Below are 72,089 nucleotides of genomic sequence, written 5' to 3'. Positions count from 1 at the left end.
TTCCAATATCACTCTTGTCAGTGTGAATATTGACGTTTCACTAAATTTTCACAGTGCCTTTATTAAAAATTCCATTGAATTCCTATTTATTGCAGTGATGGGCAATGAAATACTGTTCGGTGGTCTAAAACTGTTCTGCTGCTTGTGTCCCTGGTAAGTAATAGCCAGAATTTACTTCAGACTGACTCTACTTCATGATCTGAGACCAAATGCTTTCTCTGTAAGGCCTTTGTTATCCATTATTGTTAGCGTTGCCCATTTTGCCTGAGTTTCCGCAAAGTTGTGAACCATTGAATATTTATGTTCCACCTTTTGTTCACCCTGTAACTACAATTCCCTGGTGATAAATCTCTTTTATCTCTGTCACAAATCCAACTACCTTGATGCAGAGACTTTGTCCATTAAAATAAAACATAATTTACTCTTTCCCACAATTTCCTGTCACAAATCGATTTGCTGATGTACAGTTTTAGTTAAACTTTGTCCCATCTGTTCCTTTCTGTTGTCTTCGGTCACATTCCCATGCTGCTCTGATGCTTCACCTTTTCTCTTTGGATTTGGAGAGCTCCTTTCACCTGAACCCTGTCCTCTCTGTCAGTTTAAAGCCCTGTCCATAAACCTACCGACGTGATTGGCCAGGACCCTGGTCCCAGCTCGTTCCAGTGGAACAATCTGAATGGATTTTTATTTTTAAAATCAGGTATGGGATGTGGATGTCTCTGGCTGACTAGCCTTTATTGCCCATCCCTTGCTGCCCTTGAGCTAAGCAGCGGGCTCGCCCATTTCAGAGGGCTAATGAGAGGCAAACACTTTGCTGTGGGTATGTCCTGCAGACCACGTGAGAGTGAACTGTTGTCTTTCTCTGAAGGTCAAGTGTTTGGATTTTTATCGATACTTATTTATGGATTGTTAATTCCGATTTTTAAAAAGTATATTCATTTAAAATTCCACCATTTCAAATGGTGGTATTCAAACCTGCCTCCCCTGAACATGAGCTGAGGTTTGGGATACATGCTCTAGCAATAATACCACTAGGCCATCACTTCGCCTGCTCACTGGTTGCTCATTCCTGACCAGTTATACCAGTGCATCATGAAGTAAAACCCGTTCTTCCGACACAATTGTGCGATCCTGCCATCTTCCTCCACTCTAGTGATATCACTCTGTCTCTCTCCATGTGGTAACCTACACTGTGAGGGTCTAATTGCTGCCTCTAGAGAGACGCAACAGCACAAGCCATAGATGGAGACTGCGATTTTCCAGATCTCTGTGGAACTCAGTGCCATTCTCCACATGTAACCCTGACTGCATCAGTCTAATTTCCCATTCTGTCTATCTCTCTATCTCCTGTAGGTACTCAGGAAGTTCCTGACTCAGTAGACTTCCCAATTGCTGGATGTATCGTCCATCGCCACATTGAAGATAGTCGGTCAGCCAGAGAGACAAAGGGGAGGGAGATCTGGAGCCTTCAATAAATCCTGCAGTGAGGTAAGATCACTCATAGTGCACACAACAGAGAGCAATGAGAGGGCTCCAAACATCAGCTAACAAGACATGACATGGATATAGTGCCGGAGGGGGAGCACAGTACAGACATATCCAGGCTCAGTCACTACCCCGACTGTAAGTTTTGTTGTACTAAGTCGGCACCGAGGGTGTCACAGTTATCAATCCAGGCCCGTGCTGTCTTAGCGAGCATCAGTACAACAGAGGGGAAAGCAGGTTTCCCATGAGTAGGTTGTAATGCTGACTGGGAACTTTCTGTACAGTGCTGTCCCTCCAGCACTGTATCGATGTCACGTCTTGTGGACCAAATATCTGACATCTCCCACATATCTGTTGCTCAAATTCCTGCTGACTACTGAGGACCTGTAGTACAGTCATACCAAACTGACGACCCATTCTCATTTCTCAGTTGCACTATTAGAGCTTCACTGAGTGATCGCCAGGAATATCCTCTCTAAATCCTGCAGTGATGTTTTCACTGATCAAAACATCCGCTCCTCTTCCTCCTCCTCCTCAAATGCTTCTCCTTCTCTTCATCCTGTAGCATCTGTACCCCAGAACATTAAGTTGCTTGGCCTATCCTTCCCTCAGCGGTACCTCTGTAATTCCTGTGATATCCCTGTCCCATGTTCCTATCCATGCCATGCATTCATCTGCCTTTCCTGTCAGGCATTTTATATCAAAGTAAATGCAGTTTAATACATTAGTTTTCCCTCATCGGTGCTGTGCTCTTGCCTGCCTTGTCAATTGAAATGACTCTCTTGAAATTCTGATCCAGCCTCAACCTTCAGACTGTAGCCTGAGACTGTCCCCCTCACTGTAGACAACACCCTCACCTTTCATGTCATCTGCAAACCTACTAATGATACCTTCTGCTTTCACATCCAACTCATTAATGTACATAATAAACAGCAATGGTTGCTGCACAGATCCCTGTGGTACACCCGCTGGGCAAAGGCTTTCAATCACAAAACCAATCCTGCACCAATTTTGGATCCAAGTTTCCAACTTGCTTTGGATCCCATGGGCTCAGACCATTTGGATGAGCTCTCCATGTAGGACCTTGTCAAAGACCTTAATGAACTCCATGGAACCCATGTCATCTACACTACCCTCTTCAATATTTTTAATTGTAATTTCAAAGAACAATTAGCTGAATTCATCAGACAGAATCTTCTCCTACCAAATCCGTACTGAGTATACCTAATCGATCACTGCCTTTCCAATTATTGATTCAAATTGACCCTCACAATTGTTTCCAATAATTTCCCTCACACTGATGTTGGGCTATACACTCTAAATACCTGGCCTATCCCTGCTGCCCTTCTTGAATTTCACCTGTGGCCAGCAAAGTATTAAATATCTCTGCCAGGGCCCCAGCAATCTGCTCCCTTACCTTCCACAGCAGCCTGAGATACATTTCATTGGGCACTGGGGATTTCTGCACATTTTATGCCTGTGAAAACATTTAATACCTCTTCCTTATTGATCTTAACATGTTCTGGGACCTCACCATCCCACCTAAATCCCCGGCTACAGTGTCTTTCTCCTGTGTAAATACAGATTGGAAGTATTCATTGAAGACCTCACCTACTTCCTCTGGCTCCATGTAACAATTGTCCCTTTGGTTTCTAATCGGCACCATTCTTTCCCCAGTAATTCACTTACTCTAACAAGCTGATAAAATACCTTGTGGCTTTTCCTCAATCATATCTGCTAAATATATTTCTTGTCTATTGTTTGCCTTTCATTTTCGACAATCCTCTTTCACTCACTGAAATTTTGAAGAGCTTCACCTGTTTTTATTGCACTGTACTTTCTTTATGAAACTCACAATATCGCTGGACATGTGGCCTTTACTATTCGACAGGAATACGCTGGCCCTGAATTCTCACTGTATCACTTTAAACTACTCCCACTTTCCGAATATAGATCCAACTGCAGGTAGTTCCTCACAGTCTCTGTCTAATGATACTGATAGGAGATACTGATACTATTGATACTGATAGGTGACTTTGTTGTTAGAGGGACAAGCAGGAGACTGTGTGGCTGCAGAAGCGACCCCAGGATGGTCTGCTCCCTCCCGGGTTCCAGGGTCAAGAATATCTCTGAGCAGTTGCAGAACACTTTGAAGGGGGAGCATGAACAGCCAGAGGTCATTGTGCAATTGGTACACATGCCATAGTTAAAAAAAGGGATGGTGTCTTGTGAAATGTGCACAAGTAGTTCGATTAGATTAGATTCGCTACATTATAGAAACAGGTCCTTTGGCCCAACAAGTCCACACCGACCCACCAAAGAGTAACTCACCCAGACGCATTCCCCTTCCCTATATTTACCCTTGACTAACGCACCTGACACTATGGGCGATTTAGCATGGCCAATTCACCTAATCTGTACATCTTTGGATTTTGGGAGGAAACCGGAGCGCCTGGAAGAACCCCACTCAGTTTGGTAAGAAGTTAAAAAGCAAGACCTCAGGAGAAGGGATCTCCTGATTACCCCCAATGCCATGTGCCAGTGAGGATAGAAATAGAAAGATAGGCCAGATGGATATGTGATTGAGGAGCTCTTAAAGTGGGCAGGCTTGTCAGTTCTTGGATCAATGGGACCTCTTCTGAGGTAGAGTTGACAGGTTAGACTTGAAGCAGAGGGGCACCAGCATCCCTGTGCGGTGATTTGTTCACGTTACCCGCGAGGGTTTAAACTAGTTTGGCAGGGGGTAGGGACTCTGAATAAGAGAGGGACCATCGACCTGTCAGGGGAAAATACATCAGCCATCGAGAGCAAGTTTTCTATTCAGGATAGGCAGGGAAAAGGCTTCTGGTTTAAAGGGCATTTATTTCAACGCACGAGGCCTGACTGGTAAGGCAGATGGGCTCAGAGCATGGATTAGCTCTGAGGACTGGGATATTATAGTCATATCAGAAACATGGTTGAAAGAAGGGCAGGACTGGCAGCTCAGTGTTCCAGGATAAAGAAACTACAGGAGTGATAGAAGGACAAGTATGTGAGGGGGTGAAGATGGAGATTTGTCCTTTTGATAAGGGAAGACATAGTCACAGTGTTCAGAGAGGATACTCTTAAGTGGTCATCAAATGAGGTCACATGGTTAGAAGTTAAAAAGAAGAAGGGGGGTCGCTTTGTTGGGACTGTATTGTAGACTGTTGTAGATCCAACACATGCCAGAGGAGCAGATGTGTAGAGAGATTGCAGATAACTATAGGAATAATAGAGGAGTATTGGTTGGAGATTTTAATTTTCCCTGTATTGACTGGACCAGCCAGAGTATAAAATACCTGGAAGGAGAGCAATTTTTCAATTTGTGTCCAAGAAAGGTTCCTAAATCAATATGCAGAGGGGCCTACTCTACTCAGGCAGGTGCAACACTGGACCTCATCTCAGAAAACGAGGTCGGGCAAGTGACTGAAGTGTCATTTGGAGAGCACTTTGGGTCCAGTGCCCACAACTGTCTTCATTTTAACATAGTTATGGAAAGAGATAGGATAGGTCCACAGATTGAAGAGGAATACTGGAACAGGGCCAGGTTTGGGGCCATTCTGCAGGATCTGGCAGATATCAATGCAGTGAATTTAAAATTGCACAATGCCCAGCTATAATCCAACTCGCTTTGGAAGCGCTGGTGATCACTGTAACAGATGAAAGGCTAAAACTAAATTTGTTTGATATTACATTCCATGACACTGCCATCCTGTTGCTATAAATTCTGTGCCTTAGGATTGTGCTCCACAACCACCTGATGAAGAAGCAGTGCTCTGACAGCTAGTGCTTTCAAATAAACCGGTTGGACTGGAACCGAGTGTTGGGTGATTTTTAACTTTGTCCACCCTCAGTCCAACACCGGCACCTCCATATTATGATTCTAATCGATCGGGTGAGTATGTTTGAAGGAAAAGGAACAACTGGCAAATGGAGGCTTTGCAAAGTGTGATATCAAGAATCCAGGACCAGTATGCCCCATTGGGGGAAAGGGAAAAACTGGCAGGGTGAGGGAACCTTGGCTGATGAGGGATAAATAAGGCTCTGGTCTTGAAATGAAGACTGCATTCAGTATCTACATAAACTCATCTATTCTTAAAGACACGATCAATCTATGGAGACCCCACAATCCTCTCAGTCTCTGTAACACTCCCAATCTGCAGAAGTCATTCCAATGCCTGTGACTCTTCCGATCCAGTTCCTACATGACCCTCTATCTATGTGGTACCTTCCCGTTGCCAGCACCCACCCTGTCAATGTAAGCTCCTCCAGTGTCTCCATCCATCTACTCATTCCCATAATCTTCTTGCATGTGTAAACATCACCCTCCCCTACAACTCTTCACACTTTGACCAAACTGGAGGAGGTTACTAATGCTCCCTAATCTGTGAAACCGTCTCCAAACAAAATTGCTGTCATTATCACTTGGAAAATCTGCATGATTCCACACTTTCCATGTCTAAATAACCTGCAGAACCTAAGCCTTCCTGTATCTATAAACATCTTCAGTCATGACTACCCTCCATATGTCTGTTTGTGGGTTTGTACAACCCACTTTTTCTCTGTAATCTGCTCCATTCACCTGAAACATTCCTGTCTGTGTAAAACACCCCATCCTACCAATGTTCTTATCCTTGTAAACTGATCCAACCCTCCCAACCACCCCAGCTCCATGAAACCCCTGTAGGCCCTACAGCTCTCCACATTTCTGTAACCTCCTGTGGCTCTATGCACCATCACCAGTCCCCACAACCCTCTGTCTCTGTTACCTCATACAACCTTAGCAACGCCTCCTCTTTGTGTCTCTTCATTCAGACCCCAACCTCTCCAGTTTCCTGAAACCTCTTCCTGCCATCATAACCCTCGCTATTTAGAACATAGAATAGGACAGCCCAGTACAAGCCCTTCAGCCCTTGATATTGTGCTGACTTTCTATCCTACTCTGAAGACTAACCTAACCTACATACCCTACATTTTGCTAAAATCGCTGTGCCAATGCAAGAGTTGCTTAGATGTCCGTCGTGTGTCTGAATCTACTACCACGGCTGGCAGTCCATTCCACGCACCCACCACACTCTGTGTAAATAACGTACCTATGATATCTAAGCTAAAACTTCCACCAATTACCTTAAAAATATGTCCCCTTGTGATAGCCATTTTGCCATGGGAAGTTGCCTCTAGTTATCCATGCAATTGATGCCTCTCATTACCTTGTCGCAATTCTTCCTTGTTCACTCCGATCTGAAAAGCCCGAGCTTCCACAACCGACCTTCAATGGGCATGCCCTCCAATCCAGGCAACATCTTGCTAAGTATCCTCTGTCCTGTCTTTAAAGCTTCCACATCCTTCCTATAATGAGGTGAACAGAACTGTTCACAGTATTCCAAGTGTGGTGTAACTGGGGCTCTATAGAGCTGCAGCAAATCCCTGGATCTCTTAAGCTCAAACCCCCGCTAATGAAAGCCAACACACATAAACCTTCTTAACACCCTCTCAACTTGAGTAGTAACTTCAGGGACACACTGTTCGTGCACACTGCTAAGTATCCTGTCTTTAATCATGTAAAGTTTTTTTTCTGCAGAATCCCCCAATCTGAAACCATCCCTATCTTTGTAACTTCCTCCAGTCCCTACAACACTCATAAATTGTGAAACCTCCTCAAGTCCCTATATTCCTAATGCCTGCAAAATGCTCCAGGCCCGATATCCCTCCCTAACTCTGTAAATGCCACCGGGCTCCAGTGCCCTTCTAGGGAACATTGCAGAGGAAGGAAGAGTTGTAGAGTCCGGGCCATGTTACAGAGGCAGGAAGGGCTGCAGAACCTGGACGATGGTTCAAACATGGGAAGGAACGTGGGTCCTGTAGGAGTGTAGAGGGAGCGGGATTCATAGAGCCTGCGAGATGGAACCAAGAATGGATTACGGAAACTGAAGGATGTTATGATTTGAACCACAGGTCATTTTTGATTGGACCGTTCAGCCCCACTTAGAGTAAAAGAGATGTACAGCACGGAAACAGACCCTTCAGTCCAACCCGTCCATGCCGACCAGATATCCCAAACCAATCTAGTCCCACCTACCAGCATCTGGCCCATATTCTTGCAAACCCTTCCTATTCATATACCTATCCAGATGCCTTTGTATCAGCCTCCACCACTCCCTCTGGCAGCTCATTCCATACACGTAGCACCCTCTGCAGGAAAAAGAATGCTCCTTCAGTCTTTTTTATATCTTTCCCCTCGAACCATAAACTGATGACCTCCAGTTCTGGACTGCCAAACTGAAGGGTAAAGACTTTGTCTCTTTACCCTCTCCATGCCCCTCACGATTTTATAAACCTCTATAAGGTCACCCCTCATAATTTTGCACACCTCTGTAAGGTCACCCCTCAGCCTCGAGGCTCCGGGAAAAACAGCCCCAGCCTGTTCAACCTCTCTCGATAGCTCAACCCCTCCAATCCTGGCAACATCCTTGTAAATCTTTTCTGAACCCTTTCAAGTTTCGCAACATCCTTCCGATAGGAAGGTCACCAGAATTGCACACAATATTCCAAAAGTGACCTAACTAATGTCCTGTACAGCCACAACATGACCTCCCAACTCCTGTACTCAATACTCTGACCAAAAAAAGAAAGCATACCAAACGCCTTCTTCACTATCCTACCTATCTGCGACTCTGCTTTCAAGGAGCTATGAACCTGCACTCCAATTTCCCTATGTTCAGCAACACTCTGTCAGGCCTTACCGTTAAGTGTATAAGTCCAGCAAAGATTTGCTTTTGTAAAATGCAGCATCTCGCATTTATCTGAATTAATCTCCACCTGCCATTTCTCAGCCCATTGGCCCATCTGATCAAGATCCCATTGCAATCGGATGTAACCTCTTTCACTGACCACTACACCTCCAATTTTGTTGTCAACTGAACACTTACAAAGTATACCTCTTATGCTCACATCCAAATCATTTATGTAAACAATGCAAAGTATTGGACCCAGCACCGATCCTTGTGGCACTCCACTGGTCACAGGCCTCCAGTTTGAAAACCAACCCTCCCCCAGCAGCCTCGGTCTTCTACCTTTGAGCCAGTTCTGTACCAATTGGCTAGTTCTCCCTGTATTCCGTGAGATCTATCCTTGCTAACCAGTCTCCCATGGGGAACCTTGTTGAACGCCTGACTGAAGTCCATATAGATCATCCATATAGATCACATCCACCGCTCTGCCCTCAGCAATCCGCTATGTTATTTCTTCAAAAATCTCAATCAAGTTTGAGAGACATGATTTCTCACTCACAAAGCAATGTTGACTATCCCTAATCAGTCCTTGCCTTTCCAAATACATGTACATCCTCTCCTTTACGATTCCCTCCAACAACTTGCCCACCGATGTCAGGCTCAACAGTCCATAGTTTCCTGGATTTTCTTTACTGCCTTCCTTAAATAGTAGCAACACGATAGCCAACCTCCAGTCTCCTAGTTCTGATGTCCTGTTTCTCGAGATCTTTACCGGAATGGGTGAGCACAGCTTCAAATTGCCAGGCTGTGAGATGTGAATTCCGTTGTGAAACTATTTGCCGGTTCTGTCTGTGTGCCTGATACTGACCTGGTGGTGCTCTGGTAGAAAGTACTCTCCGTAACATCCAGATCTATGTTACTGACCAGAGCTCACCTCATCAAAGCCTTCATTTGGAATGTTCTTTATTTTAACATTTTTAAATGGTAGTTTTGTGAGATGCAGGAATTGAGGAGTTGTCATTTTTGAAATAAGGAAACTTTTGTCATTGACCCTGACCCATGCAATGGGGATTCGTGGATTCTGTTGTTCTCTGCAGACTGTCACTCAGAGGTTTGTATCACCAGGAAATCTGAGTGCAGATGGTCTTTGCCTGGTAGATTGTGAATTTACCAGTTTATGTCAGCTAGGACACAATGTTTCTGGAAATGTACAACTGTGTAAATACTTCACCGACTGGTTCAGGGGTGAGTGCACTGGGGTCTGAGCACCAGGAACTGGGAAACCTCATGCTGTTTGCATTGGAGCTTGGCACCAGACTGGGTGAGAGCCGCTGCCTGAGTAAATGACAGGTACGGAGCTTGGGATCCTCCTGCTGTGTTTGACCTTGTGCCATATCGTTATCTCCCTCTCATGAGTGAGCATGGCATGTTCTCCAGTCCTGACAATGTCCAGTCCCTGTAAACCCTTCTTGCTGTTGAACATCTCCCTTCTCTCTCACTCCCTCCAGCCCTTCCAACCTGGCCTTCGTCTCATATCTCCTGCAGTCCCAAACAACCTTGCTCTTTGTTATCGCATTGCTTTCCTTTGAGCTGTGTGGAAACAAACCTGAAGTAGGTTTGGGCCATTGGGACAAAAAGACAACTCCCTCTTCTCCACCTTTGTCAACAGAGTCTCGTTGTCTGCCTCTCTCCCATAAGGAGAAGGAAGTATCCTTTCAGCATCCACCTGTCCATTCCCCTGAGGGTCTGTACATTTTAATGAGAAAGACTGTCCTCCTGATAACCCTCAGTGGCACAGCACCGAAGTGACATGTTTATGTCCTATACTTTTTGCGACCACTATCTTTTGCTCTGCCCCTCCATCATTCTGAAGCGTTCCCTAGTCTGGGCAGTGCTCCAAACCACTAATTACTGAGAATTCTCCAACCCTCTATCTCCGTAAACTCCCCACCTTCGTACAATCCTCCTTGTCTGTGAGAATCCCTCCAGTTTCTACAGTCCAGCCAAATTATTGCAACTCCTCCAGCCCTCACCATCTCCGTATGCTCCAGTCACTACATTTCTCCATGCATCTGTAAACACCTCAAGCCCCTCCAAATCTACCTATCTTTCTAAAGTCCAACAGTTCCAAAAACCATCCCTCTACATGGAACTTCACCAGAGACCACTGGCCACCATATCTCTGTAATCCCCTGCAAGTCTCTCTATCTCTGTTTCCAGCTTCAGTCCCTATAACTCTACTTCCATGTACAACATCATTAAGTCCTGCAATCCTCCCGAACTGTGGAACCTCCAAAAGACCTTACAATTCTATCTCAGTCTCTAACTGCCTGCAGTGATTTGAAACTTCGGCAATTAAAGTCAGAGAATCATAGAGATGTACAGCATGGAAGCAGACCCTTTGGTCCAACTTGTCCTTGACAATCCAGTCGCACCAGTCAGCCCCTGGCCCATCTCCCTCTAAACCCTTCCTATTCATGTACCCATCCAGATGCCTTTTAAGTGTTGCAATTGTACTAGCCTCCACTTCTTCTGGCAGCTCATTCCAAACACGTACCACCCCCTGTGTGATAAAGTTGCTCCTTAGGTCTCTTTTATATCTTTCCCCTCTCACCCTAAACCTATGTCCTCTAGAACTGGACACCCGACCCCAGGGAAAATACTTTGCCTATTTATCCTATCCATGCCCCTCATGATTTTATAAATCTCTATAAGGTCACCCCTCAACCTCTATAAGGTCACCCCTCAACCTCCAGGGAAAACAGCCCCACCCCGTTCAGCCTCTCTCTGTAGCTCAAATCCTCCAAAAATGGCAAAATCCTTGTAAATCTTTTCTGAACCCATTCAAGTTTCACAACATCCTTCCGATAGGAAGGAGACCAGAATTGTACACGGCATTTCAAAAGTAGCCTAACCATGTCCTGTACAGCCGCAACATGACCTCCCAACTCCTGTGCACAATACTCTGACTAATAAAGGAATGCATACCAAGTGCCTTCTTTGCTATCCTATCTACCTGTGACTCTACTTTCAACGACCTCTGTACTTCATTTAAAAAATTGGATTAACAGATGGAGTGGCCTGAGGTCTTGTGGGTAACGCTAGTTCAGTCTAAGCTGTTAAGCAGAGCCAGTGAGCTATTTGCAGCGCTGTCCCATGAGTGGTCAAGAGATGATGCACATATCAAACAGGCTATTTTATGTGCTTATGGATTAGTACCAGAAGCGTATCGACAGCGGTTCAGAAACATAAAGAAGGAACCAGAACAAACTTATGTGGAGTTCTAAAGCATTAAACATAGTAATCTTTCTGCAACATCTCCAGTCTCCATGCCCCTCCCTATCATGTTGAGCTGCTCCAATCCCCCACAAGCTTTCCTGCCTGTGTACACCATCAAGTTGATACAACCCTTCTGATTTCTGTCGTGTCCTGCAGACCCGTTTTTGTGAATTCTGCCGACCACTAATTCTCTCCCTATCTGTGTAAATGCCTCCAGTCTCTACAATCCCCTTTACTTTGCAGCCCCCACCACACCCGAAAGCCATCGCTTTCTGTGAAAGCTCCTTCAGGTCTACACCTTCCAACGTGCTGAAACCTACTCTCACCATTGCAACCCCCATTATTTCCGAATGTTGTTGAGTCTCTAAAGCCATCCCTACAAGTTAAATCTCCTCCACTGCATACAACACTCCCAGTCTGTGTAATCTCTTCAATTCCTTCAGTTCCTATATACCTATGTAATGGTGTGACTGCTTTGTGGCCATTGTATCCTCGTTTATATCTTCAAAAGGCTCTGCTCGCTGTAGCACATCCTATGCTCATAAGTGAATCTGGTCTCTCACAAGCCTCTCTATGACTCTCTCGTCCAGTCTCTACAAGCTTCCCTATCCCTGTCGTAACTTGCAGCATGCACAGCACTCACTCTCTCTGAAGTACATTCCAGAGCATAAAATCATCTCTCCTTTCAAGTTTATTCAGTCCACAATTTCCTCCCTATCCGTACAACATTCTCCAATCTATATTATCTTCCATGTGCTTGCGACATTCTCCAGTCCATACCACCCTCCCTTTCCCTGTACTATTTTCCAGTCCATGCCATCCTCCCTATCACTGTGATATTCTCCAGATTCTACAACTATTGCTAAATGTACCACATCCTGGAATCATGCGAATGTTTCTACACCCTGATCAGTATAGTCCATGTAACGATCCACAACCCTATACACGTCCCTATCTCTAAAATCTAATCAAAGACACTTTATCTCTCTAACTTCCTTCAAACAATAAAATGTTTTCTCCTGTGAACGTTCGCTAGCAACTGTAGCTATGCTTAACCCTGTAACATCGTCGCACTCCCAAACATCTTGTGACCTCTATCCATCCCTCAAAGATCCTGTCTCGGTGACATGCGCCATGCATTTGCAACAAGGCAGATGGAATGATACCATTTACTGAAGAGAACAGATATGATCGAAATGTTGTTATGGAGATGGGGCTGCAGAATGATCATGGCTGGGATGTGATTATTGAGGGGTTGTAGGGATTTAGGCAGGATCAGTAAAAAACCAAACAAGGTCCTGTTTTGTTGTGAAGAAAGGATGCAGTCAGTGCATCCTGAGACAACCAATTTAATCTGGGAATCAAAATATAGAGTCATGTTGAATGGACAACTTTCAAATAGCAAGGGAAATCTGGAAGATCAAATCACAATCCATGGAATCAATGGTCATTGGTAAGTTGGATACAATATTTTATTGGTGATAGTAGACAAGAGGCATGTGCAGTGGTGAATTTCTGATTGGACATCTGTGGCCAATGGTGTTTCACAGGATCAGTGCTGCGATATCTGTTTGTAATGTATCTCTGTGAACAAGATGAAAAGGTCAGCAGTTTGATTAGTAATTTTGCAGACAACATTTGGAGAGGCATGTAATGATTAGGGGTAGTTCGGGGAATTGTGGATAGTGAGGAAGAGTGTTAAAAGTTGCAGCAGCGTGTAGATCAGCTGGAACGCTGGGCAGAGAAATGGCAAATCGAATTTCATCGGGACAAGTGTGAAGTGATGCATTTATGAAGTCAAATGTAAGATAGAATTACACCAATTGACTAATTGGAAACATTGATAAAACAGGCGACATTGGATGCAAATCCATAGCTCCCTGAAAATAACAACACAGCAGAATGTGGTGGTAAAGGAGGTGTATGGCCTGCTCGCTTTCATTGGTCACAGTATTGAGTACAGACGTTTGCATGTCATGTTGTGACTGAATGAAACTTCATTCGGCCATGTTTGGTATGTTGTGTGTAGGTCTCATCGACACACTACGGGAAAGATGTGGAGGCTTTGGGGAGCGTGCAACAGAGGGTTATCAGAATGTTGTCTGGATGAGAATGTGTTTACTGTAAGGAGTTGAGACACAGTTGGATTGTCTTGAGAGAGTATCGGCGGCTGAGGGGGTGACCTGGTAAAGATATATAGCATTAGGAAAAGCATGGATAGTGTGAATAATTAGAATCCTTCTTCCAATGTTGAAATCTCAAATACTAGGGCACCTCGGTTGAAGGTGAGAGTGAGAAGTTTTAAATGAGATGAATGAGGCCAATGTTCTTGACAGAGAGAGTGGACGCTGCTCAGGAGGTGGGAGAAGTGGCAACGAGGGCGAAGTTTTGAAGTGGCATTCAGATAGACACATAAACAGGCAGAGAAAGATGGATATAAACCACGTGCAGGCAGATGGGATTAGTTTAGAATAGCATCATAGTCAGCACAGCCATGGTGGGCCGGAGGGTCTATTACTCTGCTGTACTGTTCGATTTTCTAACTTCACAGCATCTACCCTGTCAAAGCCCCTCAGAATCCTCGATGTTTCATTCAATTTCTCTCCCACTCTTCAAAACCCCAATAGGTTCAAGGTCAATCTACTCCACCTCTTCTCATTGGAACATCCCGCCATCTCCAGGATCAGCCGAAAGAACTTTCCCTGGTCTGCCTCCAATACAAGAATATCTTTCCTTAGGGCACGCATACTGTTCATTACAATCTAGGTGTGGTCTGACTTGTACCTTGCATCGTTTTAACTAGACCTCCCTATATTTAGACTCCATTCCCTCTGTAATAAATGGCAGCATTTGATCTGTCTTCTCTATTACCTGCTGACACTGTAAACTACCTTTTACAGAATGATCCACAAGGATTCCCAAAACCCTTTGTGCAGTCAATCTGAAACCAAACGGTGTTAGCCTGACAGTAAGTCAGAAACATGCTGGAATGTGTTATAAAGGATATGACAAAAAAAATGATAACTAGACACTTAGAAACAATGGGAGAGGCATGATTTTATAAAAGGGGAATATTTTTAAATTTGTTGCATTCTATATTTTGGTGTGACCATAAATGGCAGAATAGTTAAATCTGGGGGAGGCTAGTAGCGCTAGGGGGATATTTGAAATTTCAGAAGCATTTTGACAAGATTCAACAAGGGCTAAAAATTAGCTCGGGAGAGAATAGGGCCACTGAAAGGTCAATGAGGCTGTCTGTGTGGAATCACTGCTGATGGGTGAGATACTGAACAAATATTTTGCATTAGGATTTAATGCCAGCTCAGGAACAACAAGGCTGCTGGAGCAGACGGTCTCCCTCCTGAGGTATTGAAATGCGGAGGCACAGAGCTTTTGCAGCTACTCCAGCTCCTGAGCCAACATAACTCTCCACTCCAGAGAGACAAGGCAGCACAGGCCAGGGATGGACACTTGGATTTCCCAGATCTCAGTGGGACTCGGGACCATTCTCCATGTGGAACCTTCACTGCATCAGTCTAATTTCCCATTCTGTCTATTTCTCTGTCTCCTGTAGTTACTCGGGAAGTTCCTGACAAAATAGACTTCCCAGGTGCTGGGTGTCTCATTGAAAATGGTCGGTCAGCCAGAGCAACAAAGGTCAGGGAGATCTGGAGCCTTCAATAAATCCTGCAGTGAGGTAAGATCACTCACAGTGCACAGCGCAGAGAGCAATGAGAGGGCTCCAAACATCGCAAAACAAGACATGACATAGTTACAGTGTTGGAGGTGGAGCACAGTTCACACACACCCCAGGCTCAATCACCGCTCCTACTTTAACTTACGTTGCACTGAGACAGCATCGGGAATTCAGAGTTATCAATCCAGGCCTGTGCTGTCTTAGTGAGTATCCGTACAACAGAGGGGAAAGCAGGCCTCTCACAAGAGGGTGGGAATGCTGCCTGAGATCTTTCTGTTCTGTGTTCCCTCTCCAACACTGAATCTAATCTAATCTAATGCCATAGATAAGATTACTTCCAGTGTGGAAACGGGCCCTTCGGCCCAACAAGTCCACACCGACCCACCGAAGCGCAACCCACCTATACCCCTACACTTACCCCTTCACCTAACACTACGGGCAATTTAGCATGGCCAATGCACCTGACCTGCACATCTTCGGACTGTGGGAGGAAACCGGAGCACCCAGAGGAAACTCACGCAGACACGGGGAGAATGTGCAAACTCCACACAGTCAGTAGCCTGAGGCATGTCTGATGGACCAGTCTCTTCAACAATTTGTAACTCCTACATTAGTTCCCATCCCTGTAACCTCCTCCCTTCCCCATAGTCCCTCCTCATATTTGAAATGAGCTGCATTCCAGAATACCATCCCTATCGCTGTAACTTGCTTCAGTGTCTACAACAAGCCTTACCTGGATAGTCTCCTCTCCCAGTGACTTGATACAGAGTCATGCAGCATGGAAACAGAACCTCAGTCCGACTAGTCCATGCTGACCATGTTTCCCAAACTGAACGAGACTTATTTGCCTGCATCTGGCCCATATCCCTTCAAACCTTCTCCTCTCCATGTTCCTGCCCAAATGTCTTTTCCATGTTGTAATTGTTCTTGTTTCTCCCATGTGGTCCTGGCATTCCTTTCCATCTATGCACCTTCCTCTGTGGATAATGTTGCCCCTCAGCTCCCTCTTTGCTCTCTCGCCTCACGTTTATGCCTCTAGTTTTGGACTCACCTACCCTTGGCTATTCACCTTCCTCATAGAAGAATACAGCGCAGTACAGGCCCTTTGGCCCTCGATGTTGCGCCGATCCAAGCCCACCTAACCTATACTAACCCACTATCCTCCATATACCTATCCAATGCCCGCTTAAATGCCCATAAAGAGGGAGAGTCCACCACTGCTACTGGCAGGGCATTCCATGAACTTACGACTCGCTGAGTCAAGAACCTACCCCTAACTTCAGTCCTATATCTACCCCCCCTTAATTTAAAGCTATGCCCCCTTGTAATACCCGACTCCATACGCGGGAAATGGTTCACACTGTCAACCCTATCTAACCCCCTAATCATCTTGTACACCTCAATCAAGTCACCCCTAAACCTTCTTTTCTCTAATGAAAACAGCCCCAAGTGTCTCAGTCTTTCCTCATACGATCTTCCTTCCATACCAGGCAACATCCTGGTAAACCTCCTCTGCACCCGTTCCAGTGCCTCCACATCCTTCCTATAGTATGGCGACCAAAACTGCACACAATATTCCAGATGCGGCCGCACCAGAGTCTTATACAACTGCATCATGACCTCAGTACTCCGGAACTCAATTCCTCTACCAATAAAAGCCAGTACGCCATATGCCTTCCTCACTGCACTATTTACCTGGGTGGCAACTTTCAGAGATCTGTGTACATGGACACCAAGATCCCTCTGCTCATCCACACTACCAAGTATCCGACCATTAGCCCAGTACCCCATCTTTTTGTTATTCTTCCCAAAGTGAATCACCTCACACTTAGCTACATTGAATTCCATTTGCCACCTTTCTGCCCAGCTCTGCAGCTTCTCTGTATCCTGCTGTAACCTGCCACATCCTTCCTCACTGTCAACAACTCCTCATGGACCGCATGGTTTTATAAACCTTTATAAGATCAACCTGTAGCCTCCTCTGCTCAAAGGAAATATTGAGGACAATATTACAAATATCTACAATTTATGTACTCAATGCTCTGATCCATAACGGTAAGTGTGCCACATGCTGCTTTCCCTCTGTGATACCACTACCAAAGAATAGTGTAACTGCATCCGTTGGACTGACTCTGTTCGACAACACTGCCCAGGGCTCTACCATTAACCGTGAGCATTCTCCCTGGTTTGTTTTAACAAGATCACAAGACCTGATTTTAAACTCTACCTTTCATTCCTTGGTCTACTGGCCCAGTTGGTCAAAATCCCCTTTGGTATTCACTGCCCACTATAAAATTAATTTGATCATCTACAAACTTAGGAACAATGACTCTTAAATTCTCAACCAAATCGTTTATGTAGATGATGCACATTAGTGGACCAAGCCCTGATCATTATTGCACACCGCTGGTCACAGGCCTCCAGTCCGAACAACAACCCTCTCCCATCACCCCTGTCTCCTACTGTCAAGCCAATTTTGTGTACAGATGGCTCGCTCTCCCTGATCCCACGTGATCTAATCTTACAAACCAGTATATCATGCTAAATCCTGTCAAAGGCCATGTGACGTTAGTGTAGACAATGTATGGTCACCAATTTAACAACAATCAAGTTAGTGAAACCTGACTTTGTCTGCACAAAGCCGTGCTGACTATCTTTCATCAATCCTTGCCTTTTTAAATTCATCTGACTCGTGTCTGGCAGAATCACTTCCACAACTTACCCATCACAGACATTGGGCTAATTGATCTTTAGTTCCCTGGCTTTCCATCACAGCCTTTCTTAAAGAATGGAACAAAACTATATTCTTGTCATAGTCGTACAGCGTGGAAACTGACTCTTCAGTTGAAACAAACCATAATCTCAAAGTAAACTCTTCCCAGCTGCCTGTTGCTGGCCCATATCCCTCCAAACGTTCCCTATTCATGTACTTATCCAAATGTCTTTTAAAAGTTGAAACTGTATCTACATCCACCCCTTCCTCAGGAAGTTCATTCCATGCTCAAACCACCCTCTGCATAACAATTTGCCTCTTATATCCTTTTGTTTTGAACATCTCTGTCCTCTAATCTTAAAAAAGTGTCTCCTCTTCTTGAGACTCCCCCATTCTGAGAAAAGGCAACTGCCATTAACTCTATATATATCCCTCATCTTTTTCATAAACTTCCATAAAACTTCCCTCATTCTCCAGTTTCCAGTGAAAAAAGACTCAGCCGATCCAGCCATTTTTCAGAACTCAAGCCTTCCATACCTAGCAACATCCTGGTAAATCTCTTCTGAACCCCCTGCAGCTTAATAATATCCTTCCTATAACTGGGCGACCAGAACTGGATGGAGTATTGCAGAACAGGCCTCACCAGTGTCTGTACAATCTCAACATGACGTCCCAAATCCTCCACTCAATGGACTGAGCAATAGTCAAGCATACCAAGCACCGTCTATTCCGTCCTGTGATGCAAACTTCAAGAATTATTTACCTGAACCCGGAGGCCCCTCTGCACTAAAACACTAACCGAGTCCCGAACATTAATTGTATAATGTTTGTTTTACCAAACGCATTACCTCGCATTTATTCAGATTGAATTCCAACTGCAGTTTTTCAGCCCATTCACCCATTTCATCAAGATCCCTTTGTAATCTCAAAAAATCTTCTTCACTGTCCATGATTCCAACCTCCAGCCTTCCAGCCCATCACACATGGTTGTCAATGATACAAATACCTTTGCTCGGGGCTCCACAATTTCTTCCCTAGCATCCCACAATGTCCTGTGATACACTTAATCAGGTCCTGGGGCCTTCCATATCTTTGTGTTTTAAAACCTCCAGCACCACCTCTTCTATAACATGCATTCTTTTCAAGTCGTAGAGAAGTACAGCATGGAAACAAACCCTTCAGTCCCCAACGTTTGCCAGATCCTCTCTAATGATCGTGATACTGATAGGAGACTCAGTTGTGAGGGGGGCAGACAGGAGATTCTTTGGCTGCAGAAGACATCCCAGGATAGTGTGCTGCCTTCCGGGTACCAGGGTCAAGAATGTCTCTGTGCAGTTAATGAACATTCTGAAGGGGAGGGTGACTAGCCATTGGTCATTGTGCACATCAGTCAACGTGACAGTGGTAGACAATGGGATGGGGTCCTGTGAAATGAGTATCAGGAGTTAGGTGAGAGGTTTAAAAAGATGACCTCAAGGGAAGTGATCTACAGATTATTCCTAGTGCCTCCTGCCCCATTGGGGACTGAAATAGAAAGATAGCCAGATAGATGTGTGGCTTAGGAGCTGGGGGATGGGGTAATGTTTGGATCATTGAGATCTCTTCTGGGGTCGAGGTGACCTGTACAAGGGGGAACAGGTTTGACTTAAAACAGAGGGGCACCAGGATCACTGTGAGGGAGATTTGTTAGTGTTACCTGGGCGGGTTTAAACTAGGTTGGCAGGGACTCTGAGGAAGAGAGGTACAATCGGCCAGTCAGGGGAAAAATACGTCAGCCACCGAGAACAAGTTTCCTATTCTGGATATCCTGGGGCACAGTCAAGGGAGGGAAAAGACTACTGGTTTATCGTGCATTTATTTCAACACACGAGGCCTGACTGGTAAGGCAGACGATCTCAGAGCATGGATTGGCTTTGGGGACTGGGATATTATAGCCATAACAGAAACATGGCTGAGAGAAGGGCAGGACTGGCAGCTCACTGTTCCAGGATACAGAAGCTACAGGTCTGACAGAGTGAGTGAGATGGGACAGTTGCACTTTTGATAAGAGAGGGCAGAACAACAGTGCTTAGAAAGGATACTCTTGTAGGATCATCAAATGAGGTCATATGGTTAGAAGTTAGAAACAAAAAGGGGATGGACTCTGTTGGGACAGTGTTCTAGATTCCCAAATAGCCAGCGGATACAAGAGGAGCAGATGTGTAGAGAGAGTGCAGGTACCTAGAGAATTTTTTTTGTTGCAAACGTTTCGTCCCCTGTCTAGGTGACATCCTCAGTGCTTGGGAGCCTCCTGTGAAGCGCTTCTGTGGTGTTTCCTCCGGCATTTATAGTGGCCTGTCCCTGCCGCTTCCGGTTGTCAGTTTCAGCTGTCTGCTGTAGTGGCCGGTATATTGGGTCCAGGTCTATCTGTTTGTTGATGGAGTTTGTGGATGAGTGCCAAGCTTCTAGAAATTCCCTGGCTGTTCTTTGTTTCGCTTGCCCTATAATGATAGTGTTGTCCCAGTCAAATTCATGTTGCTTGTCGTCTGCGTGTGTGGCTACTAGGGATAGCTGGTCGTGTCGTTTCGTGGCGAGTTGATGTTCGTGGACGAACATCAACTAGCCACGAAACGACACGACCAGCTATCCCTAGTAGCCACACACGCAGACGACAAGCAACATGAATTTGACTGGGACAACACGACCATTATAGGGCAAGCGAAACAAAGAAGAGCCAGGGAATTCCTAAAATCTTGGCACTCATCCACAAACTCCATCAACAAACACATAGACCTGGACCCAATATACCGGCCACTACAGCGGACAGCTGAAACTGACAACCGGAAGCGGCAGGGACAGGCCACTATAAATGCCGGAGGAAACACCACAGAAGCGCTTCACAGAAGGCTCCCAAGCACTGAGGATGTCAGCTAGACAGGGGACGAAACGTTTGCAACAAAAACTTCCAGCTCAGCGAACAGAACCACAGCAACGAGCACCCGAGCTACAAATCTTCTCACAAACTTTGAACCTATAGAAATAATAATGTAGTATTGGTTGGAGATGTTAACTTCGCCTGGATGGACTGGGCCACCCACAGTAAAAGGCCCGTACGGAGTGCAATTTGTCAAATGTGTCCAAGAAATTTTCCTAAACCAAGATGTAACTCTAACAAGGCCCAACTCTACTCGGGCGGGTGCAGCACTGGACCTCCCCTCAGAAAACGAGGTCTGGAAAGTGACTGAAGTGTCAGTCAGAGAGTATTTCGGGTCCAGTGATCACAACTGTCTTCGTTAGAACAGAGTTATGGAAAAGGATCAGACAGGTCCCCAGATGAAACTGGAGTAGGGCCAGGTTTGGGGCCATTAGGCAGGATTGGGTGAATTAAAAATCACAGAACACCAGGTTATAGTCGAATAGATTTATTTCAAAGCACCAGCTTTCGAAGCACAGGTGATAATCCTAAAAGGTGAAAGGCAGAAACTAAATGTGTTTGATATTACATTCAATGACACTGCTATCCTGTTGTTATAAATTCTGTGCCGTACAACTGTGCTCCACAACCACCTGATGAAGCAGTGCTCTGAAACCTAGTGTCCCCAACTAAACTGTTGGACTGTAAGCTGGTGTTGTGTGATTTTTATCATTGTCCACCCCAGTCCAACACCGGCTCCTCCACATCATGATTACCATGGATTGGGTGAGTCTGTTTGAAGGAAAAGGAATGACTGGCAAACGGGAGGGTTTTAAAAGTGTGATCTCAAGACTCCAGGACCAGTATATCCCTGTTAGGGTGAAGGGAAAAGCTGGCAGGTTTCAGGATCCCTGTCTGCTGAGGGATATTGAGGCTCTGGTCAAGAAAAAGAAAACAGCATACATTGGGTTTAATCAATCCATATCTTTTTCCAATCCGAAAGACATGATCAATCTGTGGAGACCCTGCAATCCTCTCAGGTCCCTGCTGCAGTCAGGATCTGTAGAACTCACTCCAATTCCTGTTACTCTCCTGATCCAGTTCCGAAAAGACTCACTATATGTGTAACATCATCCCGTGGCTATCTCCCACCCTGTCAATGCAAGCTCCTCCAGTCTCTCCATCCATTTACTCATCTCCATAACCTTTTCCAGCTCTTACACCTCTATTTGTGTAAATGCCACTCTCCTCTACAAACCATCCCACTTTGACTAAACTGCAGGATGTTTAAACTTCCTTATTTGTGAAACTGTCTCCAACCATCCCATCCGAGCAACATCCTTGCGCCTGTAAACTGCTTCATCCCTCCCAACCTCCCCATCTCCATGAACTCCTGCAGGCTCTATAGCTCTGTAACCTCTTGTGGCTCTATGGTCCTCGCTCCCTGTGAAACTACCTCCCGTCCCCACACCACTCCTAGTCTGGGTTGTCTGCTCCAGATCAGATCATTGCTGTCTCCGTTACCCTCGACAATCTGAGCACACGTTCCTATTTGTGTCTCTTCATTCAGATCCCATCCTCTCCAACTTTCTGAAACCTCTTTGTGCCATTGTGACCCTCCCTATCGAGAACGTAGAACAGTACAGCACAGCCCAGGCCCTTGGGCCTCAATGTTGTGCTGACCTTTTATCCTACAGACCCTACATTTTACTATCATCCATTTGCCTATCTAAGAATTGCTTAAATGTCTCTGGAATCTGCTACCACTGATGGCAGTGCATTCCACGCACCCGCTACACGATGTGTAAAGAACCCACCCCTGACATCTCCTATAAACCTTCCTCCAATCACCTTCAACTTATGCCACCTCATCATTTCAATTTTTGCAACGGGAAAGGTATGTGGTTACCCTCTCTATCTAAGCCTCAAATCATCTCATTCACCTCTATGAAATCACCTCTCATCCTTTTTCATTCTAATGAGAAAAGCCCTAACTCCCTCAAATATTCTTTGTAAGATCTCCCCTCCAGTCCAGGCAGCATCCTGATAAATCTCCTCTGCACCCTCTCTAAAGCTTCCACATCTTTCTGATAATGAGGCAACCAGAATTGAACGCAATAAACCAAGTGTTGTCTAACCAGGGCTCGATAAAGCTGCAGCATAACCTCATAGCTCTTAAATTCAATCCCCCTGCTAATGAAAGCCATCACATCACATGCCTTCTGAACAAGGCTATCAGCTTGAGTACCAGCTTTGAGGGATCAATGGACGTGGACCCCAAGATACTTCTGTTCCTCCACACTGTGAAGAATCCTGCATTTCTCCCTGTAAAGGTTTTCTGTGGAATCGTTCAATCTTAAACCCTCCCTATCTTGGTAACCTGTTCCAATCCCTCCAACACTCGTAAACTGGGAAACCTCTTCAAGTCCCAACAATCCTCCTTACCTCTGTAACCTCCTTTATTAGTATCTTCCCTCAAAATTACTGAAACCTCTATTTGCCACAGCAATACTCCTGATATCTGCATAACTCTCCAGAATGGCTGTGCACAGCTTCAGGTTCCCAGGCTGGGCGATGTGAGTTCAGATGTGAATCTGTTTGCCCATTCTGTCTTTGTGCCTGATACTGACCTGGTGCTGCTCTGGTAGAAAGCACTCTCGGTGCATCTGGTAACCTCCAGATCTATGTTCCTGTCCAGAGCTCACCTCATTGATGCCTTCCTTTGGAAAGTTCTTTATTTTGTCATTATTGTCAAGCGAGATGGTTTCGCGAGATGCAGGAATTGGGGAGTTGCCATTTTGAGAGATTGAAACGTTTATCATTGGGTATTGGGAAGCCTTTAAAAATGGAAACGGCAGTTCAGAGACTGTGTACAGTATTCCTGTTAGGGTGAAAGGAAAAGCTGATAGGTGTACGGAATACAGGATATGGAGAGAAATTGAGGTTTCAGTGAAGAAAAAGAAGTAAATATATCTCAGGAGAGAGTGTGAATCCTGAGAAGAGTCTAAAGGCTGTAGGAGTGTACTAAAGCGGGAAATCAGGAGGCTGAAAAGGGGGCACGAGATAGCTTGGACAAATATTGTTAAGAAGAATCCCAAGGGTTTTTATAAAAACATAAAGGACAAAATGGTAACTAGGGAGAGAATAGGGCCCCTTGAAGATCAACAAGGCAGCCTGCACGTGGAGCTGCAGGAGATGGGGAGATACGAAACAAGTGTTTTACATCAGTGTTTACTCTGAGGAGGACATGGAAGATATAGAATGTAGGAACATAGATGGTGTCAATTTGCAAAATGTCCATATTACAAAAGAGGAGGTGCTGGATGTCTTGAAATGCATAAAGGTGGATAAATCCCCAGGAACTTTCCAGGTCATAGAATCATAGAGATGTACAGCCTGGAAAAAGACCATTCGGTCCAACCCGTCGATGCCAACCAGATATCCCTACCGAATCCATTCCCACCTGCCAGCACCCGGCCCATATCTCTCCAAACCCTTCCTATTCATATACCCATCCAAATGCCACTTAAATCTTGCAAATGTACCAGCCTCCACCACTTCCTCTGGCAGCTCATTCCATGCCCGTACCACCTTCTGTGTGAAAAAGTTGCCCCTTAGGTCTCTTTTATATCTTTCCCCTCTCACCCTAAACCCATACCCTCCAGTTCTGGACGCCCCGATCCTTGGGAAAACAATTTGTCTATTTATCCTCTCCATGCCCCTCATAATTTTGTAAAACTCTATAAGGTCACCGCTCAGCCTCCGACGCTCCAGGGAAGCCAGCCCCAGTCTTTTCAGCCTCTCCCTGTAGCTCAAATCCTCCATCCCTGGCAACATCCTTGTAAATCTTTCACAACATCTTTCTGATAGGACGGAGACCAGAATTGCATGCAATATTCCAACAGTGGCCTAACCAATGTCCAGTACAGCCGCAACATGACCTCCCAACTCCTGTACTCAGTACTCTGACCAATATAGGAATGCATACCAAATGCCTTCTTCACTATCCTATCTACCTGCGACTGTACTTTCGAAGAGCTATGAACCTGCACTCCAAGGTCTCTTGATTCAGGAATACTTCGTAGGACCTTACCAGGACCTGATCAGGTGTACCCTAGAACTCTGTGGGAAGCAATGGAAGTGATTGCTGTGTCCCGTGCTGAAATACTTTTATCATCGATAGTCACAGGTGAGGTACCGGAAGACTTGAGGTTGGCTAACGTGGTGCCACTATTTAAGCAAGATTGTAAGGAAAAGCCAGGGAACTACAGACCGGTTCGCCTGACATTGGTGGTGGGCAAGTTGAAGGAGGGAATCATGAGGGACAGGATTTGCATGTATTTGGAAAGGCAGTGTGGAGTTAGGGATAGTCAGCATTGCTTTATGCGTGGGAAATCATGTCTCAAGAAATTGAGGTTTTTGAAGAAATAACAAAAAGGATTGATGAGGGCAGAGCGGTCAGTGTGAGCGATATGGACTTCAATAAGGTGTTTGAAAAGTTTCCACATGGGAGGTTGGTGAGCAAGGTTAAATCTCATGAAATACAGGGAAAACCAGCCATTTGGATACAGAACTGGCTCAAAGCTAGAAGACAGAGGGTGGTGGTGGAGGGTTGTTTTTCAGACTGGAGGCCTGTGACCAGTGGAGTGCCACAAGATCGGTGCTGGATCCACTATTTTTGTTATTTATATAAATGATTTGGATGTGAACATAGGAGGTGTAGTTAGTAAGTTTGCAGATGACACCAAAATTGGAGATGTTGTGGATAGCGAAGAATGTTACCTCAGATTACAATGGGATCTGGATCAGATGGGCCAATGGGCTGAGGTGTGGCAGATGGAGTTTAATTTAAATAAATGTGACGTGCTGCGTTTTGGGAAAGCAATCTCAGCAGGATTTACACACTTAATGGTATATTTCTAGGGAGTGTTGCTGAACAAAGGATCTTTGGAATGCAGGTTCATAGCTCCTTGAAAGTGGAGTTGCAGGTAGAAAGGATAGTGAAGGAGGTGTTTGGTATGCTTGCGTTTACTGATCAAAGCATTGAGTAGAGGAGTTGGGAGGTCATGTTCTGGCTGTCCAAGACATTAGATAGACCACTTTTGGAATATTCCATGCAATTCTTGTCTCCTTCCTATCGGAAGGATGTTGTGTAAATAGAAAGCGTTCAGAAAAGATTTACAGGGATGTTGCCAGGATTGGAAGATTTGAGCTACAGGGAGAGGTTGAATGGGCTGTGGCTATTTGAGGCTGAGGGGAGATCATATAAAGGTTTATAAGAGAGGTACGGATAGGTTTAACAGAAAAGGTCTTTTCCCTAAGGTAGTGGAGCCCCGAACCAGATAGCCTAGGTTCAGGATGAGAGGGGAAAAGATATAAAAGGAACCTAAGGGACAACTTTTACAGGCAGAGGGTGATGTGTGTATGGAATGAACTGCTAGAGGAAGGGGTGGAGGCTGGTACAATTATTGCATTTAAAAGACATTTGGATGAGTACACGAACAGGAAGGATTGAGAGGGATTTGGGCCAAGTGCTGGCAAATAAAACGAGATTATGTTAGGATATGTGGGTGGCATGGATGAGTTGGACTGAAGGCTCTGTTTCTGTGCTGTTCATCCCTATGACTGTAAATGTTTTGTACTGTCCATTTACAGCCACACATTTCACTGCTTCCCCTGTTTACCTTGGTCAGTTCTCCTCTCAAACACACATAAATGCCTTTGGTTGTGATTGCAGGGTGTGCTTTATGGTCACTTTAACAATCCATCATCTCACTGAATTCCACTACACTACAATTTCCCAGAGGATATCTCAGTGTGACATTACTCCTTCACTCAGCATCATCACCCAACGGTCTATCTGAGATAGTCACATCCCTGGCCATTTACACAATGTGTTATTGAAAGAAATACTGACAAAAACATTCCAAGATGAGTTTGGAGAATATCACTTTTGACAAAGACTGAAGTCTCCCAAAAGTATCGCAGTACCTTTGCATTATACAGGAATCCATTTGAATATGTAACAGTGTTGAGCAATGAAATGTTGTCAGGCAGCCTGAAAAACATTCTCCTGCTTATGGTTTTGACACATGTTACCCATAATATGCATTCAGGCTGAATCAGCTGCATCATCTGAGGCCAAATGCGTTCTCTCTCATGTTACCCATTACTGTCAGGGTTACCCATCCTGCTCTCCCTGAGACCCCTCAAGGATGGGTACAATAGAATATTTATGTTCCACCTTTTGTTTCTCCTGTAACCACATCTTTCTGGTGACTAAATATTATTTATCTCTGCGTCACAAGTCTATTACCTTATTGCAGAGACTTTGTCCATTCCAAAGAAAGAACATTGTAATTGACTTTTTCCCAGAATTTCTTGTCACAGCCTAATTCACTGATGTACAGTTTTTAAACTCTGTCCCTTCCTATTCCTTTCTGCTTGTTTTCAGCCACATTCCATGCTGTTCCGATGCTTCACCTTTTCTATTTGGATTTGGAAAGCTCCTTTCACCTGAACCCTGTCCCTGCTTCCTCTCTGTCAGTTTAAAGCCCTGTCCATATACCTACCTACATAACTGGCCAGGACACTGCTCCCAGCAGAGTTGTTTTTAATTCCCACTCGTGGATTGTTGCCATCTCTGGTTGGCCAGCGTGTATTTCCCACCCCGAGCTGCCCTTTACCTGAGTGCCTTGCTGGATCATTTCAGGGGACAGTTCAGAGTCAACCTCCTTGCTCTGCGTCTGGAGTCACATGTAGGCCAGACCTGCTGGCAATAACATATTTCCTTCCTTAAAGGATATTAAGCAGTTAGATGGTTATAGCTGACACCGGCATTAAATTCTGAATGAACAGTCTAGTGAGAATAACACGAGGCCATCACCTCTCCCACTCGTAGCTCAACCGTCTGATCCTACTGCACTATGAATCAAAGACCTTTCATCATGCCCATTGCTTGATCCTGAAATCATTCTTGTACTCTGGTGATATCACTCAGTATCTCTCCATTTGGTATCCCTCACTGTGGGTTTAATTGCTGCCTCTGTCAGTGTCTCTCACTCTTGCAGCTACTCCAGATCCTGAGCTAACAGACTTCTCCACTCCAGAGAGACGCAGCAGCACAAGCCAGGGGTGGAGTCTCAGATTTTCCAGATCTCTGTGACACTCAGTACCATTCTCCCTGTGTAACCCTCACTGCATCAGTCTAATTTCCCATTCTGTCTAATCTCTGTCTCCTGTAGGTACTCAGGAAGCTCCTGACCCAATACACTTCCCAACTGCTGCCTGTCTCATCCATCACCACATTGAAGATGGTTGGTCAACCAGAGAGACAAAGGGCAGGGAGATCTGGAGTCCTCAATAAATCCTGCAATGAGATAAGATCATTCACAGGGAACAGAGCAGAGAGCATTTAAATAGATCGAAACATCGGCCCTCAAGACATGACGTAGATCCAGTGCTGAACGGTGAACACAGAGCATAAAGCTCCCAGGCTCAATCCCCATTCTTTGTGAGAGGATTACTTTCAGCTCTGCTATACTGAGCCTGCCTAGGACAGCATAGGGACTGTCACAGTTATCAATCCAGGCCAATGCTGTCTTAGTGATCATCAGGACAATGGAGCGGAAAGCAGGCCGACCACGAGAAGGTGCTATTGAAGCCTGGGAGCTTTATGTTCTCTATTTACACTCCAACATTCTCCATTGTCGCACCATAGAGTCATATAGCAAGGAAACAGACCCTTCAGTCCAACTCATCTGAGCTAGTGCCTTGAATGCTTTTAACTCTGAGAACAGTTCCTATCTCTAACCTCACCCCCTCCCTACAATCCCTCTGCAAATTTGAAACCTACTTCAATGCTGACTATCTCCCTGTCACTGTAAAATGCTCCAGACTGGATGACATGCCAAATCTCAGGAATGTCCTCCTCCCATCATTACAATAATGTCTCTTTCTGTCATCTTGCACAATACCTCCAACCCACCCTGTCTCTGTAACATCCTCCAGCCTCAACCCTTTGCGTACCCTCCTCCAGCCCCTACAGCACATGATATCACTGTAGCCTTCGATCCCTATAACTTTCCTGTCTCCCATCCTACACCACAACACGGCCTCTAATTCATCCACTATCCTTACAGACCTCTCTATCTGTATAAACTCCTCCAGTCCCTACAGCCTTTCCTGTCTGTGTAACCTGCTCCCATTCCGGAACCCTGCCTGTGTACAGTGTCCTGAAGCCACAATAACCCTCCCAATATCTGCAATCTCCTCTATCGCTGTGACCTTCTCCCGTCACGACACTGCTCCATAACTCTACCTCTGTAGTCACTACCAGCCTTCCTATCTCTGTAACCACATGTGGTCACTAAAGCTACATCCATGTACATGAAACATCCTCTTTGTTGCTGTATCCAAGCCCAGTCCCAACAGCTCTCACTTTCTATACCCTCCTTCAGTCTGAAGAACTATCCAGTGTCTACACAACTCTGTATTACTGACTTCATCCAATCGCAAAAACCATCACCACAAACCTCACTATCGCAGTAAATTCTTCCAGTTCCTCCCTATCTCTGTATACCATCCTTTCCTTACTACTCATTCCTGATGAAGGGTTCTGGCCCAAAACGTTTATGTTCCTGATCCTCGGATGCTGAAAAAGCACAGTGGGTCAGGCAGCAACAAACTCTTGATTCTGATCTCCAGCATCTGCAGAGCTGACCTTCTCCTGGTGGGGCAGAATGGCCTACAACTGCCCCTCTTTCCTATGTGTCTGTGTAGCACTCCCTGGTTCTGTATCTCTGTCAGTCCCCACTATCCCCACTATCTGTGTAAACTACACAATCACCAATCACTGGAATTTTCTCAGACCATGGAAGAATCCCCATCTATCCAATCTCTTCCAGCCTCTCCAACACTCCCAAACCGATTCCTCCTGCAGCCCAATAACCCCGCCTATCTTTGTAACTTCCTTTATCCGCTGGAACACTCCCTATCTCTGGAATATCATATCCTATAGCATCCCTCCGTTTGTGTGCTCCTCCAATCACTATGGCAGCGCCTGCTTCTGTGACAATATCCCACACACCTGAATCCACTTCCAACACTGAAACCTTCACTGTCTCTGTTATCTTCTCATGCATCCATAGACCTTGCTGTCGGTATGAACTTCTGACGTTCATCAGTCCATCATGTCTCTGCAATCTACACCAGCCTCCAGAGCCCTCCTTAAATCTGTCACCTGCTCCAGCAGCTATATCACTCCCCATCTATCAGGCCTACTCTGTAACTGCTCCAGCAGCTATATCACTCCCCATCTGTCAGGCCAACTGTGTAACTGCTCCAGCAGTTATATCACTCCCCATCGGTCAAGCCAACTCTGTGACTGCTCCAGCAGTTATATCACTCCCCAACTGTCAACCGTACTCTGTATCTTCTCCAGTAGCTATGTCACTCCCCATCTGTCAAGTCTATTATGTAATTACTCTGGCCGCTATATCACTCCCCAACTGTCAGGCTCACTCTGTAACTGCTCCAGCAGCTCTATCACTCCCTATCTGCCAAGGCTACTCTATAACTGCTTCAATAGCGATATCACACCCCGTCTCCCCAACTTTGTAACTGCACCAGTGATATTACTTCCCATCTCGCAAGCTTACTCTATAACTACTCCAGCAGCTATATCACTCCCTATCTGTCAGGCGTACTCCAGTCTTCACAGACTGTGGAGGCCATTGTCTCAATAACCTGCTCAAGGCCCTGAAAGTCTCTCTGTACTCAGAGTACTTCTCCAGCCACAGCAACAATCCATATCTCTGTTTGCTCCTCCTCTTCCTCCAACACCTCAAACACTCTCTCTTTGTCTGACTTGGCAACTCTCCCTTTGGGTTCCGTATTTCTGTCCCAAAAATCTCCCTGTATCTCTCTCTCTCTCTCTTATATATATATATATATATATATATATATATATATATATATACCCACCCTGTCAAAGTACGTTCCTCCAGTATCTCCATCCATCTACTCATCTCCATCATCTTCTTCAGTTCTTACCCCTCCCGTCTGTGTAAACATCACCCTCCCCTACAACCCTCCCTACTGCAGGAACCTCCTCCAGTTTGTGCAATGCTCTCTATCTGTGTAAGTGTCACTAGGCCTCATTGCTGTTCCTGTGTCTGTAAGCTCTGCCACACTCTCCAGCCTTCTCATTGATGTAACCTCCAGAACCTCAGCATCTGATATCATCCACTGCAGCCTTCCGTATCTCTGTTGAAGGATTAAACAATGAGTGGAGGTAGAGGTCAGAGAGAAAGGGCAGTTGGCCAGACAATAAAAATGAACGGATAATGGTGAGCTGGGCAAAAAGAAAAGCTGATAATAGGGAGTATTGGTGGGGAGAAGTGGCACTGTCATCACAGCCGAACCGTTTAGACTTCTGACTAAAGTACAGCTAAAGCCTTTCCCTCTGCACTGAAGTTCAACCTCTGAGCCAGAAGCTAGGTGCCTTTCATTCTGTGCGAAATCAAAGACGATTACTTGACTGTCCAGGATCGCTCCATTTGAGGGACCGAGTGCTCCCCGCTCGTTTTTTTTTATTAAAAAGAAAGTGAACGGCATGGTGGCACAGTGGTTAGCACTGCTGCCTCACAGCGCCAGAGACCTGGGTTCAATGCCCGCCTCAGGCGACTCTCTGTGTTGAGTTTGCACATTCTCCCCGTGTCTGTGTGGGTTTCCTCCGGGTGATCCGGTTTCCCTCCCACAGTCCAAAATGTGCAGGTCAGGTGAATTGGCCATGCTAAATTGTCCGTAGTGTTCGGTAAGGGGTAAATGTAGGCAGAATGGGTCTGGGTGGGTTGCTCTTCGCAGGGTCGCTGTTGACTTGTTGGGCCGAGGGTCTGTTTCCACACTGTAAGTAATCTAAAAAAAAAATCTCATCCTCAGGCTTGAGGAGTACAATTACCTGGGAGTCACAAAGGGAGAGAACCTGAGAGCGAGCAACACAGAGTGAGAGAATATAAATCAGCAGTGAGGAATGAGGCCGACTGGGACTTGGAGTTGGAGAAACAGCAGAGCAGGAGGCTGAAAATCAGCACGGAGTCACAGAGGGAGTGACCGTGTGATGGAGAAATTTTGAGCAGGAGATTGACACTCACTCACACCTGGGAGTTAGAGGCACCAAAGTATGAGGAAATAAATCAGCACTGAGGATCGAGGCCTAGTCATACTGGGAGTCACAGAGAAAGTGACACTCTGAGGGAGCAGAGTGGAGTGGGAGCTGGTGGATTACACGTCCCTGGGAGTCACAGAGACAGTGACGCTGTGAAGGAGCAGAGTGGAGTGTGAGCTGGTGGATTACTCGTACCTGGGAGCCACAGAGATGGTGACCCTGTGAGGTCTTCACAGAAGAAAATGAAAGTTGATTTGCTGATAATAAACCGTTACTTGCTGTAACTTGCTGCAAAATGACATTTTCTTTCATGGAATTAGGGCTGAAAGCTGAAATATCAGTAATAATTGAAAGTCTGAATCAGTATAATAAAGAATCTCAGTCAGCTACAGACCGATAAGGGAATGCATGTGAAACGGATGCCTCTGATGTTAACATTATCCAACGTAATTCATTGAGTAAGACTAAACACGTTTCAGCTTATGTTGTGGTAGTGCTGGTTGGCCAAATGGGAAACGTTTTCTGTTACATTGGGAAGTCATAGCCCCTGCTGGTGTTCGAGATGAACACCAGGTCCTGCAGCTCAGTTAATGACTGGAGATTATGCGAGACATCCATGACACTGAGAGTTAGGTGGATAACACATACAGGGAGGGGATCACACTGCTGTCATAACGGCCTGTAAGAAGAAAGGGAATGGATGATCAGTCAAGAGATACAGTCAGGGAATACAGGATTACCCTGGGGGGAGGGGAGGTGAGGCTCCCTCCCCATTCAGTTTCCCAGTTTGGAAGCAAATGAAGATGTGGGCTGCTCAGGGGAATGCAGTCAGAGCCATATCTGTGGCACCACAAGCAGCCTGACTGTGTTCAGGAGGTCAGGGAGAAGAAAGGAGGGGCAATAGTCACAGAGCAGTCAGGAAATTGAAGAAGGTGTCACCGTTTCTGTGACTGTCAATGTAATTCCAGGATATGGGGTCAAGAATGTCACTGTGTCCATCAAGTCTGCTCCACCATTCAATTTTTACTGACCAGTTTTTCAAGCCCATCTTCCTTCTTTCCCCCTTTGATCCCATAGCAATCAAAAACTTTTCTACCTTTGTTTTAAATCTACTCAATGACCTTGCATCCACAGCCTTCTGTGGAAATGAGTTTCACAGATTCCCCACTCTCTCGGTGAAGACGTTTCCCTTTATCTCCGATCTCTGTGCCCTTGGTTGCTCGTCTCTCCTGTCAATGGAAACATCTTCCCAATATCCAATCTGTCCAAGCCATTCAGTATTCTATAAGTTTCAAACAGAAATCCCTTTGTCCTTCTAAACTCCATCATGTATGGTCCCAGAGTCCTCAAACATTCCCCATCTGTTCAGCCCTTCATTCCTTGGATTTTCCTTGTGAACTTCCCCTGGACCTGCTCCAGGTCCAATGCATCCTTCCTGATGTATGGCGCCCAAAGTATAACGTATTCAAAACCGATTATAAAGGAAAACAAAGGATGAAGTGGAGAAGTATTGGTTCAGGATAGTGTTAGTTAATGAGTCTGAGATTAAGTTGATGCCTTCAAGTTCAGAATGAATTTGGCTGGAGTTTTAGTTAAAAAAAATCTATAAGGTTACGCTGTGAGGGACCGTCTGTGGGCTGCCAACTAGTGAAAATGATACAGAGATGGCAACATGATAGTGTTGAGAAACTTGCATTATCCAGATACAAGCTGGGATACTGACCGTGTCTGGGCAGTGACGGATTGCATGGAGGAGAGCTTACTGCAGGAGTATGTGCCCACCCCAATGGACCATGTACTGTTGAACCTTGGAAAAGAGTTTTGTTTAGATTACAAGATTAGATTAGATTACATTACAGTGTGGAAACAGGCCCTTCGGCCCAACAAGTCCACACTGACCCGCCGAAGCGAAACCCACCCATACCCCTACATTTACCCCTTACCTAACACTACGGGCAATTTAGCATGGCCAATTCACCTGACCCTGCACATCCTTGGACTGTGGGAGGAAACCGGAGCACCCGGAGGAAACCCACAGGTGGGGAAAGTGGATCCAGTATCAGGTGGGAACATTTTCAGACACGATGATCATTTTATTGTAATGCTCAGGATGATGGTAGAGACTGCTATGCATTGACTGAGTTTGAGAAAAATCAATCGACTGAGAGCTGCCTTCAGTGGGGCAACAATGAATCTGGAAAGGTATGACCGGAACACCAAGTTGGTCAGAAAAAGAAAAATTGAACAATGGGCTCCCTTCAATGGCTTGGGTCTGTTCGAGGAATACTTCCTCGCACAGGAAAGGCAGGGGCGGCACGGTGGCACAGTGGTTATCACTGCTGCCTCGCAGCGCCAGAGACCCGGGTTCAATTCCCGCCTCAGGCGACTGACTGTGTGGAGTTTGCACGTTCTCCCCGTGTCTGCGTGGGTTTCCTCCGGGTGCTCCGGTTTCCTCCCAGAGTCCAAGATGTGCAGGGCCAGGTGAATTGGCCATGCTAAATTGTCCGTAGTGTTAGATAAGGGGTAAATGTAGGGGTGTGGGTGGGTTGCGCTTCGGTGGGTCGGTGTGGACTTGTTGGGCCGAAGGGCCTGTTTCCACACTGTAATCTAATCTAATCTAATCTAAAAAAAAACCCAATGCTCCCTCGGTGACAATGGAGCAAAAGGTTAAGGTGAAGAAGAACAATTGAAGAGCTGTCAGATAGAGAACAATATTTTGAACCTGGAGAAATGCTGAAGGTTTAGGGTAGAGATGGTAGAGCGGAGGGATTTATGAGAAAATGGAAAGCCAACATAAAGTTGTCACACCTCTAAGGGAGCGTGCGAAAAGGTGGAGCCAGGCTGATACAACACTTGAAAGAGGATTTATACTGAGAAGAAGGGGAATGGCTGAGTGTGAGCTGAATACTTCATCTCTGTCTTTACCAAAGTGGGTGAACCCACCCAGGCCATGGTGACAGAGGAGGAAACTCTGTCACTCGAAAGGTACAACATTGATGAGGAATATCTTGGTGGCCCAGGCAACAAACATGTTTCTCTGTTTTTCCCTCGATATATGTGACATTAAATCATTCATTCTTTCATTCTTGCATGGAATAAAATATCAATTTGGACACAAAATTTACTGGAAATCGAGACGAATGGTAGGAAATCGAGAGGAATGGTCACTAGATTTTTAATTCAGGCTGGACATAGATTTTCAGTGAAGTTCCGCAGGATTCAGTTTTGGTGACATCATTTATTTTGATATGTATGAACGATGTACATCTGGTATGCAGGGACCCATTCAAAGTTCACAGTTGACACAGCACTTAAAGAAATTGTAAACTGTGAGGAAAACGGTGCAGAACTCTAAACTTACATTGCCAACTTCTTAGAAACAGTACAGAGGTGATTGATGAAGTTTGGCACATTGAAACATGAGACAATGCAAGGCGGCACGGTGGCACAGTGGTTAGCACTGCTGCCTCGCAGCGCCAGAGATCCGGGTTCAATTCCCGCCTCCGGCGACTGACTGTGTGGAGTTTGCACGTTCTCCCCGTGTCTGCGTGGGTTTCCTCCGGGTGCTCCGGTTTCCTCCCACAATCCAAAAGATGTGCAGGTCAGGTGAATTGGCCATGCTAAATTGCCCGTAGTGTTAGGTAAGGGGTAAATGTAGGGGTATGGGTGGGTTGCGCTTCGGCGGGTCGGTGTGGATTTGTTGGGCCGAAGGGCCTGTTTCCACACTGTAAGTAATCTAAAAACATTAAAAGACAATATAAAATAGGCAGGAATATAGGAGCACAGGATGTGTAAAGATCATTGAAGTTTGTAGGACATTAAACATAGGCAAAGCATACAGTGTTCCTGTCTTTATAAATACTGATGTTTCAAGAGTAAAGAGGTGATGTTGAACTTGCATCAAACACATTCGACTTTAACTGTGTCACATGATCAGACGGATATGAACACATTGGAAAGGATGAAGAACTGATCTGAAAGGATGAAGAACTGATCTAAAAGAATATTTCCAGGAATAAGTAAGATCAGTTATGAAGTCAGACTGTTGCAACTGTTCTCATTGAAGTGAAGGTGGCGAAGAGGAGATCGGATGCAGTTTTTCAAACTCATAGGCAGACTGAATAGATTAGATTGGATAAAACTGTGCCCACTCACAAAACGAGAGGACACAGATTTCAGGTTATGTACAATAGGAAAACTATGATAGAAGTAAGAACCTTTTCACTTGGCGAGTAGTTAGGCTACACTTGGATGTGTTGTAAATGGATGTTCAATGGAAATTTTCAAGAGGGGATTGGATGATTATTGTGACTAAAAGAAATGTGTAATTGTTGTGGTTCTGTTCACCGAGCTGGGAATTTGTGTAGTAGACGTTTCGTCCCCTGTCTAGGTGACATCCTCAGTGCTTGGGATCCTTCTGTGAAGCGCTTCTGTGATGTTTCCTCCGGCATTTATAGTGATTTGTACCTGCCGCTTCCGGTTGTCAGTTCCAGCTGTCCACTGCAGTGGCCGGTATATTGGGTCCAGGTCGATGAGCTTATTGATTGAATCTGTGGATGAGTGCCATGCCTCGAGGAATTCCCTGGCTGTTCTCTGTTTGGCTTGTCCTATAATAGTAGCTTGTCCCAGTCGAACTGCGTGTGTGGCAGAAGACCAAACAGAGAATTCACCACAAAGGTATACAGGAAAGCCACTCACACAGACCAAGTCCTGAACTATGAAAGCAACCACCCCAACACACACAAAAGAAGTTGCATCAAGACACTGTTCAAAAGGGCCACAACACACTGCAGTACACCAGAACTGCAAAAAGAGGAAGAAGAACACCTCTACAATGTATTCGCCAAAAACGGATACCCCTGCAATTTCATCAAGAGATGCCGAAGGGAAAGACAACGGAATGAGGACATGCCACAACCCAAAGGACTAGCCACGTTACCATACATCAAGGACATTTCTGAACTGACAGCCAGACTACTGCGACCACTAGGACTCATAACAGCACACAAACCAACAGCCACTCTCAGACAACAACTCACCTGGACGAAGTACCCGATACCCAGCATCAGCAAAACTAACGTAGTGCACAAAATCCCGTGCAAGGACTGCACAAAACACTACATTGGACAAACAGGAAGACAGCTAATGATCCGCATCCATGAACACCAACTAGCCACGAAACGACATGACCAGCTATCCTTAGTAGCCACACACTCAGATGACAAGCAACATGATTTCGACTGGGACAACACTACTATTCTAGGACAAACCAAACAGAGAACAGCCAAGGAATTCCTAGAGGCATAGCACTTATCCACAGATTCTATCAACAAACACATCAACCTGGACCCAATATACCGGCCACTGCAGTGGACAGCTGGAACTGACAACCGGAAGCAGCAGAGACAAACCTGTATAAATGCCGGAGGAAACATCACAGAAGCGCTTCACAGGAGGCTCCCTGAGGATGTCACCTAGACAGGAGACAAAACGTCTGCAACACAAATTCCCAGCTCGGCGAACAGAACCACAAGAACGAGCACCCGAACTACAAATCTTCTCACAAACTTTGAGAAATGTGTAATTGTATGGGAGAAAGCAAGAGATCACTACTCTGTAATGAACTCAGATGAAGAGCTGGTGTAAACATCATGGGTCAAATTGCCTTACAATTTCTGTGTGGATTTGTACGATTCTCAAGAGTTCTCCAACTCTAATTATACTGAGTCTTCATAACCTCATTGATCCTGTGCGATCCGTTTTTACCTCTGAAACATCTATCAGTCAAAGCACCCGTCCTTATCTCTGTAACTCATACAGGTAATTTTATAAACCACCTTTCTCTGCAATCTCCTCTAAATACTCCCCCTCTATGTAATAATTCTCAAGGCCTGACAGCTTTGTCTGTAATTACTCCGATACATAGAAAACTTCCAATCTTTACAATTTCGTCCAGCTCACACACTCATCACCCAATCATCAGGGTCACTAACTCCCTCCCGCCCTGATAAATCTCATTATCTCCATAACCTCCTCCAGCCATTACACTGTTCATTATTCAGTGCACCTTTCTCCATCCCTTACAAATCTGCCCATCTCTTAAACTTCCTCAAGTCCCTACAATGTTCCCTGTTGTCTGACGTGCTCCAGTGTGTGATCTGTTGTGTAAAATCCTCTAGGCCCTACAGCACTCCTGATTCTGTAACCACCTACATAGCTCCCTATCTCTGCAGCCTCCACATTCTAAATCCCACCCTATCTGTGGAAACACCTCCAGCTCTCCTTATTTCTGTAATCTCCACCAGATCAAAAGAACACTCTCTGTATCTCGAATCTTCATTAGCCCCTCCAAATCTCACTGTCTCTGAAATTCCTCCCGCTACTGCAATGCTCTCTATGAAATCTTCCAAGAAAAGTCACATTCTTTTCAGGAGAACTTCACCTTATTAATCTCCTGCAGTGCCAATACAAGGTTTTCTTTTGTCTTCTCCAAGCTCTCTATCTCAAATGCGTCACCTATAACGTCCTTATTATCTCTAATCTCATTCACAACCTTGATCTGCCTGTATTTCTGTGACCTTCTCCAGGAGGAGGAATGGCTTTTCGGGAGTAGAGGTAGGTTTTGTGTTTGGAGGATGTCATAAATGTATGACTATTTGTAGAAAGTAGAGGATTTACAGAGATAGAATGGGTGACAGAACATGAGGGATGTCACAGAGACTGATATTTGTAGGCTCAGAGAAAATAATTTGTGGTTTGCCTGTGGCTATAATTTGAAGAGGAAAAATGCCATTAAACTGCAAATGTATGGGCCTATTATTGAGTTTGGGATCTGCCTGTTTTAACTGTGGGACTCCATACTGAAATAGGTGTGAGCAGCTGACCCCGAAAAGGCTGGGCAGAGTCTGTAATCTTCCAAATCATATTTGGGAGATCAGTTCCAGGATAGGTGAGAGCTGCTGACAATAGTCAGGTAGGACAGGAAGCATGGGATTTTGCTGATCTGATTGTGGCACTCATTTCCAGAATGGATGCGAGTAGCTATAAATACCTAATGCGCTGGGCTGGTTCAGTTCTGAACGTAGTTACCTATTCTGTAACCATATCTTTATGTGACTCCGAACTGACATTGTTACAACAGAAGTGACTGCTTAAAAACAGCAATTCCCAGGTAGGAATACTTGACCAGGGTCAACTCAACAGAGCCTCAGATAAGATAAATTCTCACTTCCTGAAGTGTTACAATTGAAAAGTATTTTATGAGAACAATACTTGTTTCATTTAGTGTGAATTCAGTCTGAATCATTGACCCGAATCTCTATGGTATGATAGATCAGTTCACCTGTCACAGTGTGGGCTCTATCTGTAGGCCTTGTGTGCCTTAACCACTTCTCACAACACAACCTAGCCCTCCCACCATCTCCCACATCTGGTGGATTCTTTTTTTCTGATACAGACAGACACAGGTATCATTTTCATCAGGTTTCGTGGAGAGTTTCTCTTTGTAAGTTTACAGTAGACAAAATATTGATCTGGCTGGTCCAACTCACTTTTCACTTCAACCAAAACCTAAATCTACCTTTGTCATTGTTATCTCCTTCAGTGCCTAGAACAATCCATATCTCTTTAATATCCCGCTGTCTTCGCACGCCTTCCTGTCACTGTAAACTTTTCCCAAATTTATATTCATCATGGGTTCTGGCACTTGCTGTCATCCCCAAATTCCTTCCTGATTTTTCAACAAGGCCAAAGAAGCAGTACAAAAAATAGAATGAAACAAGACAGATATGACTGCAGTATGACCAAGACTGAGAACCAAATAATCAAAGGCTTTCAGCATTTATACAATAAGGAGAAAAAGACCACCACAGTGAAGTAGCATTGTGTATCAATGCAAGGATCAGTATTTTTTTGATGCTGATCAATTTACACACTACTCCTCTCTGTCCTTTCCCTGGTCCCTTTACATTGATTCTCTCGATATTGTCTAAATATCAGAAATTTATTCAACACAGAGGAGATTACTCGTGAAAGGGTCTGCATTTACTAAAAAGGTGCCAGCCAGCTTCATCCTTTCAAAAAAATCATTGTTATGATTCCACAAAAACTGTAGGACTTCAGGTTCAGATCTAGGCACATTTTTAAAATTTTCCAGAGTTTCTGCTTCTACTCCACTTCCATACATCACTCCCAGATCCCTTCCTTACTCTGGGTGAAATAACAACTTTCCTCACTACTTCTCTAATATTTCATCCAAATTACATTAAATATTTGCTGCTGGTAACTGAGCTCTCCAATAAGAACAAGACAGTCTCTCCCTCTCTATTCAGGCCCTTGACAACACGTGAAGGTTAATCAAATCTCCTCTCAGCATCCTCCACTTCAACATTTCCTCATAACTGCATTTTCACATTCCCACGATAACAAACCTCTTCTGTACTTGTCTCCAAGAGTGAAACATGCTGGAAACGTCAATTCTCCTGGCACTCTGATGCTACCAGACCTGCTGTGCTTTTTCCACACCACACTCTTTGACTCTAATTTCCAGCATCTGTAATCCTCACATTCTTCTGTACACTCTCCATTCTAATTCCATCCTTCCATGTGATATAGTGACCAGAATTACATGCAGCACACTGTGACTGAACGAATTACTTATACAGTTCTAGTATAAGTTTCCTGCTCTTACATCCTGCACTTGAACTGAGAGAGGAAATAGTGCCATCTGCTGCCTTATCTAGAGCATTGACGAGCCCGGCTACCTTCAGGGATATGCCCACACTGACAGTATGCTCATTTATTGTGCATTCTTTCTATTGTTTGCAATCCCTAAATAACTTGACTTGCACTTCTCCAGGTTGCTTGCTACATTCAACTGGACCTCATAGCTTCCGTTTTTAAGCAGACTGCTATGTGATCCTCCTCAAATCCAAATAAGTCACATCAAGTGTACGAGTCTCTGCATGAAAACCAAACAGCCAGGTTAATTACACACAGCCTTCCCTGCAGAAGTTCAGGCTGACAGTCCTGGGATTTTCTAAGGGGACCATTCTTCCTGCCTCGCAGAATTCTGATCTGTTAGTATTCAGTCAGCCCCTTGCTTCATACTAAACAAAGCTACAATTACGGCAGATCTCTGACACTTTGCCTATACCTAGTGAGGAACGGAAAATGATGGACAATGAGAAAACATGGCTGGTGATTTTACTCCGCAGCTTGTTTTAATAGTATGGGTCAGTGTGTTTGTCACCCTCAAGGACGTGAATCTCTTGTGTAGGTCCTCTAAGTTTATAACTTACAATATTTTGCACTACAAAATCTGCACAAGACAAGGGCCTGATTTTTTTTTGTTTTGGCCAATCTCAGTTCTGTCAGTTTCATGGAGGGTTTGTCTCCACAAGTCTCAGTGAATGTTCTCATGATAACATCCTCAATCCACCTCATTAACTACCTTCCCTGCCTCTATGTCCCTTCTTTCATCTGATCTGAGCCCAATGATTATTTTGCGATTTGTTATAGGCATAAAAAACTGCCCACAGCCTGGATATCCCAGAATGCACCAGATTCCCTGTTACAGATGCCATTTTTAAAAAGTAATTACACTCTTGGATTGTCACTCCAATACTGCCCTGGACATGGTGGGGGTGTGGGTGAGGTTTGGGGGAAGGTGGTAAAGTTAGGATCCCACGTTGTAGCCAAGCCCCCGAGGATCTGGTGGATGGCATGCTGCAGGAGAGGGACATGATCTTTCTCCAGGAGTAGCAGGGGAGGCCACAACACCAGACCCTGCAAGCTTGGTCCTAGGGTGACCCCTGGGTCAGTGAGGTGCCAGCCTTTTGAGTGAATGCCCAGCAGTGTGGGAAGGAGGTCAGTGACCTTCCCCACTGCACCAGGGAAAGTACCACCATCTGCACTTTGTGACCTCACCCTCACTCTCTCTCTGTTACTGCACCCACCTCCCATCAATTCTCATGTTCTCCCACCTCCCACCAATTCTCATGTTCTCCTACCTCGCACCAATTCTCATGTTCTCCCACCTCCCACCAATTCTCATGTTCTCCCACCTCGCACCAATTCTCATGTTCTCCCACCTCCCACCAAGGCTCATGTTCTCCCACCTCCCACCAAGGCTCATGTTCTCCCACACTCACTGAATGCAGCACCTTCTCTCAGTCTCTCCAACCTCACCTCTGCTCCTCTGCCTTGTGTCTGTGCTGCCTATTCATTTACACAGGACACCTCACCAAATTACCCCCAGCTGTACCAGCTGCATCAACCCTTTCCATCTCCCTTAATACCTCTTGCTAATTATCACATCCCAGAAGGAACCATCCCACAATAGGAGAGAAAGAGCCAAGAGGCACAGGAGTTTCCCCAACATTCAGCTCCTCACCCCCTCACAGGGGAAGGATCCTGACCCTAACAACCATGTGAGGCTGACTGACCGTGCCCAAGCTCCCGGACAGGGATCTGAGACTCCCCCGACTCACTGTGCTGGGCACCGTGGCTGACTGTGGACAATGACATCAAGCTTCCTGATTTTGTGTCTGTGCTAAATGCCAAGACAATACAGCAGGCGGGGGAGCCTGGTAGCTCTGGCTGAGCGGTAACACTGCTGAGGGCAAGGTAAGGCAAGGCAATAATTCCTTGAGTATTCAAGCCAGCTCAAAGTGAGTGTGTACAAACATGGAGTGAGCATCCCAGAGGGACAGGCCATGAGCTGGGTGTGTGTCCCTGAGCACAGTGTCCTTGCAGCAGCATTGCAATGAGAGTTGTCAGTGCACCCTGAGCTGCAGCATTGAAGTACAGAAGCGTACTGTCACTGGGTCAGAGATGTGCTGGGATGGCATGCTGAGGCTGGCATGTGACAGATGTCAGCATTGGTGGATGTGGAATACATGCAGCTTCTATCAGTGCAGTGTCCCCCAAGACGTTAGTGTTCAAGATTGAAAGCCGTAGGAGCGAGGGGCGAGATGGAGTCAACAGTTACCAGCTCTAACGTTCATGTCAATTCTCCATATTGAGTTTCCCCGCAGTGGGAGGGAGGATATGAAGCTGCAGGTTGATGAGGAGAGATCAGCAATAATGTGGCTGTTGATCATCAGTAATCATTCAGTGAGCATCTCGCCACTGCTGCGTTCAAATCTTGACTTACAGAACAGTCCAGCACAGGGGCAGGCCCTTCAGCCCAGCAAGCCCACATTCACACATGATACCCTTCGAAAGTTGAAACGAAAGTTTTTGCTTCTACACATTCTATGTCATCTATTCGTTGCTGTCTCTTCTCTGTGACAAGATGCCTCTTAAACCTTGCTATATTAGCTTCTTCCCCTCTATCAGTGCATTCCAGGCACTTTCACATTCTGTCTGGAACAGCAAAAATTAACTTGCTTTCATATCTCCTGAACTTTCTCCCTTTTACCTAAAACCTACGGTCCTGAATAATTGATATTTCTACTCTGGGAAAAAGCCTCTAACTGTCCTTCTATCTATGCCTCTGATAATTTTGTAAATATCTATCAGGTAGCCCCATAGCCAATGATGCCCAGCTGCACAAAAACCATGTTTGTTCAATTTCTCCTCTGGCGAATACCCTCAAAACAAGGCAACATGCTGGGAAATCTTTCCATACCCTCTCCAACACTTCCACATCGTTCTGCTGGTATGGCAACCAGTACTGTACACAATATTCCAAATGTGCCCGAATTACGTTTCTCTACAACTGCTAATTTTCACATTGTATGCTCTGATGCATGTCTGCCAGTTTACCATCAGTTTTCTTGATCACCCTATCCCCCCGTGTACCACTTTTAGGGGAATGTGGAGCTGTACACCCTTTGGATGTTGATGCAATTAGTAGTTTTTTCCATCTACTGTATACTTCTCTCCTGCATTAGACCTTCTAAAAGGATCATGTCACAGTTGTCCAGATAAAGTTACATCTGTGTTTTCTCTACCCAAGACTGCGGGGGACCTGTATCCTGTTGTATTCTCTGGCAATTACCCTCACAATCTGCAACTCCGCCAATCTATTTACAGATCTCCAGTCACAAAAACACTGTTCCACCACTAATTTGTCTTCTATGACCAACCAGTTCTCTATCCATCTTACTAACTGACCGCTGATCCCATTTCACTTCACCTTCTCTATGAGACTGCCATAAGGAACCATATCAAAGGTGCAAAGGGCCAACATCCAACCCTATGCCCTTATCAATGAATTTTATCACTTTCTCAAAATATTAAATCAAGTTTGTGAGACAGGATCTTTCCCACACAACGGTGTTGCCTGTCACTAGTAAGTCTATATTAGATACTGATGGAGCTCCACTCATTCAGACAAGTGATTATTCCATCATATTCCTGATTGGAACCTTGGGGAGTAAATTAGATTCCCTATAGTGCGGAAGCAGGCCCTTCAGCCCAAACAGTCCACACCAACCTTCCGAAGAGTAACCCACCCAGACCCATTTCCCTCTGACTAAATCAACTAACACTATGGGCAATTTAGCATGGCCAATCCACCTGACCTGCACATCTTTGGACTTTGGGAGGAAGCCCACGCAGACACGGGGGGAATATGCAAACTTCACACAGACAGTCACCCCAGAACCTTGGTGTTGTGAGGTAGCAGAGCAAACCACTGAACCACCGTGCTGCTCTTGATGGTTACCGTAGAGTGGGAGCTATGCTGGGCCGTGATGGGTACTGTACAGTGGGAGCTATGGTCGGCCGTGATGGTTACTGTACAGTGGGAGGTATGTAGGGCCGTGACTGTTATTGTATAGAGGGAGGTATGTCGGGCCATGAGGGTTACTGTACAGTGGGAGTTATGTAGGGCCATGAGGGTTACTGCACAGTGGGAAGTATGTCGGGCCGTGATGGTTACTGTACAGTGGGAGGTATGTCGGGCCATGAGGGTTACTGTACAGTGGGAGGTATGTCAGGCTGTGATGGTTATTGTACAGTGGGAGCTGTGTCGTGCCGTGATGGTTACTGTACAGTGGGTGGTATGTCGGGCTGTGACGGTTACTGTACAGTGGGAGGTATGTCGGGCTGTGACGGTTACTGTACAGTGGGAGGTATGTTGGGCTGTGACGGTTACTGTACAGTGGGGGATATGTCGGACCTCATCAATGCTGAGCACTGTATTGACTATATATCAAGGAGCTGCCCCCTCAGCCTGGCTGTGTCCTGTCAGTGGGACAGACCCCACCAGAGAAGGTGGTGATGTTGCCTGGTACATAGTCCTGTTCACAGAATCCTGCTTTCCAGACAATATCTGACTGTTGCTTGATGAGTTTGTGGGAAAAATACAACAGGTCACTTTTCCTTTTTGTACAATGAAGAGTTAATATCACGTTGTTTCTTACATATTTTAAAATAAACCAAACATTGTTATTTTTCAGTTGAAAACAATTGAAGTGAACAATAATTGAATTACCAGAGCGCACACCTAACTATTACACAATTCAGTACCTTTATTAAACAGCTGATTGATGTTCAGATCAGTGAACACACCATCTTGCAGGCAGCAAAGCTGTTCAAAAAGACTGAGAAAAAGCCTGAATTCAGACACAGTGTTACTGGGCCTCACCATGACCTCCAAAACACTGGCTATCTCCAAAATCTGGCCAGAGAGCTTCCAAACTGGAGCTGGGCAGTTACTGACATAATCCCTCATAATAGAATGGTTAGAGACATCCCTGAACAACGGGGAGATGTGAGTGGGGAAAACTGGTCAATGGACTAGGAAATGGCGCTGGTCTCGACCCAGTTCAACATTTGTAACAATGACCTGTAAACAGCCATGTCTTGCAGGTATATCTCTTCTGGTGTGGCACCTAAACTCTGTAGTTCTGTATTAGATTAGATTACATTACAGTGTGGAAACAGGCCCTTCGGCCCAACAAGTCCACACCGACCCGCCGAAGCACAACCCACCCATACCCCTACATTTACCCCTTACCTAACACTACGGGCAATTTAGCATGGCCAATTCACCTGACCTGCACATCTTTGGACTGTGGGAGGAAACCGGAGCACCCGGAGGAAACCCACGCAGACACGGGGAGAACGTGCAAACTCCACACAGTCAGTCGCCTGAGGCGGGAATTGAACCCGGGTCTCTGGCGCTGTGAGGCAGCAGTGCTAACCACTGTGCCACCGTGCCGCCCAGTATCTTGGACCTGATCCTGAATGAACGTGTTTTAAATGTGATGGGCTCCTGCAGCACATTGCATCTTACATTGAATCCCTCATAAACCATATCCAGTGTTATAATATCCAATATCTAAACATAATTGTGCAGCTCCATTGATGGCCAGTATGATCCCAGCACAACGACATTGTGTGTGACTTAACCTGAAAATTTCTGTGTAAATGTTTATAGCATTAACCATTAATAGCAAAGACTCTTTACTGAAGGTACGATAACCTTTCATAATACCAACTTTTAGATTGTCCAATAAGCACAAAATCGACCCATTTATTCTGTTCACTTTTATAGCAACAATATGATGAAAACAGTGCCCAACTCACAGTAAGGAGCATTAAATGTTGAGGCTCATTACCACACCCAAGACCAAATGATTATCAAGTGCAAGGACTTTGAAAAAATGCAATTATTTTCCCTTGTATTAATATTGTGAATTAATAGTCGACTCTCCTGCTCCTCAGATGCTGCCTGAATGGCTGTGCTTTTCCAGAACCACACTTTTTGGCTCTGATCTCCAGCATCTGCTGTCTTCACTTTCATCCTGCACACATAATAATTTTTGTAGCAACAATATCACTGTGTGTTTAAACATGTTACAGTCAGATATGAGGATATTTTCAATTGTTTCTGTCTATCTCAGAGCTCAGCAATGTGTGCTGTGATTGTCAGTGTCTGTGTGATGCTCGGTATGCAGGCCATGCGTCTGAAAGACTGACAGATTATTTCAAACAACATATCCATTCAGCTGTTCACAACAAGCAAGGTACTGCCTGGACCCAACCAGCCTGAGCTCCAAAGCCCAAAACTCAGGGTCCAGCATTGGGCAGGTCTGGACAATATTTTTCATTTTAATTTCTACATGTAATATGATTGTGACGTTATTTATTGCCTGTCTCGTGTTGCCCTTGAGAAGGTGGTGTTGAGCTGTCACATTGACCCGTTGCAGTACATGTGCGTTAGGGAGGGTCATTGAAACAGTGACATTGAATGAACAGCAATATACTTCCCAATCAGGATGGTGGGCGGCTCGGATTGGAACGTGAACATGGTGGGGGTCCCATGTATCCGTTTCCCTTGTCTCTTTTGATGGTCGTGGTTTCAGAGGTTTGTTGTAAGGAGCCTTGGTAAATTTCTGCAGAGCACCGTGCAGATGGCAGTTGTTGCTGCTACTGAGTGTCAGTGGGTGAGGGGTGAAGCTGCACTCACACAGGCAAATGGAAGTATTTAATCACACACACATTCAACATGTGTCTTATAGTTCGGAACTTTTGAGGTATGTTATTTCTGCAGGATTCCACCCCCTGACATACACTTGTAGCCAATGAATTAATATGTGTCAAAGTGTGGCGCTGGAAAATCACAACAGGTCAGGCAGCACCTGAGGTACAGGAGAGTCGACATTTCAGCATAAGCCCTTCACAGGAATGGGTAATGAAATTATATGGTCAGTCCGGTTCTGGTTAACGGTAATGCCCGGGATATTGCTAGGTGGGTGTTCAGTGATGTTGGTGGCATTGAACTTTAAAGGATATGGTACATTTTTCTATTGTTAGAGGTAATCGTTGTCTGGCATATGTGTAATGGGAATGGTACTTGTCACTGTTAAGCACACGCCTGCATATTTCCAGGTCCTTGCTGCATTTGGACAAGGACTGTATCTGAGTGAATCACGAATGGTGTTGAACATTGTCCAATCATTGGCAAACAACTCCACTTGTGACTTTAATGTACAGGGAGGGCCATTTATGATTGGTCCTAGGGCAGAGAGAACTCTTACAGCTCACTGATTCTGTCCCTCTCTCTGAGTTAGGAAGCTGGCTTCTAGTTCCACCTGCTCCAGAGGTGTTTAGCAACATATCTGAACGGATTAATATTACAATATTTATCCCGAGGAGCTGAGCGAGGACTTGGTTAGCTCAATCAGTTGGACGGTTAGTTATTAATGCCAACAGTGTGGGTTCAATTCCTGCACTGACTGGGGTGACTAACGGACTGTCCTACTCAACCTCTCCCTTACTTAAGGCATGATAACTGTTCAGTTAAACTCCCACCAGTCGTCTCTGTCTAACAAGAGAGCATCCCTTTAATTCTGGAGGAGTTTGGTGGCTGACTCTTCCATTTCCGATCTACAGACTTACCCAGAAACCCTTTCCTGGAGAACTGCTGCAAAGCTGTCCTGGAGCTGAGTTGGCTGCTCCCCACCAACCCCAGCCACCTTCCTTTGTATCAGGTATTACTTCAGCCAGTGCAGACGATTCCTATTTGCTCCAGTTTTGCCGTCAATCCTGGATACGACACTTGATCAAATGCAGTTATGGTGATATTAAGTGCAGTCACTGTCGCCTCATCTCTAGAATTCAGCTGCGTGGTATCTTGTACATCGTTAAAACAAGGCTTCAATGAGCCCAAGGGATGAGAGTCCAAACTGAGCTTCAGTGAGCGGGTTGGTGCTGAGGAAGTGCTGCTTGATCCCACTGAGAGTGACATCTTCCACCACTTTATTAATGATAGGGATTAGAGCAATGGGGCAGTCATTAATTGTCTGATGTTTTGTCTGTGTGTGTGCAGGACACACCCGGATAGTTTCCCACATTGTCAGGTAGGTCCCAGTGCAATATCCCTGTAGGAACAATTTGAATGGAATGTTATCAGGGCCCACATCCTTTGCATTATCCCATCCCTCAAGCTGTTTGGCTTTACCACACACCGTGAATCAAATTAGCTGAAGACTCCCATCTGGAGAAGACTAAAATAGATCATCTCATCGACGCTTCGGTCTGAACATTGTTGTGAATGTTTCATCCTTAGCTTTTCTATTGTTGTGCTGGGCTCTTCCATCGTTGAGGAAGGCGATATTTGTGGATCCTATTCCTCCAGTGAGTTGTTTAATTGACCACATAATTCACGCTGATTGCATGTGACAGAATTGCAGAAATTAGGTCTGATTTGTTAGTTAGATCTGTCTGTCATTGGCTGTTTATGCTATTTGGTGAGTAGGGGTCCTGTTTGGTAATGTCACATCATTGTGAGGTATACCTGGTGCTGCTCTTGACTGGCCATCCTGTGTTCCTCATTGAACAAGGCTTTATCCCCTGGCCTGATGGTCAGGGTATTGTGGAGCACATGCCAGGCCGTGACAGTGAAAATTGTGCTGGAGTACAATTCTGCTGCTGTTGGTAACGACCCGAATCACCTCACACACGCCAGTGTTGAGTTCTAGGTCTCTTTGAAATTTGTTCCATTGAGCATGGTGATAGTATCTCTCACGTGTGCTCATGTGTATACACACTCTCTCACACTCTCACTCTCACTCTTACTCTCACTCTCACTCTCACTCACAATCTCACTCTCTCACTCTCTCTCTCTCACTCACTCACACACTCTCACACACACACACTCACACACTCACACAATTCACACAATTCACACACACCCACACACTCACCCACTCACGCAATTCACACAATTCTCTCAATTCACAATGTAAAAGTGGGATTTTGTCTATAGAAATACTGTGTGTGGTAGTCACCTTTCCCAATACGGTCATCGATCAATGTGCCTGCAGCCGGTAGGTTGGTGAAGATAAGGTCAAGAATGTTTCTCCCTCTCAGTCGTTTCCTTCCCACTCAGTGCAGACCCAGCCTTGCAGTTATGTCCTTTTAGACCCGACCATCTCAGCAATGCTGCTGTTGAGCCCCTCTGGGTGGTGGTTTTGAAATGGCCCACTCAGTATACCTTCTCCAGCTTTGTCACTCTCTCAGGGCTTCCATCAGAGGGACACTGATCCATCAGCTGAGGGAAGGGAGTCAGCAGGAGATTTCCGTGTCAGTGTTTGATCTGACACAATGAGGTTTCGTTATGACACATTGTTGCTTGAGGAATCTGTTGGTGCCTCTCCCACATTTAGCCCTAGCCCCCAGATGTAAGAAAGGAGGGATTTCCAGTGTCTGCAGGGTTTTTTTTTGTCACTATCAATCGAAGGGCCTCTTCGATGCTGTATGACACCCACTCTATGACTCTTGTGATTGGACAGTCCAAGGTCTCACTCCTTCAGTTCCTACAAGTCCTTGTCTATTCCACAGACTTCTACAATATTTTCTCCATTAAGACATTGCATAATTCCGTTTTTAAACTATCTACGTGTATTTCTGTATCTTTCCCTGTCATCTCCTCCAGCTGCAACATCCATTTGTATCTCAGTAACCCTCCGTATCACTACAATCTTTATCTAATCCAATCTTATCCCATCTATCGCTGTAAATTCCGCCAACCCCTACACTCCTCCGGGTCTCTCTCTTCTTCAGCTGCTTCATCTTTCCCCATATTCTGTAAATGAATTTAAAAATATCCCGCTAACCTATTCTAGCATGCACAGGCCACGCTATCTCTGCAAAATCTCCAGCCTTGCATTCCTCTCTCTGTAACATCTCCAGACTTGCTTTCCTATCTCTGTAACATCTCCAGTCTTGGTTGCGCATCTCTGTCACATCTCCAGCCTTGTTTTCCTATCTCTGTCATATCTGTAGCCTTGCTTTCCTCTCTCTCTGTAAAGTCTCCAGCCTTGCTTTCCCATCTCTCTGTAACATCTCCAGCCTTGCTTTCCCATCTCTCTGTAACATCTCCAGCCTTGTTTTCCCATCTCTCTGTAACATTTCCAGCCATGATTTCCTCACTCTGTGTCACATCTCCAGCCTTGCTTCCCTCTCTCTGTAACATCTCCAGCCTTGCTTTCCTATCTCTGTAATATCTCCAGCCTTGCGTTCCCATCTCTGTAATATCTCCACCATTGCTTTCCTATCTCTGCTTTCCTTGACACCTCAGTGATTTGGATTTTATGCACCTCAGTGAATTGGTTATATAGCTGCTCCTGTATTTTCATCTTCCTGGGGCTCTATAAAATATCCCCAGCAGTGTGTCTCTCATCATTTGGACACTAATCTCGACCCATAAAGCCTCATTTGAAGACACGTCCAAGATCTCATCCCTCCTTACTGCAGTAACTGTTCCTTAATTAATAATGCATCACCACCTCCTCTTCAACACCCTCTCCTGTCCTGCCTATAGTTCCAGTGCAACAGAATACTGAGTTGTTAGCCCTGACCTCCATCAAATATGCCTCTGTGATGGCAATAATGTTCCACCTCCACATGTCAGCTCATGCCATTGTCACACCAGTCTGTCCGATAATACACCCTGCATAATTGTAAGGTGGAATATAACACCTGGAATTCTCTGTACTTCGGAGTTCCTCAATCATTCACTATTTGTAATTAGGCTGCCCAAACCATGAACCAAAATTGTAACTCTGGGACTGAATGGCTATTTGTTGAATTGTAATTTCTTTTTTAAAAATGTATTTATCAAGTGCAACTTTCCAGAAATGAGCAGTCAGCTTCTCATACAATGAGTCCTGGTGGTTAATTCCCTGCTCAGTGTGCAGAGGGGACAGCTCTCAGTAATGGAGAAAGTGAGGACTGCAGTTGATAGAGATCAGAGTCGAAAATTGTAGTACTGGAAAAGCACAATAGATCAGGCAGCATCCGAGGAGCAGGAAAGTCGATGTTTTGGTCGTAAGCTCTTTATCCGGAAGGCATTGTTGCATTCTTTTTTCTTAATTCTGTGATTCGCAAGATGTTGGGGACCATACTTGCTCAGGAAGGCAGCACAGTATATTGCACTGAAATGGAAAGCAGTCAGTCAGTTGGTTGGACAGGGTGTAGACAAGTTGAGGGAAAGTATAGACTGATTGAAGTACAAACATAAGGATAGATAAATCCCCTAGGCCAGATGGGGTATACATGAGGTTACTCCAGGAAGTTGTGGAAGAGATTGATGTGCCTTTGATGATGATCGTTGTATCTTCACTGTCCACGAGAGTGGTGCCAGCTGATTGGAGTGTAGCATATGTTATTCCCTTGTTCAGGGAAGGGAATATGGATAACCCTGGGAATGACCGAACAGTCAGTCTTACATCAGTGGTGGGCAAAGTATTGGAGACGCTTCTGAGAGACACGATTTACAATTACTTAGAAAACGATAATTTGATTAGAGATAGTCAGCATGGCTTTTTGAGAAGCTGGTCATGCCTCACAAACCTTATTGAATTATTTGAAGATGTGAAAAAAACATGTTGATGAAGGTAGACCTGTAGATGTGGTGAACACGAATTTTAACAAGGCAATTGATAAGGTTCCCCATTGTAGGCTCATTCAGAAGGTAAGGGAGAATGGGACGCAGGGAAATTTGGCTCTCCGGATACGGGCATGGTTGGCCCATAGAAGATAGAGGAATGTAGCAGATGGAAAGTATTCAGCCTGGAGCTCAGTGACCTGTGGTGTTCCACAGGGTTCGGCCCTGGGACGTGTGCTGTTTGTGATTTTTATAAATGACTTTAATGAGGAAGTGGAATGGTGGATTAGTAAGTTTACCGAAGACATGCAGGTTTTTGGAGTTGTGGATAGTGTGGAGGGCTGTTGTAGATTGCAACAGAACATTGACAGGATGTAGTGCTGGACTAATAAGTGGCAGATAAAGTTCAACCTTAAAAAAGTGTGAAGTGATTTGTTTTAGAAGGTTGCATTTGAATACAGAATACAGGGTTAAAGGCAGAATTCTTGGCAATGGGGAGAAACAGAGGGATCTTGGGGTCCATGTCCATAGATCCCACAAAATTGTCACCCAAGTTGATAGAGTTGTTAAGAAGGTGTATGGTGTGTTGGCTTTCATGAGCAGGGGGATTGAGTGTTAGAGCAGAGAGGTTAATGTTTAGCTCTAAAAAAGCTGTGGCTCAACCACACTTGGAATATTGTGTTCAGTTCTGGTTGCCTCATTATAGGAAACATGTGGAAGCCTCAGAGAGTGTGCAGAGGACATTTACCAGGATGCTGCCTGGTTTGGAGTGCATCTCTTCGCACAAACTTTGAAAATCTTAGGAAGAAAATTTGAGGGAGCCAGGGCTTTTCTCCCTGGAGCGAAGAAGAATGACAGCTGACTTGATAGAGGTGTACAAATGTTGAGAGACAAAGATTGGATAGCCAGAGTTTTTTCCCATGGCAGAAATGGCTATTCACAAGGAGCGTAATTTTAAGGTTGCGGGGGGGGGGGTTTGGAGGAAGGTTTCGGGGGGCTGTCAGAGATAGCTGCTTTACACAGAGTATGGTGGGGTTGGACTGCACCGCCAGTGATAGAAATAGAGTCAGATACATTAGGGATAATTAAGTAGACTCTTGGATAGGCACATGGAAGCTAGTGCATTGAAGGTTATGTAGGTTAGTCGGATCTTAGAGTAGGATAAAAGGTCGGCAAGGCATTGAGGGCTGACGGGCTCTTATTGTGCTGTACTATTCTATGTTCCAAGTTTCTCTCAGCTGGTGAATTCTCATCAGTTCGTGAATGTGTGAGGGAGTGTGGTGTGTGAGGTCAGGAAGCTGGAAGGGGCATGAGGCCAAGACTTCCAGTTATGGTGTGCATGGTTACAGTCAGCTGAGTGCCAGCACAATATGTGTGGTTACCTAAACCAGACAAAATCCACCAAGTTTAGTTATTAAACTGATTTTTGGTTTATCGTTAGCTCCTGGTTTCTTCAGATACATTCTGTTGGGTGACCAATGTATTAATATCTGACCATCCACAGGCAGGTACAATTTTATTTTGATACTGGGTTAATGTGAAGGTACATTTATTGGATATAATTTCAGAGGATTCACTGTGAGACACAAGATGCTGTAGAAAGCTGTCAATTGTGAACATTTTCACACAGTGTCTGGACCAGGGAGCAGATGTAGGAAGTATGGGGAACATGCCAGATGTCAGCACCGTAAGCAATACCATGTGATTCTGACACTCCATGTCCATACAATGCTCTCTGGGTCATGCTCTGACTGAAGATGAATTTGTAAGACCTGGTTCCTGACCAAACATTAGTATCTAATTTAGACAGTATTTGTAACTACACTGAGAACATTGATAGGTAAACACAAGGACTGCAGATGCTGGAAACCAGAGTCTAGATTAGAGCAGTGCTGGAAGAGCACAGCAGGTCAGGCAGATTCCGAGGTGCAGGAAAGTCGACGTTTCGGGCAAAAGCCTTTCATCAGGAATGATGACTGATAGCCTGTTGGCTAGTTTCCTCCTGCCCAATGTGGAATCCAAATAATTTCCTTTGAAGGAATGTTTGAATAATGTCCTGAGGAGAAAGTGAGGACTGCAGCTGCTGGAGATCAGAGCTGAAAAATGTGTTGCTGGAAAAGCGTAGCAGGTCAGGCAGCATCCAAGGAGCAGGAGAATCAACGTTTCATGCATCTCCGCCTCCACGCCGACCTCCTGATTGTCCTGACCCAGTTTGGAATCTTTCTGGTCAGATTCTGGAGCAGACCAGTATCTCACTCAGTGTCACAGGCAGCTGTGAGGTCCAGGAGAACGGTGCCTGAATTCAGGCCTTTTGGAATCCATTTTTAATGTCGGTCATGATTGCAATGTGGTGGGTTTACTGACCAGAACAATGATCAGGAGTTAGCCATGTTTGTGAATTGGGCAATGATGAGATATGAACTACAATTATTCAACTGAACAATAACTGCATCATCTCTGAAAACAATTAAGTTGGTTCTATATTGATGGAAATAAAATGTAAACACCTAACAACCTTTTATGATACAAAAGTAAAGAGTGCGTGTTTTGTTTTATACCAAAAATAAAATGTCTGATTATTTTGGTGATCACAATTACACATTGAATGCCAGTATTCAAATGCATACATTGTCGCTATATCATTTACAAAGTGGTTGACCTCTGACTGATTGCATATTCAGAGTGAGCAAGCAATTGAATAATCGATAGAATTATCATTCTGACACATTTATATATAATCAATCGATTTAATTCTCGCTGAAGTATGTGAGCTTCAGCTATTTGCCAACAATTCTATTAGTTTTAAAATAATGACAGACCAGATCTAAAAGTTGAAGTTCTGAATTGGAGTAAGGCTAATTTTGATTATATTAGGCAAGAACTTTCAACAGCTGACTGGAGGCAGATGTTCGTAGATAAAAGGGCAGCTGGAAAGTGGGAAGCATTCAGAAATTAGGTAACGAGAGTCCAGAGACAGTATATTCCTGTTACGGTGAAAGGAAAGGCTGGCAGGTATAGGGAATGCTGGATGACTAAAGAAATTGAGGGTCTGTAAAGAAAAAGAAGGGAACATATATCAGGTACAAACAAGGTAGATTGAGTGAACCCTTAGAAGAGTACAAAATGCAATATGAATATATGCAAGGTTTGTGAAGGTTTGTAGCACAGGTTGATGTTTAGGGTGTAGGTTTGCTTGCTGAGCTGTAGGTTGGATATCCAGTCGTTTCATTACCTGGCTAAGTAACATCATCAGTGGTGACCGACAAGTGAAGCAAAGCTGTTGTCTCCTGCTTTCTATTTATATCTTTCTCCTGGATGGGGTTCGTGGGGTTTGTGGTGATGTCATTTCCTGTTCATTTTCTGAGGGGTTGATAGATGGCATCTGGATCTATGTGTTTGTTTATGGCATTGTGGTTGGAGTGCCAGGCCTCTAGGAATTCTCTGGCATGTCTTCGCTGAGCCTGTCCCAGGATAGATGTGTTGTCCCAGTAGAAATGGTGTTTTTCTTTTCATTCGTGTGTTCGGCTACTAGGGAGAAAGGTCGTATCTTTGTGTGGCTAGCTGGTGTTCATGTATCATGGTGGCTAACTTTCTTCCTATTTGTCCTACGTAGTGTTTCTGGCAGTCCTTGCATGGAATTTTATAGATGACGTTGGTTTTGTCCATGGGTTGTACTGGGTCTTTTAAGTTTGTTAGTTTTTGTTTGAGAGTGTTGGTGGGTTTGTGCGCTACTAGGACTCTGAGGGGTCTTCGTAGTCTGGCTGTCATTTCTGAAACTTCTTTGATGTACGGTAAGGTGGTTAGGGTTTCTGGCCGTGTTTGGTCTGCTTGTCGTGGTTTGTTCTTGAGGAATCTACGCACTTATTTTTTGAGTATCCGTTCTTCTTGAATATGTTGAGTATAATATGAGTATACTTAAGAGATAAATCAGGAGGGCAAAAAGAGGACATAAGATAACATTGGCAAATAGAATTAACGAAAATCCAAAAGGATTTTACAAAGACATTAAGGACAAAAGGGTAAATAGGGAAAGCATAGCGTCCCTCGAAGATTAGCTTGGAGGCCTTTGTGTGGAACACAGGAGTTGGGGGCGATACTAAAAGAGTATTTTGCATCAATATTTACTGTTGGAAAGGACATGGAAGATATAGAATGTCGGGAAATAAATGGTGACAACTTCAAAAATGTTCATATTACAGAGGAGGATGTGCTGGATGTCTTGAAATGTATAAAAGTCGATAAATCCGCGGAACCTGATCAGGTGTACAGAGAACTCTGTGGGAAGCCAGGGAACGGCTGGTCCTGTTACTGAGATATTTGTATAATCGATAGTCATAGGTGAGGTGCCAGAAGACTGGAGGTTGGCGAATGTGGTGCCAAGGTTTAAGAACGTTGGTAAGGACAAGCCAGGGAACTATAGACCAGTGAGCCTGACAGCGGTCGTGGGCAAGTTGTTGGAGGGAATCCTGAGGGACAGGATGTACATGTATTTGGAAAGGCAAGGACTTTGAATTTTTTGCAGAAGTAACAATAATGATTGATGAGGGCAGAGTGGTGGATGTGATTTATTTGAACTTCAGTAAGTCGTTTGACAATGTTCCCGATGGGAGACTGGTTAGTCAGATTAGATGTCATGGAATAGAGAGAGAACTAGCCATTTGGATCCAGAACTGGCTCAAAGGTAGAAGACAGAGGGTGGTGGTGGTGTAGGGTGGTTTTACAGACTGGAGGCCTGAGACCAGTGGAGTGCCACAAGGATTGGTGCTGGGTCCAATACTTTTCATCATTTATATAAATTATTTGAATGTGAGCATAAGAGGTATTGTTAGTAAGTTCGCAGATAACACCAAAATTGAAGGTTTAGAGAACAGCAAAGAAGATTACCTCGGATTGCAACAGGATCAGATGGGCCAATGGGCTTAGGAGTGGCAGATGGAGTTTAATTTACATAAATGTGAGGTTTTGGGAAAGCAAATCTTAGCAGGAGTCATACTCCTAATGGTAATGTCCTAAGGAGTGTTGCTGACCAAACAGACCTTGGAGTACAAGTTCATTGAAAGTAGAGTCGTAGGTAGATAAGATAGTGAAGAAGGCGTTTGGTATGCTTTCCTTTATTGGTCAGAGTATTGAGTACAGGATTTGGAAGGTCATGTTGCGGCTGTACAGGAAGTTGGTGAGGTCTCCTTTGGAATATTGCATGCAATTCTGGTCTCTTTCCCTATCGGAAGGGAGTTGTGAAACTTGAAAAGGTTCTGAAAAGATTTACAAGGATGTTGCCAGGGTTGGAGTATTTGAGCTGTAGGGAGAGCCTGAATAGGCTAGGGCAGTTTTCACCGGAGTGTCGGAGGCTGAGGGGTGAGCTTATCGAGGTTTATAAAATCATGAGAGGCATGGATAGGGTAAATAGACAAGGTGTTCTCCCTGGGGTGGGGGAGTCCAGACGTAGAGGGCAGAGGTTTAGGGTGAAAGGAGAAAGATAAAAGAGACCGAAGGGGCAACATTTTCACGCAGAGGGTGGTACGTGTATGGAATGAGCTGCCAGAGCAAATGGTGGAGGCTGGTACAATTGCAACATTTAAAAGGCATCTGGATGGGTATATAAATAGGAAGGGGTTGGAGGGATGTGGCCCGGGTGCTGGCAGGTGAGAAGAGGTTGGGTTGGGATATCTGGTCGGCATGGCCAAGTTGGACCAAAGGGTCTGTTTCCATGCTGTACATCTCTATGATTCTCTGACTCTAATTTAACAATGATAATAATTTAATATGCACTGTCAAATAAATAAATGGGTTATGTTATTAAATTGTAACATATAATAAGTTGAAAACTTGCAATTCTTAGAATGAAAAATAAAGAACGAAGAACAAAGAAAATTTCAGCGCAGGAGCAAGCCCTTTAGCCCTCCAATCCTGCACTGATCCAGATCCTCTGGTTAAATCTGTTGCATATTTTCTGAGGGTCTGTCTCCCTGTGCCACCTGCCCATTCTTGTATCTGTCCAGATATATCTTAAATGATGCTATTGCAAAATACTCCAAATATGGTCTAATCAGAGCCTTGTAAAACCTCATAAGTCCTTTCCTGCTTTAATATTCAAGTCATCTCAAAATAAATACCATCGCTATATTTGTCTTTCTGACTGGATAGGCCACCAGGAACAATGAACACATGACGGACATTAATAAACTTACCAAGGAGTTCTAAAAATGAATAATGATCAAAGCATGCTGGGAAATGGATCCCAGCCTTGAGTAAACTCTCTGCTAATCTAAATGCTGCAGAATCCAGACAGGCTGCAGCTCGCCACAGACGGTTTGCAAAGAAAACCTGACAGCTACAGACCCTGCAATACCCACCTGAAATTGGACTTGAATGATACAATGGAATGTCGCCCTTGGGCCATCAATATGCCAACCCCTGGTTGAGTCTGATTGATCAGGGTAAATGAACTTGATCATTCCATTGGAAGATCTTCCATACCCTCCCAAGGGCTTGAAGATTTAGAAGGATAAGAATCACCTCAAAACTCCACAGAGTGCGGCAACTGGAGAATAACCACTGAGAAAGAAAACAACTCCAAGACCATCGGAAGAGTAAGAAGGCATCACCACGTGAAGCCCGGCCAAGTTCTAGTGTGGTGGTACACAATCAGCCAAAGTTAAGTTAAAACATAAGACAGTTTGCAGTATTTTTCATTTCTTTATAGTAAACTTTATTGTACTAACATTGAGTGTGCTCAATAAACAAATATTATTGTTTGTAAGAGTTGACTCAGTTCCTTTGCTGAATGGAATAATTTAAGCAAACTGTGCGGCAGATGCAACACCTTCCGAACTATTGACTCAACCTGCAAATTTGCCTGGAGACAATCCTGTACTAGAACTCACAACTCTCTTTGCTCTTCAGACTTATGAATTTTCTCTCCATTTATAAAATAGTCCATGCCTCTCCCCCTCCTCACAAAGTGCATCACATCAGGCTTTCCCAAGATGAACTCCATCTGCCACTTCTTTGCCCACTCTCCTACCCTGTCTATATCCTTCTGCAATCTCCTTGCCTCCTCAATGCTGCCTGTCCTCTACCTACCTTTGTATCATCTAAAAACCTCGCCAGAATATCCTCAGTTCCTTAATGTAGATCGTTAATGCACAAAGTAAAAAGTTGTGGTCCCAACACTGAGCCATGCGGAACACAAGTTGTCATTGGCTGCTATCCCAAGAAGGACCTCTTTATCCCCAATCTCTACTTGCTGCCAGGGAGCCAAGCTTCTGCACACACTGGTAACTTACCTCGAACAAAATGGGGCCTTATTTTACTCAGCAGCCTCCTGTGCGGCACCTTGCCAAAGTCCTTCTTGAATTTCAGGTGGATAATATCCACTGGCTTTCCTTTGTCTCACTTGCTTGTTGCATCCTCAAATAACTTTTACAGATTTCTGAGGCATGACGTCCTCTTGATGATACCATACTGACTTTGCCCAATTTTACATTTCACTTGCAAGTATTCAAAATCTCATCCTTCACAATGGATTCTAGGATCTTACACATGACTGAGAGGTTAATTGGTCTGTCACTTTCTGCCTTTTGCCTTATTCCCTTTTTAAAGAGGCTGTCACGTTTGAATCTCCCTGATTCTAGCAATTCATGAAAGATCACCAAAAATGTCTCCCTTATTTCTTCAGCTATCTCACTTGGAACTCTGGGATATTGTCCAGTTGGTCCAGTTTATTTACCCATTTAGTTTTTCGAGCAACTTCTCCTAATAAGCTCTGTCCCCTCGCTATCTTGAATTTTTGGGATACTATTCATGTCTTAGATTAGATTAGATTACTTACAGTGTAGAAACAGGCCCTTCGGCCCAACAAGTCCACACCGACCCGCCGAAGCGCAACCCACCCATACCCCTGCATTTACCTCTTACCTAACACTACGGGCAATTTAGCATGGCCAATTCACCTGACCTGCACATCTTTGGATTGTGGGAGGAAACCGGAGCGCGTGGAGGAAACCCACGCAGCCACGGGGAGAACATGCATACTCCACACAGTCAGTCGCCTGAAGCGGGAATTGAACCCGGGTGTCTAGCGCTGTGAGGCAGCAGTGCTAACTACTGTGCCACCGTGCCGCCCACATTTCACGTCACATTTCACGTCTTTCACTGTGAAATGTGACGTGAAATAATTGTTCAGTTTCTCAGCCATTATTTGTTCCCCATTACTATATCTACAGCATCGTATTCCGCGGCCAACGAGCATTTCTGCCTCTCTTTTGTCCTTTACATATCTAAAGAATCTCTTACAGTCTTTTATATTACTGGCTAGCTTACCCTCATATTTAATCTTCTTCCACCTATTCTTATTTTGTTGCCCTCTATTGGTATTTGTAAGCTTCCAAATCCTTTGGTTTCCCACTGCCATTTGCCATGTTATCTGATTTCCCTTTTGCTTTTGACGCTATCCCTGATATTCCCTGTCAGCCGTTGTTGCCTCATCCTCCCTATACCATGCTTCTTTTAGCTTGGGATGAATTTCTACTGTGTCTCCTGAATTACTCCCAGAAACTCCCGCCATTACTGTCCCACTGTCTTTCCTGCTAACCTACTCTCCCAGTCAATTCAACCCAGTTCCTCCCTCATGCCTTTGTAGTTACTTTTATTCAGCGGTAATATTGTTAACTCTGATTCTACCTTCACCCTCTCAAATTGAAGAGTAGATTCAATTATATTATGATTACTGCCTCATAAAGGTTTCTTTACCTTAAGATCCCTTATCAAGTCTGCCTCATTGCACAATTCTAAATCCGGTATTGCCCGTTCCCTCGTTGCCTGCATCATAAGCTGCTCCAAAAAGCCATCTCATAGACATTCCACAAATTCCTTTCCTTGCAAACCACTGCCAACCTGATTTTCCCAGTATACCTGCATATTGAATTCCTCCCAATCATTGTAACTTTGCCTTTCCTACACATCTCTTCTACATCCTGATGTGACATCCACCCCTGCTCCTAACCACGGTTTGTGGACCTGTACATAACTCCCAACTATGGTTTTTCACCTTTGCCGTTCCTCAATTCTAGCCACACAGATTTTACACCATCTGTCCCTACTTTGAGTTTTGGGAACTGAGTGATGGGACTGCAAAACACTTTAGCATTGTCACAAGTTCATAGTTTATACATTATTTAAAAATATTACATTGTCAATTCAATTGGAATGTGGCCACAATCTATTTCTTTGGCCAAATGTTCTGTGTGTGCTTTGGAAGAATGCAGACTTTTGAAACTGTTAGAAAAATATCATATGAAGAGGACTTGAGTCTATAAAGAGATTAAGGTGGGTCAAGTGAACAGAGAAATATTGTTGTATGGAGCATCGTAGGATGTATTGTCTGTGCACTCAAAGATAGTGGCGGATTGAATTGAAAGGCAGTGTATTATTTTAATGGAGAGATTGGCTTGAGGCGCAGAAGAACCGGGCACCTGAATTACAAAATAAAAACTTTATGTGTGCATAAAGTTTTGAGGATGGTAAAATAAATGTAGACATTTTCGGAAATAGAATACATCCAAAATCAGGGAAAAATTTCTCCAGTTTTGCAGAGTAGTGGCAAGACCACATCGAGAGAACAATGGTCATCCTGACACGCAAATCAGTCCAGAGAAGATTCACTCAACTGACTCCTGTGTGGAACGTTTATTTCAGGTGGAAATCTTGAACTGACTGACTGTGGATTTGCCGGAGTTTAGGCGAACAACATGTGATCCTGGTGACCCCAGGATATTCTAAGTAGTCTTTTCATGTTGAATTCTGAACCATATTTCAGCTTGTGTGAGAGATTACCAGGAAGGGATGGACTATGAAACTGAAGGTTATCTCAGTTAAGATGTTGGATATTTTAATCCTCTCAAAGTGACGTGTATTTGTGAACTCTTTTCCAGATAGCAATGGAGGATAAAACATTGAATATTCCTAAGGCAGAAGCAGGCAGATTCTTGACTAACAATGATGTACTAACATTGTAAGGGCAAATGAGGAATGTGTGATTGATGTCACAATCAGATCATCCACGATCTTATCGCATGACTGAGCTGTATTGGTGACTTACCCCTGATGCTACTTTCAGCATTTCTGTTGACTTTAGATACTGAAAAAAATATGAGATGATTCTCATGAACATGGAGACATTTCCTGTCAGATTTTTGGGCACAGGTTTCATATGTGACTTTTAAACAGCACTCAAAAGCATTCAGGGAAGTTTCGTGGTTTTGGAGAAAGGTCAGGAGCATCGGGCAAAATGAAAGCCTGCCTTGAAACTGCTTTAGAAATCAGATTGGGTCGAATGGATAGCTTGAATTCTGCTCATTCCTTTCAGTTCTTGTTGCGAGGTAAGTTTCATTGGCAAGGCCAGCATTCTGTTGCCTGTGTGTAATTTCTATTCAGAATATAGTGATAAACCCCAGGGATTCTTGTGGTGCAGGAACACTAACAGATATGTTACAAAGAGAGAAATGGGGTTCTGATCCATTTGATAGAGAAGGCAGAATGATATAGCTTCAGGTCGGTGTGCTGTGTGACCATGGAGATTGCATTCCTCAGCACTTGATGCTCACTAGCAATGGAAATATTTAGACTACATTCTTTGTTTTCAACAATTAAAGTGATAGTCATACAGCATTTAAACAGGCCCTTCAGCCCAATACATCTACACCAGCCAGAAAACACCAATGTACATTATTCCCAGTTACCTGAAGACGTATAGCCTACTATGCCCTGGCTGTTTTTGCTTAAATGCTGCATTGTCTTTTTATACACTTAATGGTAAGGTCCTAGGGAGTGTTGCTGAACAAAGATATCTTGGAGTGCGGGTTCATAGCTCCTTGAAAGTGGAGTCGCAGGTAGATAGGATAGTGAAGAAGGCGTTTGGTATGCTTTCCTATATTGGTCAGAGTATTGAGTACAGGAGTTGGGAGATCATGTTGCGGCTGTACAGGACATTGGTTAGGCCACTGTTGGAATATTGCGTGCAATTCTGGTCACCTTCCTATCGGAAAGATGTTGTGAAACTTGAAAGGGTTCAGAAAAGATTTACAAGGATGTTGCCAGGGTTGGAGGATCTGAGCTACAGGGAGATGCTGAACAGGCTGGAGCTGTTTTCCCTGGAGCGTCGGAGGCGGTGGGGTGACCTTATAGAGGTTTATAAAATTGTGAGGGACATGAATTAGGATAAATAGACAAAGTCTTTTCCCCTGGGATCGGGGAGTCCAGAACTGGAGGGCATACGTTTAGGGTGAGAGGGGAAAGATATAGAAGAGACGTCAGGGGCAACATTTTCACGCAGAGGGTGGTACACGTACTGAATGAGCTGCCAGAGGATGTGGTGAAGGCTGGTACATTTGCAACATTTCAGAAGCATTTGTATGTGTATATGAATAGGAAAGGGTTGAAGGGATATGGCCCGGGTGCTGGCAGGTGGGATTAGATTGGGTTGGGATATCTGGTCGGCATGGACGGGTTGGACCGAAGGGTCTGTTTCCATGCTGTACATCTCTATGACTCTATGAGTCTATCTGTGACCTGAGCGATTTTTGTTCTTTTATGCACAAAATGGTTTCATGGACATAGATAACACAACGATAAAAACAGTGGCAAACTCATCAGATCAATAAAAACAGACTCTGCATTTTTCAATAATTATAGAAAATCCGATTGTCATTTCAATTCATTTGGGATTTTAATGGAACTAGACCAGTATTAATTGCCCTTGCGATGTTCCAGTCCAGTTGATGTTGGTCCGTCCAAGTGGCTGATGGGAGGGAGTGCCAGCTGTGCATCTCATGTGCTGGTTTAGCTGGGAGTAAATATTGCTGGTGGTGGATGGAGTGTTACACAAGCCGTCATGCTGTGATGAACAGCTCGCAGGCAAACAGGAAAACTGATTCATTGTCAAAGTAAACATATAGGATGGAGTTTATTATTTTTCTGAGAAATAGCAACCTTACAGATACAAGTCTATATAGTAATGAAGGGAAGTCTGTGTCTATGTTATTGGTGTCCTTAAAATAATGGTGGCCAACAGTTGGAATAATGTTATTGCTTTGGAGGGACGATGCTTGCACTGAGCATGTGATTTATCCTGGATATTTTAACAGATGGCTGGGCTGTCCTAGGGTGAGTAAGTGCTGATACTCCATGGGATGAGGTTAATTTGTAATCTTGCCACTTACTGAGCAGTTCGCTATAACAAACCAGTTGGTTGGTGCTTCAGAATGTATCAGAGCTTTCATGACTGCCACCACGTGGAATCATGTATAAAGACAAGGCCAATCGAGTCTGCACCATCCAGTGCTGATGCTAGTGCTTTATAAAGTTTGTGAGGTTACCTTACTGAACCACCCTCCCAGGCAATGCATTCTAGACATAATCCATCCTCTGGGTTCAAAACGGATTCCCTAAATCCTCTCTCGATATCTTCTCTTTCACTTCAAACATGTGTCCCTTGTTTTTGACCCTTTGATTAAGGGGAACAGCTGTTGTCTGTTCACTCTGCCAATCCCTCTCATGCTCTTATACACCTCTGTCAGGTTCACCCCTCACCCACCTTTGCTCCAAAAGCAAGACTAACCTATCTTCTTGGTTTGAGTTCTCTCTTGTCTTGTTACTTCTTCCAAAGTGCAGCATCTCACATCTTTCCGTGCTAATTTTTATCGGTCATTGATCTGGCCATCTGAACAATCAATGTGTACCCTCCAGTAACTTAACACGTTTCTCCTCACTGTGACCCATCCAGCCTATCATTGCGTCATCCACAACATTGTTTATCATTCTCCAACCCCCACCCCATCTCCCACATTAATATCATCAACATTTCGGAGCAGAGAGAGGGGGGAAGCCGGCACGAGGTTACGTTGGTGGAAGGTGATTATCTGGAAGGCCGGTAAGTATATTTAAACTTCTTACCTTGAGGCCAGTGAGGGAGGAACGAGCAAAGGATTTCTGGGAAGGGTAAGTAGAATAGTTTATACTTGCGTGGTTGCATTACCCGAGACACTACTCGGGTAGTGTCTCCCACTCATTCTACTCCTCTAAACTAAATAAAGGTTGTGGGAGTCAGATTGACAAGGTAAGGTAACCTTGGGAATAGTGGGAATGGAGTTTAGGGCAGTGGAACGTTCCTCCTGCAGAATGTGGTAAGTAAGGATCGCCACCAATGTCCCTGCTGACTACATCTGTGGGAAGTGCACCCAACACCAACTCCTCGAAAATGGCGTTAGGGAACTGGAGCTGGTGTTGGATGAACATCAGATCATTCGGAAGGCAGAGGGGGTTATTGGTAGGACTTACAAAGAGGTAGTCACTCCCCAGATAAAAGAAAAAGACAGATGGATAACAGTTAGGGGACAGAAAGGCGGCAGTGCAGGGATCTCTGGTGGCCATTCCCCTCAACAATACGTATACCATTTTGGATACTGTTGTGGGGGGGATGACTTACCAGGGGAAAGCAGTGGGGCATCTGCTGCTCAGAAGGGAAGGGGGAAGAGGAGCAGAGCAGAGCAGTAGCCATTGGGGACTCGATAGTTAGGGAGACAGATAGGAGGTTCTATGGGGACAAGAGAGACTCACGGTTGGTATGTTGCCTCCCGGGTTCCAGGGTCAGTGATGTCTCTGATCATGTTTTTAGATCCTTCAGGGGGAAGGAGAGCAGCCCAAGTCATGGTCCACATCGGCACCAACGACATAGGTCGGAAGAGAGATTGGGACTTGAGGCAGAAATTCAGGGAGCTAGGATGGAAGCTTAGAGCTAGGACAAACAGAGTTGTTTTCTCTGGTTTGTTGCCCATGCCACAAGCTTGTGAGGTGAGGAATAGGGAGAGAATGGAGTTGAACACGCGGCTACACGGATGGTGCACGAGGGAGGGTTTCGGGTTTTTGTATAATTGGAGCTCTTTCTGGCGTAGGTGGGACCTCTACAAGCAGGATAGTCTTCATTTAAACCAGAGGGGTACGAATATCCTAGGTGGGAAATTCGCTAAATATATTAAGGTGGGTTTAAACTAATACAGCAGAGAGATGGGAACCAAAATTGTAGGACAGGTACAGAAGAGGATGAGAGTAGGGATTTCCAAAATCAAGTATCTGACACTGGCAAGCGAGAACCTGGTTTGAAGTGTGTGTACTTCAACAGAAGGAGTATCCGAAATAAAGTGGGTGAACTGGCAGCATGAGTTGATAACTGGGACTTCGATGTTGTGGCCATTATGCAGACATGGATAGAGCAAGGACAGGAATGGCTGTTTAATGTTCTGGGATTCAGATATTTCAGTAAGAACAGAGAAGATGGTAAAAGAGGGGGAGGTGTGGTATTGTTGATCAGGGACAATATTGCAGTTGTAGAAAGGATGTTTGGGGACTCGTTAACTGAGGTAGTGTGGGCTGAAGTTAGAAACAGGAAAGGAGAGGTCACCATGCTGGGAGTTTTCTATAGGCCTCCGAATAGTCCCAGAGATGTAGAGGAAAGGATAGCAAACATGATTCTCGATAGGAATGAGAGAGGCAGGGTAGTTGTCATGGGGGACTTCAACTATCTAAATATTGACTGGGATCACTACAGTACGAGTTCTATAGATGGGTCAGTTTTTGTCCAGTGTGTGAAGGAGGGCTTCCTGACACAGTATGTAGACAGGCCTACAAGGGGTGAAGCCACTTTAGATTTAGTACTGGGTAACGAACCTGGCCAGGTGTTAGACTTGGAAATAGGTGAGCACTTTGGAGACAGCGATCACAATTCTGTCAGGTTTACTTTAGTGATGGAAAGGGATAGGTGTACTCCACTGCGCAAGAGTTACAGCTGGGGAAGGGAAATTACGATGCAATTAGGAAAGATTTAGGAAGCGTAGAATGGGGAAGGAAATTGCAGGGGATGAGCACATTAAAAGTATGGAACTTATTCAAGGAAAAGCTGCTGTGTATCCTAGATAAATATGCACCTGTTAGGCAGGGAGGAAGATATAGAACGCGTGAGCCGTGGTTTACTAAGGAAGTGGAATCCCTGGTCAAGAAGAAGAAGAAGGCTTATGTGAGGACAAAATGTGAAAACTCAGGGCGCTTGAGGGTTACAAGGAAGTCAGGAAAGACCTAAAAAGAGAGTTCAGATGAGCCAAGAGGAGACATGAGAAGTTGTTGGTGGATATGATCAGGGTTAACCCTAAGGCTTTCCATAGGTATGTCAGGAAAAAAAGAATGACGAGAGTTAAATTAGGGCCAATCTAGGATAATAGTGGGAAGTTGTGTGTGGAGTCGGAGGAGATAGGGGAAGCACTAAATAATTATGTTTCAACATTGTTCACTATAGAAAATGAAAATGTTGGCGAGGAAGATACAAAGATACTTGCATCTAGACAAGAAGAGATTGAGGTTCACAAGGAAGAGGTATTAGAAATACTGCAGAGTGTGAAAATAGACAAGTCCCCTGGGCCGGATGGGATCTATCCTAGGATCCTCTGGGAAACAAGGGAAGAGGTTGCTGAGCCTTTGGCATTGATCTTCAAATCATCATTATCTACAGGATAGCAAATGTGGTTCCCTTGTTCAAAAAGGGTAGTAGAGACAACCCTGGTAATTACAGACCAGTGAGTCTCACGTCAGTTGTTGGTAAAGTTTTGCAAAAGATTAGAAGAGATAGGATTTATAATCATCTAGAAAAGAATAATCTGATCAGGGACAGTCAGCACGGTTTTCTGAAGGGTAGGTTGTACCTAACAGGTAGATGAGAGTAAACTGGTTGATGTGGTGTATATGGATTTCAGCAAGGCGTTCGATAAGGTTTCCCACAGTAGGCTATTGTACAAAATGTGGAGGAATGGGATTATGGGAGACATAACAGTTTGGATGAGTAATTGACTCGCTGAAAGAAAGCAGAGTGTTGTAGTTGATGTAACATGTTCATCTTGTTGTCCAGTTACTAGCGGTTTACCACAAGAGTCGGTGTTGGTTCCACTGCTGTTCATCATTTTTATAAATGACCTGGATGAGGTCTTAGAAGGGTGGGTGAGTAAATTTGCGGATGACACTAAGGTCGGTAGAGTTGTGGATAGTGACGAAGGATGTAGTAGGTTGCAGAGAGACACAGATAGGATGCAGAGCTGGGCTGAGAGGTGGCAAATGGAATTTAATGAGAACAAGGTGAGGTGATTCACTTTGGACGGAGTAATCGGAATACAAAGTATTGGGCTGATGGTAAGATTCTTGGGAGTGCAGATGAGCAGAGATATCTCGGTGTCCATGTACACAGATCTCTGAAAGTTGCCACCCAGATTGACAGGGTTGTAGGAATGCATATAGTGTTTTGGCCTTTATTAATAGAGGGATTGAGTTCTGGAACAGGAGGTTATGCTGCAGCTGTACAAAGCTCTGGTACGGCCACATTTAGAGTATTGTGTACAGTTCTGGTCACCACATTATAAGATGGATATGGAAGCTTTGGAAAGGGTGCAAAGAAGATTTACTAGGATGTTGCCTGGTATGGAAGGAATGTCTTACGAGGAAAGGCTGAGGGCCTTGAGGCTGTTCTCATTAGAGCGAAGAAGGTTGAGAGGTGACTTAAAAGAGATATACAAGATAATCAGAGGGTTAGATAGGGTGGACAGGGAGAGCCTTTTTCCAAGTATGGGGATGGCAAACACGAGGGGCACAACTTTAAAGTGAGGGGAGATAGGTATAAGACAGATGAGAGAGGTAATTTCTTTACTCAGAGAGTAGTAAGGGTATGGAATGTTTTGCCTGCAATGGTAGTAGATTCGCCAAGTTTAAGTGCATTTAAGTCGTCATTGGAGAGGCATATGGACGTACATGGAATACTATAGGTTAGATGGGCTTCAGATTAGTATGAAAGGGCGGCGCAGCATCGAGGGCCGAAGGGCCTGTACTGTGCTGTAATGTTCTGTTTTCTATGTTCTACGTTCTATTTATGAATATCAGATACAAACCTTGATTTTCTACGGATCTGTTGCAGAGGAAGAATTGGGAATTCCAGTCTCTGGTTTTTCATATTTTGGTGAATTTACAACGTGATGCAGTTGAGGTCATTTATGAGGAAGCCACAAATAATATTTTGGACATAGAGCTGATTTCTGCTTTTACACTCCACCCCTCTGCATGCATTATTCATAAGACTTGTTTCTCCTTAATTTTGGACTAGCTGTTGGCACTGTGCACTGCGACAGTTCAATTTGATGTGGGCCTGCAGCTTATTCTGTACAATATGAACAAGAATCATGTGTCAATAAAAAAGTATGAGAAATCTTTTCTTAATTTTCAAAGGAAACCAGATCCCAATTTTTGAACAATGATGTTTGATTGTTCATCAATCTCACTTTTCCAACTATATGCTTTTCTTGCCACTGATGCACCTTCTGGCACACCTCATCCTCCCTTCCGACTTGTTCCTTACCCTCCGACTTCCCTTGCATTGCCCATTCTGATGCTACATACCCTTCCACTGATCATCTCCCTTCACACTTCTCGCACTGTATTTCACACCACTTCCCCTGACCCTCCCTTTCCCTTTTTGCTCTCACACTAGATGCTGGAATCTGCTGATTTATGTGCTACTATTGGTCATCAGTGAATGATGAGTTTGTAATGATCAATGTCCAATAGCAATAGACAATAGGATATTTGCCACTGTGTGATGCACGGTGAACAGGATAGTTTTGTTCACTGTTGGTACAGACTGGAGCTTTTTCCTGATCTTCTGTCACAATGTTTAACCAAACAGCCTCATCACCGGCGGCACAGTAGCACAGTGGTTAGCACTGCTGCTTCACAGCGCTAGAGACCCGGGTTCAATTCCCGCTTCAGGCGACTCTCTGTGTGGAGTTTGCACGTTCTCCCCGTGTCTGCGTGGGTTTCCTCCAGGTGCTCCGGTTTCCTCCCACAATACAAAAATGTGCAGGTCAGGTGAATTGGCCATGCTAAATTGCCCGTAGTGTTAGGTGAAGGGGTAAATGTAGAGGAATGGGTCTGGATGAGTTGCGGGTCGGTGTGGACTTGTTGGGCCGAAGGGTCTGTTTCCACACTGTAAGTAATCTAATCTAATCACCAACAGGATAAACAACTTCTGACAGAATCGTATGACTATGTATCAATTTTCTTTTGAATATTGCGAGGACATTGTTCTAACAAACAGCGTTCTTGTCTTTTGCTCTTTCTTCTTTCAACTGACCTTACCGTGTAATTTGAGCTGAGATCAGAGTGACTTCCCTTTCAATCAAAGCAGGTCTTGACTGAGGGTGGAATCAATAACCCTGAGCAAAACTGTGGTTAATGGTAATTGTAGAAAATTCTGCACTGGAAATCGGAACAATGGAAAATACGGTCTCTGCAAGGTATCATCCAAGTTGCATGTCATTCTGACTAATTTATTCTTACTTCATTATCGGTTGTTAAAAATCTTGGAATGTCCCAACAACAGCTCTATGTGGATCTGCATTACTTGGATTGAAGAGGTTCAAGTAGGCAGCTCTCTGGCGCCATTTCCAGAGCTACTGGGGACGACAAATAAACTCTGCCCTTGCTCGTGCCTTCCAAAACCCTGGATGATTAGGCCCTGTTTAAAAGAAAAACAAGATATATTATGTTTGCACACTCTCATCTGAAGTTTCAGAAAGGTAAGACCTCGCTGGATGATGCCAGTGACATCAGGAGCATGACAAGACATTGATAACAATTGGAATCATTAATTCAGTTAGTTACTTACAGATAATTGATTGTGTGATGTCAGTGCCACTGAGTTCAACATTGTCATAATGCGTAATGGTAGTCATTCTCATATTTTTAAATTTTTCATTCATAACCAAATGCTCGAGAGCCAACAGAAATGGCAGCTTCACTGTTCCCTTTCAAATCAGACAAATATCCAATGTCCAAAAGACTAAGTAAGTTGAACGTGCTGGAAAACCTTAACAGGTTCTGAGTAGAGAGAAACAGATTTAACTTATTGAGCCGAATATGAGTTTTTCCCAATAGGGTAATATCAATCTTAATATTCCAACTCGGTTTCTCTCTCCAGATAGTGGCTCATCTGCACAGTTTTGCCACTGTTTTCTGTTTATATTACAAATTTGCATTTCGCGCAGTATTCCCTAGCACAGTGATTCATTGGGGGAGGGGGTGGGAGTGGCATGGTGTCTCAGTGGTTAGCACGACTGTCTGACAGTACCAGGGACCCAGTTTGGGGGAGGGGGAGGGGCCCTGTTTGGTGGGGGGGGAAGGGGGCATGGTGTCTCAGTGGTTAGCACGGCTGTCTCACAGTACCAGGGACCGTTGACGGGGGAGGGGGAAGGGGGCATGGTGTCTCAGTGATTAACACGGCTGTCTCACAGCACCAGGGACCCGGTTTGGGGGGGAAGGGGGCATGGTGTCTCAGTGGTTAGCACGGCTGTCTCACAGTACCAGGGACCGTTAACGGGGGAGGGGGAAGGGGGCATGGTGTCTCAGTGATTAACACGGCTGTCTCACAGCACCAGGGACCCGGTTTGGGGGGGAAGGGGGCATGGTGTCTCAGTGGTTAGCACGGCTGTCTCACAGTACCAGAGACCTGGTTTGGGGGGAGGGGGAGGGTGCATGGTGTCTCAGTGGTTAACACGGCTGTCTCAAAGTACCAGGGACCCAGTTTGGGAGGGAGGGGAGGGGGACAGGGTGTGTCAGTGGTTAACACGGCTGTCTTACAATACCAGGGACCCGGTTTGAGAGGGAGGAGAGGGGG

The sequence above is a fragment of the Chiloscyllium plagiosum genome, unplaced genomic scaffold, assembly GCF_037043375.1.
Source record: "Chiloscyllium plagiosum isolate Xiang-an unplaced genomic scaffold, Cpla_swu_hap1 HiC_scaffold_46, whole genome shotgun sequence".
NCBI lineage: Eukaryota > Metazoa > Chordata > Chondrichthyes > Orectolobiformes > Hemiscylliidae > Chiloscyllium > Chiloscyllium plagiosum.
This window is presented reverse-complemented; position numbering follows the sequence as displayed.